The sequence below is a fragment of the Lactuca serriola genome, chromosome 5 (genome assembly GCF_051521515.1).
Source record: "Lactuca serriola cultivar US96UC23 chromosome 5, Lser_US96UC23_V15, whole genome shotgun sequence".
In the NCBI taxonomy this organism is placed as follows: domain Eukaryota; kingdom Viridiplantae; phylum Streptophyta; class Magnoliopsida; order Asterales; family Asteraceae; genus Lactuca; species Lactuca serriola.
In genome coordinates this window covers 12,118,367-12,190,455 of record NC_136412.1, presented here as the reverse complement: position 1 = coordinate 12,190,455, position 72,089 = coordinate 12,118,367, and positions in this window count along the sequence as shown.

Genomic DNA, 72,089 nt, shown 5'->3' with positions numbered 1-72,089 from the left:
GAGACCTTGTGAGGAATCTTATTACGCATGTGGACTCGCCGAGTCGTTGCCTGACTCAACGAGTCTGGTCAAATTTGGACCGTTGACTTCTGTTGACTTTTAGTGTTTAGTCAACCAGTGGACTATGGGGCCAGGGGAGGGGTAGAATGGTATTTTACCCTTATGGGAAGCATAATACTAGACTTGTCTAGCCTTTGAGAGCCATTGCTGATTTAGAGTTATTTATTTATGTGATTAGGCGGCGGCTAGATCAGTATTTCGAGTTCGAGACTTTTCAAGAATTACCCGAGGTGAGTCTTCTCACTATACGTTACCTTGAGTGGTAGTTATGTGTGACCGGAGGGTCTTATGTGCTTACATTGAGTATTATGTTATATGTGATATGCTATGCATCATGTCTTTGTGATTCATGCTATGCGGAGTTTATAGACCGGACCGGAGGGTCCAACGATATAGACCAGACCGGAGGGTCCAATGATACAGACCAGACCGGAGGGTCCAACGATACGGAACTGGAGGGTTCCGTTGAGACACACCGACCGGAGGGTCATATTGTAGCCTTGAGTGGCGTATGTGTTGTATGTGGTATTTTGGGGAACTCACTAAGCTTTGTGCTGACTATGTTACATGTTATGTGTTTCAGGTTCTTCAAAATCACAGGAAGGCGGCGGCTCGACTGTACACACACAAGAGAAAAGAGTGATGAATACAGATCCTGGAGTTTCACAATGTTCTGAAAACCTTGTTGATGATTTTTAAATAAAAAGTGTTTATATAGAAAATGTGCATTTTTATGAAATAAATATGAATAAAATAAATTTAAAATTTTTCAGTGTTACAAAGATACATTCAATATTTAGAACTTATGGTTTTACAGTTTGCTCAACATACAACAAAGTGTTGTGGAAGTTATAAGTTGTTAACTACTTTTTAACCGTTCTGCACTGTTTTAGACAAATCATACGAAGTTGAAAACTGAATCCGTAAAGTCTGAGAGTTCATAAAATGCGTCTAGTATGATCATAATTTTTATTATATTTTTGGAAGTCTTTAACTTGTGTTAAAATGTTCGCATTCACAGACTGGTCCGAATTCGTTTCTAAAATGATAAGATATTTTGTAAAAATCACCATAAATCGTAGAAAAATTCTATGTAGATGTGCAAGTAGTCATTTTAAAGGTATGAACCTGAACTATTTGCATCTAATATAGTTTTGAAAACTAAAATTTTTAAGTTGACCAAAACAATCCTTGAATCGAGTTAAACTTTTCTGATGAAGGCTGTTAAATGAGTTTAGTTATTTTCTTAATGTTTTAACTTATATTCCCCCCCTTAAAACTTAAGAAAAACATGAAAAGATAGGGTTATGAAATCCCCTTGAGTGATTTCAGAAGATGGATGGTGAAGAAAAGAAGTGTTCAACTCAAGAACACTTAGATGATGCATGAAGATGAGAAGATCTAACAACAAATATGATGATATTTGTTTAAGCAATCCATAATTTGGATTAATGATAGTAGAATACTTAAGTGTAGGAGGAAGATACTTACCAAATGTGGAGGAAAAACCCAAGACTAGCCTTTGAATCTCAAATTTTAGAGAGAGAAAGTGAGAGAGAAATGGATCTTGCTTTTTGGTGGAGAATGAGTGAAATGGGAAGAGAGATAAAGACTTTCCAGCTTTTGTTCAAGAGTATGGCTGGAAAATGAGTGTAAAAGGACAATTATTGACTGAATAGTGATGAATAGTGGCTGGGTATGGCCATGGAGTGGGTGGGGGAGGTTGCTTGTGTCTTTGCCCAAAGGGTAAGTCAACACTCCACCCATAAATCTTACCTACTAGAATTTATTCTAAGGTAAGGATTTTCCCCAGAATATAATTAAAATATGGATATTTAGGGTTTATTATGTTAAAATACGGGTTTGGGTGAAAATCCCGCGTTAAAATCACGAAAAACGGGCTTAAAACGAAGATTGGGTCAAAAACCGAGAAGAAAATGCTAATTTCCGAAGTCTGACCGAAGGTTGGGTCTTGAGAGGGTTAGCACCCAAGGTAGATGGGAACCGAGAGGAGGGTTCGGTGTTGAGCAGCTTCGCATGCGAGTCTGGGGAGGGAAGCGAAATGGAGCGAAGGTGGCTTCGGACCCGAAGGTAACATCTCGGACCGAAGGGTGAGTTCGGGTTCGGTCCTATGCGAGGTTCGGTCCTCCTAGTGTTCGGATTCGGTCCTTCAGCAGTTCGGTCCAGGAGGCTTCTTGAGGTTTCGCTTCTTAGGGTTTCGCCACTAAGAGGGTTCGGCTCCTTAAGAGGTTTCGGCTCCTTAAGGCTGTTTTTCGCGTAGACTTTCTTTTTCGAGCCGTTTTCGTCTAATTCGAGGGTCGGGATGCCCCAAGTGATTATAAAAAGTTGAGAGAGATGAGAGATTTCACATACTTGGAGAGATTTCTCATACTTAGAGAGATTTGGGAGAGATTTCACATACTTGGAGAGATTTCTCATACTTAGAGAGATTTGGGAGAGATTTCACATACTTGGAGAGATATGGGAGAGATTTCATATACTTGGAGAGATTTCTCATACTTAGAGAGATTTGGGAGAGATTTCACATACTTGGAGAGATTTAGGAGAGATTTCACATACTTGGAGAGATTTCTCATACTTAGAGAGATTTGGGAGAGATTTCACATACTTGGAGAGATTTCTCATAATTAGAGAGATTTGGGAGAGATTTCACATACTTGGAGAGATTTGGGAGAGATTTGTGGTAGCGAGAGATAGAGCGAGAGAGATTTGAGAGAGACTTCGTTTGAGACCTTTTTTGATGTTTAGCTTCGTTATGCAAGGTGTGTAAACCTCGTTAAGCCTTGTTATGAATGTTATACGCCCCCGAGGGGTATGGGACAGTGTTTTACTAAGTAGTTTCATCACTTACCCTAATTTGGGTGTAGGTTTTTTGAACATGTGAAACTTTTAAGCGATGCTTTGTATTAAGATGGTGCGTTGTACAATCGTAAACATAAGGTAAACCCTAATATACAAGGGTCAATTTAGTTGACCGGTTTGACTTGTTGACTTTATTTGACATTGACTTGACATGAAAATTGACGATTGTCACACGACCGAGCACTCCCAGTCATGGTGGGCAAACTAGCCAAATAGTCCTATCAATCCGGGGTTCAAGCTAACCGGATTCATGAAGTCAACGTGGAAGTACAAGTTCACACATCTGGCATCCGTCGAATGGACAGGTTACAGGATGACGACCAACTTCACGCCGACACATTCCAAGCACAACTGATTGCAGCCCTCTCTGAGATAAAGGAACAACAAGCCGCCTTCGATAGGCGCCTTATGGAAGCAAAGTAATCAGACATGGAGTCAAGCTCCAAGCGCAACCTACGTCGCAAGTAGTACTTGCCCATATCCCAAAATTTTGTTATAGAATAGGAAGTCGACTAAAAGTCTTACTTTTCTTTAACTTCTGTATCGGAGACCCTTAGAAGGGTCTAAATTTTCCTAACCTCAAATGTAACTCAACGTATGTTTAATATATATGAAGAAATTCCTTTGTGTGTTAATTCTTTGAATACCACTCAGATTCATAAGCTTATCTATCGGTATGCAAAAATTTATTATGAGTCAAGCTCTAAACCTTGGGTAGGTCAGTCAAATTCATAAATTGATAAAAATAACAAATTTATTAGCACACAACTTCCAATCATTAAAGACTTATGTTCTTCATTCTATTTCTCTAGCAGAACGATGCCACCCCGTAGATCTACACGCTGTGTCAACAACGCAACACCTCCACCACCACCACCTCCATCGACGGATAATGCCACCTTGATAACTGCTGTAACAACTGTAGTGACCACAGCAATGGCACAGATGAGTAATAATGGGTCCGGAGGGGGAGTAAATAGCTCTACGAATGGCCATCGTTAGGGTCGTTCAGGGGATTGCACCTTCAAGGAATTCACGAATAGCAAGCCAATATCTTTTAATTGATCAGGAGGGATAATGGCTCTATCACAATGGATAGAGAAAACAGAAGCAGTTTTTGAGATCTGTGCATGTCTGGAAGTGAGCAAGGTAAAATTTGCTGCTTGTACATTCTCCGAGAGAGCTCTGACGTGGTGGAATGGCCATGTCAAGTCGCTAACTTTGGTAGTGGCTATGGGCTGGGAGAATCTAAGGCAAATGTTAATGCAATAGTACTATCCAAGGGGCGAAGTATAAAAGCTAGAGCAGGAACTTTGGGGCCTTACTATGGTAGGCTCGGACATCACAACCTATACCAATAGGTTTAGTGATTTGGCAATCCTTTGCCCAGGTATGGTTGCTCTAAAGAGTAAGAAGATCGAGAGATACATCTAGGGACTGTCACCCCAGATCCAAGGAAGTGTACTAGCTTCCAAACCAGTCACTTTTGATAGTGCCAAATAGTTAGCACAAGCTCTCATTGACCATGGAGTCTACCAAGGCTTTGCGACTGTGGTTCCGAGCCAACCATAGGAAACAACAACAACAACAACAGCAAGAAGAAGTTTGGAACATGAGGAAGACTCAGTTTTCACAGGAACCTTCCAAGAAGCAACAGATAGTGGCAGTCCATGCCGCTACTACCCCTACTGCTGCTCCTGTTACCCCTACTTCAGCAAAGCAATATGCTGGGAACCAACCGAAGTGTAGCAAATGCAATTTCCATCACAACAGAAATTGTCGGGAGATGCACTGCAACAATTGTAACAACAAAGGGCGCACTGCCTGTTTCTATAAGGCACCGACACGACCAATCACCCAAGTCCCTGGATTCAGTGTGGGCCAGGCATGTTATGGGTGTGGTGAGGCTGGATGCTACAAGATAGACTGCCCTAAGGCAAGGAATGCTAGCAGCATAGGAAGAGTGTTGTTAATAGGGCAGAACGAAGCAATAGCTGATCCTACGGTGGTTACGGGTACGTTTCTCCTCAATAACGCTTATGCATGCATACTCTTTTATTGTGGTGCGGAGAGGAGTTTCGTGAGTTATAAATTCAAACACATACTAAAACAGAACCCTCAAACACTCAATAAGATATTTACAGTAGAAATGGAAAATAGTAGAATAGAAAGCACAAACGATATGTACATAGGCTGCACCATGTCGATCACATACTAAACGAACATTCATTTCAAATTGATCTCATGCCGATCACTATACAAAGCTTTGATGTCATCATCGATATGGATTGGTTAAGCCTACACCATGTCGATATACTTTGTCATGAAAGGGTCGTTCGCCTAAATCAACCAAATGGCGAAACACTTGTCATTTATGGTGACAACCCTGGTACCAATTTACAGATCATCTCTTGCGTCAAAGCCCAGAAATACATGTGTAAGGAGTACCATGCCTTCTTAGCCCACACAGTGGATAAGGAAAAAGAAGCAAAAGACCTCAAATACATTCCAGAAGTCTGCGATTTTCCTAATGTCTTCCTTGAAGATCTTCCAGGAGTCCCACCAGAACGACAAGTCGAGTTCAGGATCAATTTAATTCCCGGAGCTACCCCAGTAGCTATGTCGCCATATCGTCTAGCACCAGCAAAGATGCAAGAATTATCCAACCAATTAAACGAACTACTCAACAAAGGATTCATCAGACCGAGCTTCTCACCTTGGGGAGCACCAGTCCTGTTCGTAAAGAAGAAGGATGGATATTTCCGCATGTGCATTGATTACCGGGAACTCAACAAGCTCACTATCAAGAACCAATATCCCCTACCACGCATCGACGACTTGTTCGACCAAATCCAAGGAGCGAGTTATTTCTCGAAGATCGATTTGAGATCCGGGTATCATCAGCTACAAGTCTTGGAAGGAGATGTTCCCAAAACAGCCTTTCAAACTCGTTATGGTCACTACGAGTTTGTAGTGATGCCCTTTGGATTAACAAATGCACCAACGGTGTTCATGGACATAATGAACCGAGTGTGTCATACATTCCTGGACAAATTTGTGATTGTGTTCATACATGATATACTCATCTATTCAAAGAGTAAAGAGGAACATGGTCAACATGTCCAACAAATCTTGGAAACGATAAGAAAAGAGAAGCTATACGCAAAATTTTCATAGTGCGAATTTTGGATTCGGAAAGTAGATTTCCTAGGTCATGTGGTTAGCAAAAACGGGATACACGTGGACCCTTCCAAAATCAAGGCAATCGAAAACTGGTCAGCTCCCAAAACCCCAACGGAAATCTGGCAATTCCTGGGTATTACTGGCTATTACCGAAGGTTTATACAAAGCTTCTCGAAGATTGCTAAACCTCTTACCACCTTAACCCAGAAGGGTGTAACTTTCAGTTGAGAAGAAATACAAGACGCTGCATTCCAAACATTGAAGTAAGCACTATGCAGTGCACCTATATTGTTGTTGCCAGAAGGAACAGAAGACTTCGTGGTCTACTGTGATGCATCTAATCAAGGTCATGGATGTGTTCTAATGGAACGAGGAAAGGTCATCACCTACGCTTCGAGATAACTCAAGACACACGAGGTCAACTACACTGCACACGACCTCGAACTGGGAGCAGTCATTTTCGCCGTAAAGATTTGGAGACACTATATCTATGGCACGAAATGCACAATCTTTACCAATCATAGGAGCCTTCAACACATCCTCAATCAAATGGAACTCAACATGAGGCAAAGACGATGGGTTGAACTGTTGAATGAATACGAATGTGAAATTCATTATCATCCGGGAAAAGCGAATGTGGTGGCTGATGCTCTTAGTCGAAAGGAATACTCGGGCCGCCAAGTGAAATCCTTAACCATGACGATCCATTCACACCAGCCCACACAAATCAAGGAAGCTCAAAGGGAAGCCTCGAAAACAGAGGATGTGACAGGTGAAGCCTTAAGGGGAATGGATAAGAATCTTGAAGTCAAGGGCAACGGAGTTCGTTACTTCATGGATTGGATTTGGACACCGAGGTTTGGTGGATTCAGAGACGTGGTCATGAATGAGGCTCATAAGAATTGATACTCCGTGCATCCAGGTTCAGACAAGATGTATCTGGACCTCAAGAAACTGTATTGGCGGCCGAACACGAAAGCAGAGATCGCTACCTATATGGGCAAGTGTCTGACTTGCACCAAAGTCAAGGTAGAGTACCAAAAGCCATCAGGATTACTACAACAACCGAAAATACCATGGATTTCATAACCAAATTATCCAAGACAGCAGGTAGGCTAGACACCATCTGGGTAATCGTCGATAGATTAACAAAATCCACACACTTCCTACCCATAAAGCTAGCTCGAACATACATCTGAGAGATTGTACGACTACATGGTGTACCAATATCCATTATCTCCGACAGAGATAGTAGGTTCACCTCGCGATTCTGGCAGTCGCTACAAAAATCTCTTGGAACAAGACTAGACATGAGTACCGCTTACCATCCACAAACCGATGGTCAATATGAGAGGACCATACAAACCTTGGAAGATATCCTAAAAGCTTGTGTAATCGATTTTGGTAAAACATGGGATACCCATTTACCACTAGTCAAATTCTCATACAACAATAGGTATCACTCCAAGTTGCTCCATTCGAAGCCCTTTATGGCCGGAAGTGCAGATCACCACTGTGCGGGGCTGAAGTGGTGACACGCAACTAGCCAAGGGACAAGTACCTGACAACTCTCTTACAGGCCGTAAAATTATAAGAGAAACAACTGAGAAGATTGTACAAATTCCAGAACGACTAAAGGCTTCAAGAGACAGACAAAAGAGTTATGCGGACAAAAGACGGAAGCCCTTAGAATTTCAGGTTGGGGACCAAGTGCTAATGAAGATATTGCCTTGGAAGGGGTTAATATGTTTTGGAAAATGTGGGAAACTAAACCCAAGGTATATCGGACCATTCGAGATCCTTGCAAGGATCGGCCCGGTAGCATACAAACTTCGACTACCACAGGAACTCAATAACGTACATCCTACCTTTCATGTGTCAAACTTGAAGAAACTCTTGTCCAATGAGACCCTCTTCGTCCCTCTAGATGAAATTGAAATTAACAAGAGTCTCCAATTTATAGAGGAACCAATTGAGGTCATGGATAGGGAAATTAAAAGAACAAAACAAAGTCGCATACCCATTGTGAAGGTCCGTTGGAATGCAAAGCGGGGACCTGAATATACTTAGGAGCATGAAGATCAGATGAAACAAAAGTACCCCCCATCTCTTTCCCTAGTCCACAAATATTTACCTTACATTTAATTTCGGGACGAAATTCCCTCTAATGGGGGGGGGGGGGTGATATGACAACCCAATATTTCGAATCAATGTAATAACCTAAATAGTCATGAATTGTAACCTCTTTTGATACAATGAAATTATTTTCAAAAACAAATTGTTCAAAAGTCATTTAGTGGATTTCATAAATGATATATATCGTGTCTAGGGTTTCAGAAATATAAAGAACACTAAAATTCGAGTTATAACGAAGAAGTTATGACCAACCTAAGATTCACAGCAAAAAATGTCAATACGGTAAAACGTAAAACGAGAAATGTCAATCAAATACTTATTAGCCTTAGGTATCTAAATAAAAGTCGTAGATATCATTAAACCGTGAACATAAATAAAAAGAACGCCCAAATCTGACTTGGTATGAGGATGTTATGATTTTTGGAAATTTCGGGATAGCAGTAGACAGCTAAAAATTCGAAATAGAGATCGAGTGATTTCTATCCGAAACAACCTAAATGAGAACCGAAGATCTCAACAATAGTAGTTCAACGGTAAAAAGTCTGACGAAAACGGACATCGAATGAAGAAGTTACGGATTTTTAACGGACTTTTTGTGTCCCGCCCTGTTAAAAATGATATAGTTAAAATAAATTCAAAAATTGCCGACTGAGTCTAAATGAAAGTTGTAGAGTACATTCTCACCTATGCGTGGATATAAAGAACGCGAAAAACGGAGCTCGTACGCAAAAGTTACGCAATTTAGAAGTCGGAAAAATCACATTAAGCCCCGCGTAATGTGTTACACCCCGCGTACCAGAGGATATGAGCCTTGTCCCATCGGCCAACAGGCTCTCCCATCGGACCTCCCATCCAAAGTGCGTTATGCATGATGTCCAGTACGCCTAGTGTAACCCGGAGGTACGCCCCGCGTACCGAGGGTTTCCAGCCCCTATAAAAGGGATGCGAGGGTTCGGGGCATAGTTGCTCATTTTCCCTCCTTCTCTTGCGTTTTGACCTCGTTTTACGTGCAAGGAATATCCTGATGCCCTGTTCTTCACATCCAAGTTCTGAAGGAAGGTTTTACACTCCCGAGACTCCCGAGAATCCCAAGAAATCTGCTTTCTCCAGTCAAAGTTCTGCTCGGTTTTCGTCTCACTTTCTTCAATCTATCATGTGACTTCATACCCCTATAACTACGTTTTCAAATGCTCTGAAAATGCTTTTATACACTAGGGGGGAAATACAAGTCAACACACAATTCCCTCATGTGACTAACATAAATTGTTTTCTATACTTTTTGTTATAATCAATCATATGTGATTTATAAGTATCATACAAAAACGTTCTCATACAACATATCACGATAATACTTTGTCCTTTTGGAATAAAACATGTTGTTATATAAATATCAAACACTTTATTTATATTTTGAGCATGAGTGTTCAATAATATTATTACAAATGTTATACTTGCATACAAAGTCGATATTACACTAGGGTTTATCATACAAACGAATCACACATTTGGAAAAACTATAATCGGTATAGTTTACTAGATATTCATGAAATTTTACGTATTACAAGTACTATATCAAGGAAATACTTTCATATACAAGAACAAATGGACTTTTCATACGAAAATCTATTTAATACTAAGTTTTGTGAGACATTCAACTTCACGTACTTTCAAGTATGAAGTTAAAGTCCTGTATTATATACCATAATATCTTGTAGGGAGAGCATGATACTTGTGTATAGATCTATACGGGATTGACAATCCTGCACCTAAACGATTAGCTACAGTTACACCGGTAGGTCTGGGGTGACAAACGTCATAATACAGGTAAACTTTAGCTTTTGGAGAAGTGATGCTAAGGCATCGGTTTTAAAACTCATTTTGTCATCATATTGTAATTTGTTTTTGAAACAAGTATCATTCAACAATGTAACATTTAAATTATATATATGATGGTTGTGTTTACTTTCTTTACTATGTATTCAACTGTTACGATACTACATGAAGTCATCCGCCCTCGAACGATTCCGCCGTTCTGGTTTGGGGGTGTGACAAAATAGTTCAATGAATCTCAAAAGATCTAGGAGTTTCAAATCCAAGTAAAACCTAATTAAATTATTTCATTTTCATGGTGGAAATTGGTGAATCGTCATTCACCTACCTTCAAATATTTTATAGCTTGGATTACAACATCCCTCTTACAAGTTATAAAATATTGTGTTGGGTCCTAGCCTTAATATTTCATATTGGGTGTTATATTAAGGACTTTAAATCAACTATCTTGAATATCTCCCAATAAGATATCTGGTTCAGACAACTATGATCTTCCCAAATCTCTTGGAACTTCACTTCGTCCACCTTCTTCAATTATTCTCCCTAACCCACAAGTTCAAGGTCACTCTAGCCCTATTGGCAAGCAAGGTCTATGTGTGCTCACATCTTGGAGATGAAGTCACATATTGACAAGCCGGGAGAGTTGGGTGTCAAATTCTTAATAAAGTCGAATGTTCAGTCACTTTCTAAGTCACATAGTGAGTTCCTTTGGGACTACTATGAAACAGACTATTACATGGACCTTAATGATCTTATCTATTTGCTTGGTGCTACTGAATCATAAATGATTTGAGAACTAGTAAAGAAATTTGATTAGTAGATCAACTATCCAAACCTTCAATGGACATTGACAATGGATGCATTGGATACCTAGTAAAAGCTTTATCTTCCCAATGGAAAGGGATTGGCCATAGTCAACTCGGTTGAACAAATGGTAAAGAGAAAGGCTAAGTCTGAGATTGTCACATGTACCAAAGATTCAATATGGTTCTATTGCCAAAAGGAAAGGGCATTGGTTGCTAAGGTTCCAAATTTACCTGAAAGATCATAAGGTTGGTAAAGTCAATAAGTTTGACTCTACTTCAGGTAAAGTCAAATATCTAACTCGATTAAGTTTCTATTCTGAGATTCTTATTACATGATGTGACTAGGTCACATGTTGATGTTTTAAGAATCAAAGGAAAAGTAAAGGAAACTTATAGAAAGTGTATGATGAATCTGACCGCGAAGATGGATTTCTATTGCTTGATTGAAGATCGGATTCTTGAGCTACTCTTAGGAGTTATGATAGATTGCTAGGAAACATGTAATAGCATAGTTTTCATTTGAAGTTGCATTGTAAGGATAAAAAATTTCTGCATTTTATAAATAAATAAAAGTTTGTTTTACTTTATTTTATATCTCCTCGCAATGGCATATATGAAAACTTGATGTTTGTATGTTTCTAGCAATATTGAAAATAAGAATTTAATTCTTTCATTTATGGTAGTGTCTAAATTTACCAAATAAGGAAATCTTCTCATCACCCAAGTTTTCTGTTGGATAGAAACTTGGAATCATACAAGTTGTATAGTATGATGAATGAGAACTTCTAGCTTTGGAAAATTAAGACTAGTTCCTTGTTCACATGTATATGTGAGTCAAGTGAAGGACTAAGGGATCGAGTACATATTCTTGTGCATTGATCAAGTCCACCACAAAAGATCGACAAGACTGTTCGTCATGATTTACTAAAGCCTAGTAAATATGGTTACACTTACAAGTTTAAGTGTGATTCTGAAACATTGGGAAAGTTTCAACATATGGCAGAACAAATGAGAAGAATCAAATTAGGCAGAAGGATAAAAGTTTCTCAAATCTAAAAAGATGGGAGAGTACTTTAGTATCAGGTTTTGTGATCATCTTAATGATTTAGAAATCATATCACAATTTGTCCTCTAAGGAAATCATAGTTCATTCTTATGACTAAGAAGAGGAATCTTGAATTGTTGGAATGGTTAAATCAAGAAGATGAGTCATACTTCGTTCCCAAACAAGTCTTAGAGTCATACTCAAGACTGTAAGTTGAGTGACATATCTTAAAGAAAGGTTTAAAACACTTGTCAAATGTAAGATTAAAAGTGTCCTACTCTTGTACATTTGAAATTGGTAAGTTGTGATGTTTTGGATTAAACAAAGATCAACTTAGGCCAATTGTGTGAAGTGTTTGTCTTGATAAAGAATCCACACTATCTCATGAGTATTTTGCAATATAGTCTTGTATGTCAAGAGGACAGTGGAAGTCTTAAAGATCATGAAAGAATTTCAAGATCTAATCAAGAGTAAAACCTGTAGTTTATTACTAGCACACGACTTGAGGTTTATAACCTATCGTGTTGACATATTCCTACTTTTGTTCCCATTTCAGTCAAAGTTTGCTTTGCATATGAGTTCTGAGATTTCTCAATTGGTTGCATAACAACTTGGAAGCAATGGCAGGCCCTTGAGCTGCCAGGTGGCAAGAAGTTAAGACCACACAATTTCAATCCATATGAGTTTGGATGTGTCAATAACCTTGTCTCGTGATGATGGTTTTGACAAATTCACATGGATATGAACACATACACCATAAAATCTAAGTTTCATAAGGTTTCTCTCCGATTCTTGACAATGGTGGTGAGAAAACACTTTCACTAAGTAGATAACAGTTGTGATATTCGCATTCTCAAAGTCGTTAGTGGAGCATGTGTGGATAACCGGCACACTAACAAGGACTTGTGAGAAATGACAAAGGTATAAACAATTGAGACTATGATTACAACATCCCTTTTCATAGTTCTGAAATTGTTTAGACACACATGTGTGCTATCTAAGGAAAGGTGTATGAATTTGATAAAGTTCTATCAAAGCATTTCGTATCTGAAGTCTGAACTTTGGTAAGAAAGTCAATAAAGTATTGATTTCTAGAAGTCCAGTTGAATTATGAGTACATGTCAAAGCTATTGGGAGCATAAGTGTTATGTTGATAATCATCATGTTAGTGGTAGCATGATAATTATGATAAATGTTGCAAGTTAGCAATGTGAATTATAGAAAACAAAGTTTCAATTGGGAAAAAGTTGTTTTGCTATAATTAAGGGAGAGGAAAATATTCTTCACTTCAATTATAAAAGTTTAGACTGAGGTTTTAATCATATTTAGTCAAGGATATATATATATATATATATATATATATATATATATATATATATATATATATATATATATATATATATATATATATATATATATATATGAATTTCATGTTGGAATGGCTCAACATAAGGAAAATCTATATATAGGTCCATTATTTGTGTTCTAAATTTCGATTATGATTACGACATCCCTTTTCATAATTTGAATTATGAGAACAGGGCAAATAGAAATATTTTAGCAAAAGGACTGGTCTAGTATCATGCCTTTATGTGAGACATCATGGACGTGTTCCATATGCTTCGGATATAGGATCGATTGCATGTGCTATAATATTCATCCTTTCTAAAAGTTTCCAAATGTTTGGGGCATTAAGAAGGGAAAAGGTCTAGAATTGGATATGACTAAAATGATTAAGAAATTGTCGAGGACAATCTAAGGTTTACCAAAGATTGGTTGCTCAGGGACAGTTGGAAGTATAATAGTAATTTTGGAAGGACCATATTGACATATTCTGAAAAGAGGCAACTCTTGTTCAGAAGTGATAGTCAAAATGGGAATATGGAGTTGTTCCCATATGTGGAAGTTATTCATCAAATATGTGTGAGATTAGGAAACTTAATGCATGAAGGAAGTTCAAAGCAATGAACTTTAAATATGAGACTTTGGTTCCTTGGAGTGGGTCTCCATTAGAATACTCTGTAATGTAAGTTGACAAGTCTTTGTGACTTGGTGCAGAATCATTACAAGAGCATCAATGCATATGAGTTTAGAATCTAACAGATTTAGGTAAATGGCATCAATTTGGAATTCTTGCATTTGCAGTAACGATTTGGGACTGTGAAATGAGAAACATTGGAATTATGTTCAATCGATCTATTTCACAAAGTAAAGATCATAGAAAAAATTAGTATGCATACTTGGAGTATGGCATGACTAGTGTTTAGAAAAACATAGTGTACATGCTTGGAGCATGGGACAACTATTGTTTTATTCAAGTATAAAGTTGATAGTTTGAAACACTATGTAATGAATGATGGGTAATCAATATGGTGATAAATAAAAGATGTGTTATTTATATTCATAAGTTCTAAGACCATATTGGATTCAATTATTCTTGTGTTTCAATTTTCATGTTTTGACTTCCAGAATAACTAGGTCGTTCTTCCTGAATGACTAAGTTATTCAAACCGTCCATAGTCAGTCATATGTTGGAAGTAGATTTGAATCAAGACTGTCATGGGTTGGCTTGTAGAGGTCTAAGATGTTGGACAAAGTGGTGCTACAACACTCATAAGTGCTCATAAGTTCTAAGTATTAGATTCAACCCACACTCATTGGAATCACTTCATGGATTTTATCACAAGTGATCATGAGACGATAATATCTTATATTCTTCAAACCTAGAGATATGAGTTGGTTATACATTGATTGCACGACATCGCATTGGTAACTCGATGTTAAAAAATATGCCTTTGTATATGATTGAACAAGTAGTAGAACAAGCCATATGAGTCGAAGTTTATCCATTCCTTTTACCTTCGGGATAAAAGCGATATCTGTTGGCCCCTCGATAATTTAGTGATGACACTTTGAAGTGCTTGACCAAGCCAGGACTAATTTGATCTGTTCAATCAGTCAATCATCATGAATCAGAAATCGGGAAATAACAAATGGACAGCGAGAATGATTTTAGTCCATATCTTAGTCCATATGATATCTAGAATGGAGGAATATATGATCCCTTATCCAATGGACAAGTCATTGAAAAAGGTTAGAGTTCATCGACAAGGTCAGAGTTCGACAGCGGCTTTTGAGAGCTACGATTTCCAGTTCGGTTTGAAGTCATACTCAATATTAGTTTTAGACTTATCTAAGTGTGAGACTATTGGACTAGTTTTTAAGTCCATAACTATAACTGGTATGTACTTGACCCGACTCGACATGGTCCATTTGGGTTGCATGGCATCAGAACATTTTGATATACCATTTGTGAGAAGAGGACATTTGTGACATATTAATATATTATAAGTTCTAATATATTAATATGAAATCATGTTATTTAATTAGTATTGATCAAGAATAAATTCGGACTTAATTTAGTGATCGAAAAGAGACTAATTAAATATATGCGGATTGATTGTGTAAATCATTCATTCTTATATATGTGGGATTATGATCCAAGATTCCTTATGTTGGGTTTAACCCATGTGGTGATCCATGGATACTCCATGGAGGTTAAAACCCATGGAGCATAAGGAATGGGTAAAGTCATGAGTTACATGGTGTAACCCTAATAACCACGCTATATAAAGACCCCTTTAGCTCAAGAAATTGGCACTAGTGATACATATGTGAGGGCTAGCCAATTTGAGCATGAGTGTATTCTTCTCGAGCTTCTTGGAGTTAACCTACATCAACAAGGTATGTATTTCTATCTAGTTTATTATTCTAGTATCAAAAGATTGTATGCTAGTTAGGGTAATACCTTGGAATATTCATATTTTCATGTATAATAGAGAAAACATAGATCCAAGGTATTTACGGTTGCATGTACACTTAGGAGTGTTAGAATGCTCAAAACCCAACACGATCTCCGTCTAATCAATCATGACGGGATAACTGGAAAAGGCACAAGCACTATCTGCTACGAATCATTATACCTAGCCCATGTTATCTCTTCTCAATCTGCCCCAAATCATAGTACTCGAACCATGACATCACCTCTCGATCTGCTACAAATCATGGTACTCGAACCATGACATCACCTCTCGATCTGCTATAAATCATGGTACTCGAACCATGACATCATCTCTCGTTCTGCTACAAATCATGGTACTCGAACCATGACATCACCTCTTAATATGCTACAAATCATGGTACTCGAACCAAGACATCACCTCTCAATCTGCTATTTAAACCCTCCGGAATACTCCCTGCATCGAGTATGGGTCCTTTGCTTTCAGTAGTACGGGCCCATACTACCTGCCACATCTACCCATACTTTCTACACGGACCATCCCAGATTTCCCAAGTAGCTGCTCAACTTTCTCGATCACCAATCCCGTTACATGAGTTCCCTCCCCAACGAAATGCTCTACTTTGTTAGTGCACTCATCTGACTAAGATCACTCCCTAGGCTCTTCCTAGTTCTCACACTCCTCTGCAATCAGCTGTTGAAAAACTCCCTATGATGCTAGCCATCTACCTCCTGAATATCGTCATATTCTCTTGGTAGTTGACTCCCATCATCGAGAGCTCCACAAAGCACAAAGCAAGCAACATTCGGGCATTGAATAATATCCACCAGCACATAGAAATCACTCTCGGTTACAACTTTATTTTCTCTATCACACTCAATAGGTGTCACCAAACTCAAGCAACTCTACCCCACGCGGGCATCTAACTACTCTCTCTCAGTAGGCTCCTCCAATGCTTATCTAGGTATCTCTCCTAGATTACTCCTCTACTCAAGGTTTCTCTCTAAAAAATTCATGTTGGATACTCTTACTCAACACATACTCGAAGCACGTCATAGATAACAACAATTCCTAGGCTAAGGTATCAAAAATCAGGCCACACTAGTCCTAAAATATGAAGTACATAGCCTATCCTCTAACATGCAGAATATCTCAATAATAACTCATAAGTAAGGGTATTTTGGGAAATCACCGTTCGGGATCTGGCTGATTGTACACACTGCTCCTTCTTGTTTTTTCTCTTAGAAACTCTTACTCATTTTAGAAAATCTTTTCTTTTTTAAAACTCTTCTCAAATCCTCAGTTGGAGTCCAGACTTACCCGAAGGTGCATCCGAATCCCTCAAACCAAGGCTCTGATACCAACTTGTAACACCGTAAATCTTCACAAAATTTTCATTTAAAATCACTTAATCATCGTAACACATTTCATAAAAATCTCATTAATTTAATTTACACTTTTGAAACTCAACAATTATTCAGTTAAAAATCCAGGATCCTCAAAAACATAACTCTTCTACTAGTGTGTACAATCAAGTCGGTGTCTTCCCGCGATCCAGAGAAAAACTTGAAACATATAACACATAACACGGTAAGCACGAAGCTTAGTGAGTTCCCTACAATACCACATACAACAAATCGGCCACTCGAGTATATAACTTTGTATGACCCTCTAGTCAATGTGTCTCAGTGGGACCCTCTAGTCCCAGTACTCTGGTGGACCCTCCGGTCCTAACTCTATGGAACTTCCGGTCCTAACTCTGTGGACCTTCCGGTCCTCACTCTATAAACTCTGAATAATACATAGTATAATTCACATAGAAATAATGCAGTATATTACAGTACACAAATAACATATAAGATACTCTGTCACACAACTCTGATTACCACTCTAGGTATGTATAGTGAGAAGACTCACCTGACAAGCAGCAAGTAAATAAAGTCGCACCCGAATCTCGAGCTAGCCTGCGCCTAACATAAGTGATGAATATCTCTAATTAATACTCTTTTACAGACCCTAATAATTGAGGGCTATTCCTTCTCTCTCTAACTCTTGAATTAGGTAAAAGACCATATTACCCATCCATGGTCTCCATTACTCATGTTGACCAACCCTAGAGTCAGCAGAAGTCAAACTCGAGTCAACAGTCCATGTTTGACCCTACTCGTCGAGTGCACTCATGCAACTCGTCGAGTCCACTCACATCGTCAGAAGTCTCGTGAAGGTCCAGCTCAGCTTGTTGATTTGACCTCCAACTCGCCGAGCCATCACATGATTTATCCCTTCGAGACAAACCCTAACCAACACGTCGAGTCGGCTCACTGAATCGGCGAGTTCATTCAGACCCAAATCTCATTCAGATGATTTAAAACAGATCTATCACTCCAAAAACTAGATCTGTCATCTTAAGGCTCAAAAGTCATGTAAAGCTTCGATATTTACGTTAATGCATGATGTTATTGCTCCAAAAATGCTAATGCATGCCCTTCATGAGTGATTAAGCCCAAAAACCCTCCTATGGATGAATAAAGTTGGGACACCTAGACTCTAAGGACCTCACAAGGTCCAGATCTGAGATCTAGACTCTTTGATAACTCATGCTACTCAAAAACCCAAACAAAAGATGGCAAAAAGCCCTAAAACTCCATAGATATGAGATCTATCTGAAATAAGAAGAAAGGTGAAGACTTCATACCTTCCTTAGGAGCTATAGACACGAGATCACTGGATCCGACAACCTCACCTCCAGCTGCTTGCTTGATAACCTCATCCTCTTCCTAAAATGATGCATAAGAACCACAATATGAGCTTCTCTCTCACTCTCTAGCTCAAATAGCAATTAAGGTTTGCTCTCAGTGGTGTAGGATAACTGATGAAGCGGAAATAAGGGCATAGGTTCCCTTATATAGGCCCCAAACCCAGGAAATTAGGGTTTATCTGCCCAGCACCAACTCGGCGAGTCTGCCTCCCGACTCGTCGAGTCCATTCATTAAATCCCACATGGCAACTCGACCCTACTCGGCGAGTTGGACTTCCAACTCATCGAGTCACTCCTTAGACCTCAAGAATTCAACTATACGCTAACAAACCTGAAATTACGAATGTTACAAAAGCATATATGTGTATAATGTTTCTTTCATCTTATTGTTTAGAAGCAAACATAAAACTCATAAAATAATAATAATAATAATAATAATAATAATAATAATAATAATAATAATAATAATAATAATAATAATAATAATAATAATAATTCAAAGTTTAATATAATCAATTCGCAGCTTGATACAGTCAATTCGCAACTTAAATACAATTATTTCCCATTTAATACATAAATTCACAATTTAATATACAAAAATTATACATTCACAACCATATTCTTAACTTAAAACTTACATTTATAGCTTGATATTTGGAGGCTAGTGTTTTTTTTGAAGTTTATCTTACATAATATTTATAGTTTAAATTTTATGTATTTTATTCAAAATGGGAAGACTAGATTTGTGTATATTGTTGCTTTCATCTCATATTTCAGAATCAAACAAAAAATTCATAGCAAATTCACAGCTTAAGGCAGTCAATTCATAGCTTAATACAATAAATTCAAGTTTAATACACAAAATTCACAGTTTAATATAAAAAATTCAAACTTTAGTACACAAAAAATATATATTCACAACCATATTCACAGCTTAAAACTTACATTTCAAGAATTTTATTCACAATTTAATAATGTAGTTTATGAGTCTCATTTAGAGAATGCACCACAAAAATTCATAATTTAATAGTGTATTTCTGGACTCTTATTCACACTTTAATAAACACAATTCATGACTCTAAATCATAATATTCACAAATTAAGAACATACCTGATTTTGTTGAAACTTTCATCAAACACCTTTTGTGCACCATACAAATCAGATCCGATGTAGATATGATTCGGTGGTGGAACCACTGCTAGCCACCATGAGATGCTTTGTAGATACTAGATCTATGCCTGAACGACACCAAACACATAAGATCTAACCATATATGAGAAATTAGTGCATCTTTGACTTTAGATGTGAAAGGTTGAAGACAATTTGTGACTTTTCCGATGATCTAAGGTTGTAGAACCACCGGTGGACAACATGAAATTCTTCGTATACACCATATATATATATATATATATATATATATATATATATATATATATATATATATATATATATATATATATATATATTATGACAACCCGAAATTTCCATTCTGAACAAACCATATCAAGCCAATAGAAGTAGAACAGTTATAGTGAAAACTCAGATTTCGAGTATAAGTTTGGCAGTTTTCAGGATTTTACACTTAAGGAGATATTAGGAGAGTGGATGCACTAGGGTTTTGTGCAACACTGTTATTCCAATACTCTAGGACATTAGCGTTCGTTCCAGGAATAAAAATATTTTCTGCCAAAAATATCTCAGGACTATAAATAGAATTCTGAACCAAATTAGTTCATTTGTTGAATTCCATTTAGAGAAAAGTCAAAATTCTCTCTCATGGATCTTCGGGTTTTTATCCCAAATTTTGAGTAACTCATTCTAGTAGTGTTAGAAAGCTTTTAATGTGTTCATAACATAGATTACATAGCTAAATCATCCGATTTAGGAGTTTACTCCCCAAGGTGTTCTTGGGCGGTAAACTCCCGAAACCAAGCCTAGATTGTCCCCCGTGATGTACTACTACCTTGGACTTGTACAGGAGTGTATTAGGGACATGAAATCAACCTAGAAACACCCAAGTTTGGGAGTTCACGGCCCAAGAATATCTTAGGCCGTAAACTCCCTTGAACATGCCAAAATGCTTTGAAACACCTCCTAAAGCTTAGAATTAAATTAGGACAAGTACCCTAAAGTGTTTAAAGCCTAGAAAACATAAGGAATCACTAGTATTGAGGAGTTTATGGCCAAGACAAGTTCTTGGGCCGTAAACACCTATAAAGGGGTCAAATGACACCCTAATTCCTTCCTTAAGCCAAGAGACCGATCTGGGCATGTACCTAAATGAGTTTTGGACTAGCTAACACAGTTAGAACACCAAGAGTAAGGGAGTTTACGGCCCAAAAGGTTCTAGGACCGTGAACTCCATAAAATGGTGCCAAATGGTGCCATAAACTCTTCTAAAGCCAAGTACAAAAGCCTAGTTTAGTTCCTAGTTAATTTAGAGACTTAAAAACACCATAAATACCCTCCCAAGGGAGTTTACGGCCGTAAAATCCAAGGGTATATGGTCCCTGGGCCGTAAACTCCTTAAAGGAGTTTATATGACACCCAAACACTTGATTTAGCCTTGAAACAATTCACCACATGAGTTGTATAATTGTTAGACTTTGTTTAGGGGCTTTGTTGAGAGTTTACGGCCAGGAGTTTACTCCCCTGGGCCGTAAACTCCAAGACATATGGTCATTTGACCATAAACTTCCATTAGAGGCATTGCACTCCTTTGTTGCAACCCATTAGCCTCCTAGCACTTGACCAAAAGTGTTTTCCTCGCGTTTAAATGTTTATACTTGTATAATTAGTGTTTTAATCACTAATTATTTATATACATATGTCTTCATATGTAATTAGGATCATTGTGTGTGTCTAAAGCCTTCACTTGACACCAAGCACTTGTCCGATCCTTCCTTACGATAACAGTTCGTTCAATTCCAGTCACTTACTGCAGGTGAGTTCATACCCCTTAAATAATGTTTTAAACTATTTTTAAATGTTTTATAGGGGGGGATACAAGTAGAATTATGCTATTTATTATATCAATCACATGTGATTAATAAGTAGAATTATTCTAGTTATTATATCAATCACATGTGATTAATATGCAGCATCCAAATGATTTACTACACGTTAGCCGTTTTACCAAACAGTTTCCTTCAACTGATTTTTTATATAAACATTTTATATGTTTTAAACTCCTTATTACATTGTACATTTTACTCTGTATATTACATTTCAAACTTATTTACAATTGTGTTTCAAACAAATGTTTCTTTATACTAAACTGTTTTATCAAACCCATGCCTTCAAATTGTTTTATAGATTGACATCAATTCGATCTTTTATTATAATAATAATTATGGTTCAAATGTCTTACAAAACTTATTTATGATTTTATATTATAAATTGCATGCCTCTATATGTATAGTTATATAAGAAATGTTTAAAAGACTTAGGAAGGCTATCCACCCTATTTCCTTTTCGCGCTTGAGATGTGGTCTGGTGGGATATCGGGTACTCGTCCGAAGGTCGTTTAAATATTAGTTATATAACATATGTACATATATAGTCATACAAGGGTCCTTCCAGTTCATCCCATGCCCTTGGGTAGCAAGGGTATACATCCGTGTCCATACGCACCAGTTAGATTACTAGTAAACTACCATACGGGTAGTTTAGGGAGATACTAGAACTATTACTAGAACGCAATATCATACAATGAGTCAGTTCATTCATGAGTCAATACTTTCTAGAACATTACAGTACATTACTATACTTGCTATATAGAGAGAACACACATTACAACCATCACACGTAGAACATTTCCGTACATTACACTTACATTAATACGTTAATAAAATTGTGATCCACTGTATGGGAGCATGCCTTAATTGTCATGACCCGAGTTGTAGCCAGAGTCTCTTGAAGGGAGAGCATGAGTTTGCGAATAGATCTATACTGGATTGACTATCCTACACCTTGCTGCTAGCTACAGCGGGACCTGCAGGTCTGTGGGTGCCAAATGTCAAACCTTATTTTCGACTATACGTTGTCGTTGTTACCAGTCTATAGTATGGTGCAATTTATCACATGATGCCTTAATATAAATCCGGTTTAAGGTAGTTAGTACAACAGTAGTTCTTATAGCGTTACGTTTTAGTACTACATTAATTTTCCATGTACATATATTTAGTGATCCTTTCACTTAAACTATAGATGTAAAAACTATATTTTTGTTAATAATAGTTACACTTGGGAAAATTACACACTTTTACATGAAACGAAGATTGAGAACAGTTAGGTCTTGGTAGAAGACACCCTTATATAATAGTAGGAATCATAGGGATTTTTAGAGTTTTTCAAACGTTTACAGTTGTTTTACAAACATTTTCATACTTATAGTTCATATACATTTTCCATACTTACAATTCAATTACTTACAAATTCTTCATACAAATTAAGACACTAAATACTTATGATCTCACCAGCTTCAAAGCTGATACTCACTTTCAAAATTACTTGTATCCTCAGGTCATCATAGACAGGTACCGATGCAAGGAGAAAGGAAGATGGAGCTTGTTCAAGACTCATCTTTCATTTTGATTTATGCTTTAGTGTTTATCAAAATTTGACAGAACACTTGTATAATAATTATATTATTAATGCAATGGATGATGTTGTTGCTTGTTTACTACTTTTCATTGTTGTGATACTGTACATGACGTCCTCCGCCCCAGAACGTTTCCGCCGTTCTTGGTTTTGGGGTATGACATATATATATATATATATATATATATATATATATATATATATATATATATATATATATATATATATATATATACACACACACACACACGTGAAATTGCACCAAACACATCAAATTTGATCAGAACTTACCAGATCTGATAAATCAATGTCTTTGACTTTAGATCTAAAAAGTTGAAGGTTGTTGATGACTTTTCTAGTTGTCTGAGGTGAGAAATCGATGATGGTGGCAAAGATATGATCTGGTGGTAGAACCACCACTAGCGACCATGAAATGATTTGTAAGACAGATCTATGTTTAAAATTTCACTAAACACATTAGATCTAACTAGATGTAAGAGGTCAATGTGTTTTTGCTTTCGATCTGAAAGTTTCATGGCGGTTATGACTTTTCTGACGTCTTTGGCTTCAGATTTGAAAGGATGACGATATGACGTTTTTGGTGCTTTGGAGAGGTCAAGGGTCGGAAGGTAGTCATAAATGAAGCACAAATCAAATATTTGAAGGTGTGATGGCTGATGTCGGCAGTGATGGTGGTAGCTGACATCGATTGGTTATACATCTAGTGGTGGTTTGATATTCTCGGTGACAACAGTTCACCGGATATATGATAGTGGTGAGAGCAATAAGTATACATCTGAAGGTAAAGGTTCTACATCTAAAGCCACGGGTTGGAGATTTGACAAGATCTAGACATATTTGGACTAATAACACCAGCAAAATTGAAGAAAAAACTACCAGAATCCTTCAACTGGTCTTTTGGAAGTGGCCAGAGAAGGACATAATGGCGGTGGTAATGAGTTAGTCGTTGGCAGGAAGTAGTGGTGTGACGGAGATGGTAGGTAGCGGTGGTGGATAGTCACTGGATGTAGGTAGTGGCGGTGTTGTATAGTCGTCGGAGGTAGGTGGTGGCGGTGGTGGTTTTAGTAGAACGAAGTGTTTGAATGTTGAGAGGATTTGAAAGCAAATGAGAGAGATTGAATGTATGAGGTATGTAAGAATAGTTAAGATTTGATGTAGATCTATTGATCTAATTATATATATATATATATATATATATATATATATATATATATATATATATATATATATATATATATATACAGAGAGAGAGAAAGAGAGAGAGAGAGAGAGATTGACCAAGATACTCTTAATCAAAGAGGTTCCTAAATGGTTCTTAATACAAGCTGAGGTACCCAAACACAATATAATACATTGTTTTGTTTGATATATTCATTATAATATTCTTAAACTTCAATACTAACTTGATTTGCTTTCAAGATATTCAACATTTCACTTTTATCATTCTCTTACATCACATCTTTTTGCCGAACACCTACTAGGCTATATATATTGTAGTTGAAAATGAAAATTATGTAATTGGAAGATAAATGCGTAAATTATGAAAGTCTTGGAAGTAAATCAAGTTAGAAGTTAAATTATAAGAACATTGGACAATTAGGATGTATTATATGATACAAAACGGCGTAGTATGGTGAGTTTGGATACCTAAGCTTATATACCCTTCAGGATATATATATATATATATATATATATATATATATATATATATATATATATATATATATATATATATATATATATATATATATATATATAGGGGTGAGATCGTTTGAGAACTCATAGTTTTTCCCGAGAATCCGAGAAGTAAAAGTGGAGCGTTAGATCAAAATTAGTTCATTAAGGTCATGATCGCATCTTACCGATCTCATTTAATGTTTTTTTATTGGAAATATTAATAAAATGTTCTAAAAACTAACATAATAAATCAAATTTCAGATATTTTTATTATTTTCGATATTTTTTTAAAAAATGGAGATTTTTTTTACTTTTTTCAGAAAACATGAATTTTTAAAAGAATTGAATTTTTTTTTAAAAAAACAACAATTTAAAAAAAACTACATTTTAAAAAAGATGCTTTTTTTCCATGAAACTGCCGTTTTTTTTTTAAAAAACTGTATTTTTTTTTTAAAAGCTGCAACTTTTTTTTTCAAAAAAAATTTATTTTTTATACAAAAAAATAGCGAGTTAAGCTAGATTCATAACACCTTCCATGTATCCCAGCTGAGAAAGTGTGTAGCCAATGAGATGACAGTGGTCCCTTTAGAGAACATTCAGGTTGATGAAAGTCTGAATTATATTGAGACACCGACAACGATCATGGATAGGAAGGTGAAAGTCTTGAGGAACAAAGAGGTACACTTGGTTCAGGTTCAGTGGCAGTATCGGAAGGGATCCGATTTGACTTGGGAGCCAAAGTCCGAGATGCGAGAGAAGTACCCCGAGATTTTTCCGGAGAATAACTTCGAGGGCGAAGTCTAATTCTAATGGGGGAGAATTGTAACATCCCGAGTCACAAGTATACTATTTAATTAATTTCATTCATTTTGGCATGGCAACTCGATGAGTTAGGAGCACCAACTCGTGGAGTAGATAGTGTAATGGTCGCAGGATTCTTAGAGTTACTCGACGAGTCCTAGGACCCCGACTCGATGAGTAGGAGCTGGGTGAGAAAAACCTAATTTTTAGGGTTTTTGTCTTATTTAAAGGACCTTAAGCCTTCATTTCCACCTCCCTTATCATCCCAACCCTTTGTGAGAAACCCTAGACGTATGTATCCATTTGTGAGAGACAGAAGCTAACTGTAACACCGTAAATTTCAAAACAATTTTTTGCATTTTATAAAATGCATAATTCATTTAATATTCATAAAAACATCAATGTTTGAAACTCAATCCATGCCATATAAAAATCCCAAGATCTCATCACATAAAAATCCTGTGTGTGTGTACTAATCAAGCCGGCGCCTTCCCACGGTCATCACTAGTACCTGAAACAAATAACACCAACACTGTAAGCACAAAGCTTAGTGAGTTCCCCAAACTACCACACATAACACATATTAGCCACTCGAGGCTATAACTCTGTGGGTCCATGGACCCTACTCTGTGAACCCTCTGGTTCTAACTCTGTGAACCTTCCGGTTCCAACTCTATAAACATGCACAACATAAATCACATAGAAATAATGCAGTACAACACATAACATACATATAGCATACAAATACTCTGTCACATAACTCTAATTACCTACTCAAGGTAAAGTATAGTGAGAAGACTCACCTCGCGTATCTCGATAACTCGCGAATCCCGGAAATCACTCGCGCTCGATCCCCCGAGCTATAATCCTCCTATAACACAATATATCTCTAATTAACACTTTCACAACTAACGTTGACTAACCCTATCAAGTCAACACTGGTCAACTATGGTCAACGGTCAACTTTGACTAGACTCAGCGAGTGCACTAGAGCGACTCGGCGAGTCTATACGTGTTCACTGACTCCCTCGGATCCTCTCTTGACACGTCGAGTACTTCCCTAACTCGACGAGTTCCAACTGGCATGAATCACGGGGCCACCACGACTCAACTCGCCGAGTCTCAAGAACAACTCGGCGAGTTCCGGCTTGACTTAGCCCCCTATTGACTCTCCCTGACTCACTGGGTCATCCCCCAACCCGGCGAGTCTACTCGCTGAACAATTTACGTGAAACCCCAACCCTACTTGCCGAGTCTCAAGAACAACTCGGCGAGTTCATGCCATGCACAAACTCTACTGACCTTCTGAGGTCAGATCTGCTTCCGCAAACTATAGATCTGGCCTTCCCAAGCGTGAATGTCATGTAAAGTTCGAAACTTGCTGCTTGTATAACCCCCATAAGGCATCAAAGGGAGATTTGGTCCCAAAAATGACAACCTAGGTCCAATAATTCCATAATAACCCAAAAAGCTCCAAGGGTTAAGGTCTATGGACCTCTTTGAGTCTAGATCCTAGGCAAAAACTCGAAGAGGGACCATTTGCTTCACATAATCACTCTCCAAAGGGGTTAGAAAACCCTAACTCTAAATATGAACCCTAAAACTGAAGGAGGTTCGAACTATTACCTCAAAATGAAGCCTCTGGATTCTGGATCTGCTGGAATCTCACCTCCTCCTTGTTCTTGCCACCTTCTTCTTGCTAAACAAGGAATACAAGGGCCCAAAAGTGACTTCCTCTCTCCCAAAATGATTTATCTCTCTTAGGGTTCTCTCAAGGGACTGGTAGCCGCAATGGGAGGCTATAAGTGCCCTTAAATAGGCTCCAAACCCGGGGAATCAGGGTTTCATTAAACAGCATGGACTCGCCAAGTCCACTTTTGGACTCGCCGAGTCCAGACGCGAACCCGTGCCCATAGCCGCGATCATACTTGGCGAGTTTGGGCTCCAAGTAGCCGAGTCTCCTCACAAATCACCAAAAATATAGGAATGAATAATACCTGGGACTCTGGGCTGTTACAATTCTCCCCCACTAGAACTAGACTTCGCCCTCGAAGTCTCGCTCTGCAAATAACTCTAAATGCTACTCACGCATCTCACGCTCTGGCTCCCTAGTCATCTCGGACCCCTTCCGATGCTGCCACTGAACCAAAACCAAGGGTACCTCCTTGTTCCTCAGAACCTTGATTTTCCGATCTCTAATTTCCACTGGTCTCTCAGCATAATTCTGGCTCGCATCCAGCTGAACTCTGTGCCTGCTTTAGTGTTATTTGACTCGGGTGCGAGTAGGTCCTTTGTATCCTTAGCTTTTAGTCAGCATATCAGCGTTAGTCGTGAGTCGTTGAGTCGGCCTCTGAGAGTTTCTATAGCTGACGAGAGAGTGATTTGTGCCACGGAGGTTCTCCAGGGATGTGTGTTAGAGATTTTCGGGGTTGAGTTTCCGATTGACCTGATTCCTATTGTGATGGGTGATGTCTGTGTCATTGTGGGCATGGACTGGTTGAGCCGATTCGGCGCTGTCATCGACTGTGAGCGTCAGTTGGTGACTATACGAGACCCTAGTGGGGGAGTTCTTTCGGTGTACGGCGAGGGTACCCATTCGGGATCAGCTTTTTGTTCGGCCACTAGGGCGAGGCAGTGTCTACAGCAGGGCTGTAAGGGTTTTGTGGCGTATGTGATGGATACGCGGGAGGTTTCCGAGAGACCGAGATCAGTTGAGGAGGTCCCAGTGGTGCGTGAGTTTCCAGATGTTTTCCCCGAGGAGCTGCCGGGAGTACCTCCTGTGAGGCAAGTAGAATTTGGTATCGATCTGGTTCCGGGGGCCGCGCCTATTGCTAAGGTGCCTTATTGTCTTGCACCTCTAGAGATGCAAGAGTTGTCCTCGCAGCTTCAGGAGTTGCTGGGGAAGGGATTCATTCGGCCGAGCAGCTTGCCGTGGGGAGCGCCTATTCTGTTCGTCAAGAAGAAGGATGGTTCACACCAGATGTGCATTGATTACCGGGAGTTGAACAAGTTGACGGTCAAGAACCGTTACCCGTTACCGAGGATCGATGATTTATTCGATCAGTTGCAGGGAGCATCTTGGTTTTCCAAGATCGATCTGCGGTCAGGGTACCATCAGGTGAGAGTGCGGGATGAGGACGTCCAGAAGACAGCGTTTAGGACGCGATATGGGCATTATGAGTTTGTGGTGATGCCTTTCGGGCTCACCAATGCCCCGGCTGTGTTCATGGATCTCATGAACAGGGTATGTAGGCCGATGTTGGATCGGTCAGTGATTGTATTTATCGACGATATTCTAGTGTATTCGAGATCTAGAGAGCAGCATGAGGAGCATTTGAGGGAGGTCCTTGAGATATGGAGATCGGAGAAGCTTTATGCAAAGTTCTCCAAATGTGACTTCTGGTTGCGGGAGGTCCAATTCCTAGGACATGTTGTTAATCAGGAAGGGATATTGGTCTATCCGGCCAAGGTTGAGGCGGTGATGAGTTGGGAGGTGCCGAAGTCACCCTATGAGATCAGAAGCTTCCTTGGGTTTGCAGGGTATTATCGGAGATTTATTAAGGATTTCTCCAAGATCGCAGTGCCGCTCACCAGATTGACTCGGAAGGGTGTTGCATTCTCATGGGGACCCGAGCAGCAGACCTCCTTTGAGACACTTCGCCAAAGGTTGTGCGAAGCCCCGGTATTAGCTCTCCCGGAAGGGATGGAGGATTTTGTAGTATATTGCGATGCATCGATCTCGGGGCTGGGTGCAGTGTTGATGCAGAGGGGTCATGTGATAGCTTATGCGTCGAGGCAGCTGAAGCCTCATGAGGCGAGATATCCCACGCATGATTTAGAGTTGGGGGCAGTAGTGTTCGCTCTCAAGATTTGGCGTCACTACTTGTATAGGGTTCGATGTACAATATACACGGACCATAAGATCTTGAAGTATTTAATGGATCAGCCCAACCTAAATTTGTGTCAGAGGAGGTGGTTGGATGTGGTCAAGGATTATGATTGTGAGATCCTGTACCACCCAGGCAAGGCTAATGTGGTAGCCGATGCATTGAGCCGCAGGGCGGAGAGCACTCCACTGCGAGATGTATGTTTGAGATTGACTGTGATAGCTCCAGTATTGGATGCTATTCGTGGGGCACAGGCCGAGGCTGGGCGACCAGAGATGCAGAAGAGAGAGCGGGTCGTTGGTTTGGTTTAAGAGTTCGTTACGGATGGACGAGGGCTTATGACGTTTCAGGGTCGGATTTGGGTATCGTTCGTGGGTGGTACGCGTATTACTTTGATGGAAGAGGCTCATCGATCGAAATTCTCGATCCATCCCGGGGCTACGAAGATGTATTTGGATTTGAGGAAAGAGTATTGGTGGCCCTGTATGAAGAGGGACGTCGCATGGTTCGTTGAGAGGTGCTTGACCTGCCGTAGGGTTAAGGCCGAGCACCAGAGACCGCATGGCAAGTTGCAGCCATTGGAGGTTCCCGAGTGGAAGTGGGAACAGATCACTATGGATTTCATCACCAAATTGCCGAAGACTGCCAGGGGACTTGATGCAATTTGGGTGATTGTGGATAGGTTGACGAAGAGTGCACACTTCCTTGCCATCAGCGAGAGTTCTTCAGCGGAGAAGTTGGCGGAGATATATGTGAGAGAAGTGGTATCTCGGCATGGGGTGCCGATCTCGATTGTTTCAGACCGTGATGTGCGCTTCACTTCCAGATTCTGGAAGAAATTCCATGAGGAGCTAGGTACTAAATTGCATTTCAGTACCGCATACCATCCCCAGACAGACGGTCAGAGCGAACGAACGATTCAGACGCTGGAGGACATGCTTCGAGCGTGTGTGTTAGATTTCGGGGGTAGCTGGGATGCGTATTTACCTTTGGCAGAGTTTTCCTACAACAACAGCCATCATTCGAGCATTGGTATGCCACCCTTTGAGTTGTTGTATGGTAGGAGGTGTCGAACCCCCATTTGCTGGGGAGAGGTGGGACAGAGAGTGATGGGCAGTACAAAAATCGTGATTCAGACGACAGAGTAGATTCAGCAGGTTAGACAGAGGTTATTGTCCGCCCAGAGCCGACAGAAGAGTTATGCAGATAGACGCCGATCCGAGCTTGAGTTTCAAGTCGGCGACTTCGTTCTCCTGAAGGTCTCTACTTGGAAAGGAGTGATTCGATTCAGGAAGAGGGGCAAGTTGGGACCCCGGTATATTGGGCCATTTCGTGTGATTGCAAGGATAGGCCGGGTAGCCTATCGTTTGGAGTTTCCAGCAGAGTTGGGGCAGATCCACGACACTTTTCATGTGTCGCAATTGAGGAAGTGTATAGCCGATGAGTCGGCAGTGGTACCATTAGAGGATATTCAGGTGGATGCGAGCCTGAATTATGCCGAGAGAACAGTGGCCATCAGGGATCGGAAGATCAAGGTTCTGAGGAACAAGGAGGTACCTCTGGTGTTGGTTCAGTGACAACACCGGAAGGGATCGGAAATGACTTGGGAGCCGGAGCGTGAGATGCGGGAGCAGCATCCGGAGCTATTTTCAGAGTGAGACTTCGAGAGCGAAGTCTAGTCCTAGTAGGGGAGAATTGTAACAGCCTGGAATTTCAGGTATTGTTATATTTATGATTTTGGGTGTTTTAAGAGGGGACTCGGCGAGTTGGAGCCTAGACTCCCCGAGTAGGATCGCGGATCTGGTCGCGAGTTCGCGACTGGACTCGACGAGTCCGGATATGGACTCGGCGAGTCTGCGCTGTTTAGCAAAAACCCTAACCGTTCAGGGTTGGGACGTATATGAGGGACCTTATGGCCATCATTGTTCACCCTAGTCCTCTGAGAGAAACCCTAATTCGATTGTGAGCATCTGGAGCGAGGTAGAAGACCATTGTTGATTTTGGAAGTGTTGTTTTGCAAGGAAGAGGAGGCTTGGTTAAGGGAACAACAAGAGAAGCCACGTTCTGAGGATTTGGGGACATAGAGAGCACGTTATTCAGGTAATATTTCGAGTTGCATTCTCCTTTGTTGATGTGTATATGGATTTAGGGTTTATTGAACCCTTTTGTGGCTAGATTGAATGTTACCTTAGTCCCCCAAATGATTGGAACCCTGTATTGGGATCTTTGGAAGTCCAGAATGTCCCATGCCTGAGCATTTCGGGAATCAATGGAGGTTTTGGATTGGAATCCTTATGCCTTAGGTCAAAATGTAAATTATGAGTCATGGGGTGTATTATGAGCACCGAAATGAGGACCTTACGTGATGAATCAGTCTAGGAAGGCCAGACCTATGAATGGTCGGAGCAGTTCTGACCTTAGAAAGCAGTTTGAGCGGTTGCATGGCATGGACTCGCCGAGTCCGATGAACAGACTCGGCGAGTAGCATGAAGATTAACTGGGACTCGTCGAGTTGTTCTTCAGACTCGGCGAGTTGAGTTGGGGTGGCCCCGCGATTCTTCCAGGAGAAACTCGTCGAGTCAAGGAGGATACTCGACGAGTAGAAAGGGAATCTTAGAGAATTGGTGAGGACGTCTAGACTCGCCGAGTCGCCCTAGCACTCGCCGAGTCCGGTCAAGTTGACCGTTGACCAGAGTTGACCTATGTCTGACTTCTTAGGGATAGTCAAACTTAGAAGATAAAAGTGTTAATAAGAGATATATGATGTTATAGGGAGATTGTAGCTCGGCGGATCGAGCACGAGTGATTTCGGGATTTGCTAGCTTTCGATATTCACGAGGTGAGTCTTCTCACTATACTGTACCCAGAAGGGTTTGACTGTGTGACCGGAAGGTCAGATATGATATGTGATATATGTGCTATATGTGGTAAGTTATTTGTTATACGTGCTATGTATGTTATGTGGGCCGGAAGGCATTATGTTATGGTCCGGAAGGCGATTATGTTACGGGCCGGAAGGCGATTATGTTATGGGCCGGAAGGCGTTGTGTTGTGGACCGGAAGGTCGGCGTGGGTAGGACCGGAAGGTTTACCCAGCAGGGACGGAAGTCCCCTGAGACACATGGACCGAAAGGTCAGGGCCTGGAAAGGCGTATGTGCGTAAGTTGTATATTGGGGAACTCACTAAGCATTTATGCTTACAGTTGTTATGTATGTGTTTCAGGTACTAGCGAGGACCGTGGGAAGGCGCCGGCGTGATTTGTACACACTGATAGATGTTTTGTGATCTTGGGATTCAGATGATTTGTATTTTGACATGACACTTGAATGTTTATGCCTTGTTTGAATGAAAATACTTTATTTTTGAAATGAAAAATTTGTTTGAAAATTTACGGTGTTACAAATTGGTATCAGAGCCTTGGTTTGAGGGATTCGGGTGCACCTTCGGGCGTAACTGAACTCAAACCGAGGATTTGAGGAAAACTTTTAAGAATAAAGGCATAAACTTTTATAAATGATTTTGTGGTAAACAAGAAAGAAGCAGTGTGTACGATCAGTCAGCGCCCGAACGGTAAAGATCCCCAAAATACCTTACAATGTTATGTTATGAGATAAGTTATGATATGAATTGTTATGCATGCTAGAAGACTAGGTATTCATGATAGGACTAGAGTGGCCTGATTTGTGATGCCTTAGTATAGGGAGGTTTGCCGATATGAGATGCTTTGATAGCGTGCAGATAGATAGTGCATATCAGAGGTAGAGTACTCACTATCCGGGGTTTGGGGAGTAAGATTTGGGATGAATGCTGATGCGGTGTGGTCGGTAGTATTGGGCCCGTACTATCGAAGACACCGGGTCAGTGGGAGACCCAAGTAAGAATCCCTGGATAACGGAGACTGAGTAGGGTTGCGTTATCAAGTGCAATTATACTCGATGGAGTCTCTGATAGTTTTATGTTGTATTTCAGAGACATCATGGTTAGACCACGCCACGGAGCGAGTACGAGCAGTGTGAGTGATGAGGAGATTCGTCAGATGATTCACGAGGAGGTGGCTGCAGCAATCCGGGCTAAGATTCCTGAGATGTTTGGGTCTATTAAGACCACCTTGATGGAGACTTTTGAGGAGCGGTACGCCGCATTGACTGAGGCTGTAGCCGTTGCAGCTACCGCAGCTGTGGCCGCTGCCAGGCCACAAGGGGGTGACTCGTTGCTGTTTCGGGAGTTCAGCAACACGAAGCCACCTGAGTTTGATGGGACGCAGGATCCGATTGCCGCGATGAGGTGGATCGCGGATATTGAGGGGTGCTTCTACACTTGTTCATGTCCGGAGCATCTGAGGGTACGGTTCGCTTTGAACCAGCTCCGTCTGGGAGCGAAGGATTGGTGGAAGTTCGTGACGGCGAACTTCACTTTGGCAGGGATTTCAGCAGTGACATGGGAGGGGTTTACCTCTATGTTCAGAGACGAGTACGTTCCCCCGGTGGAGAGGGAACGATTGGTTCAGGAGTTCTTGACCCTCAAGCAGGGTACGGATTCGGTTGCGGTGATCACGCGGAAGTTTCATGAGAGGGCGATGTTCTGCCCCGAGCTGGTGTCCACAGAGCAGGCTCGGATGAGCCAGTACTTGGGTGTTTTGAGGAGGGATATCCGGGAGTTTGTGTGAAACTCCACCTATCATACCTTTGCTGAGCTTCAGGCGAATGCCAGGAAGCGCGAGATTGAGTTGGAGACCCAGGCCAGGGAGGAGGCCGAGTCTCAGCGGGTGGACCGGCGGCCGGCTCAGTCTCAGCCGGCAGCCAAGCGGACTAAGTCCGCCGATTCGAGGACGGGAGGTCCGAAGGGCCGCACTTGCGGAAAGTGCGGCAAGAGTCATGATGGGGCGTGTCGATCTGGTGCTTGCTACAAGTGTGGCAAGGAGGGGCACATTGCTAGGGAGTGCCCCAAGGGGTTTACGGTTTGCTTTCATTGCAACCAGACAGGCCATCGGAAGGTCGAGTGCCCTCAGCTTCTTCAGGGATCTGCACCTACTGCCAGAGCTACTGCGACTCGACCGGTGAAGGCCGAGGCCCCGAGGGCTCGTGGGAGAGCCTTTCAGCTGACTGCGGAGGAGGTCCGCGCTGCGCCTGATGTTGTGGCAGGTATGCTGTATTTCATGTATTTATTTTGATGTCGAGATGTTATGCTTATGTTATGATATGCGTAGGTACTTTCCTTGTGAACTCTGTGCCTGCTTTAGTTTTATTTGACTCGGGTGCGAGTAGGTCCTTTGTATCCTTAGCTTTTAGTCAGCATATCAGCGTTAGTCGTGAGTCGTTGAGTCGGCCTCCAACGGCTGCAACTTACCATTCGGTCTCTGGTGCTCGGCCTTAACCCTACGGCAGGTTAAGCACCTCTCAATAATCCACGCAACATCCCTCTTCATACAGGGCCACCAATACTCCCTCCTCAAGTCCAAATACATCTTAGTGGCCCCAGGATGGATCGAGAATTTCGACCGATGAGCCTCTTCCATCAAAATGGTACGCACCCCTCCCACAAACGGTACCCATATATGCCCCTGAAAAGTCATAAGCCCCCGACCATCAGTAACGAACTCCGATACCAACCCAACAACTCGCTCTCTCTTTTGGTTCTCCGATCTCACGGCCTCAGCCTGTGCTCCACGAATGGTGTCCAACACCGGAGCCATCACGGTCAATCGCAAAATTACACCTCGCAATGGGGCACTCACCGCCCTGCGACTCAGGGTGTCGGCTACCACATTAGCCTTGCCTGGATGGTACAGAATCTCACAATCATAATCCTTGACCACATCCAACCACCTCCTCTTCCGCATATTTAGGTTGGGCTGATCCATCAAATACTTCAGGCTCTTATGGTCCGTGTATATCGTACACTAAACCCCATACAGATAGTGACGCCACATCTTGAGGGCGAACACCACTGCCCCCAACTCTAGATCATGGGTGGGATACCTCGTCTCATGAGGTTTCAGCTGCCTCGACGCGTATGCTATCACATGCCCTCTCTGCATCAACACCGCTCCAAAGCCCAAGATCGATGCATCACAATATACCACAAAGTCCTCCATCCCCTCCGGGAGGGCTAACACCGGGGCTTCGCATAACCTTTGGCGAAGCGTCTCAAAGGAGGCCTGCTGCTCGGGGCCCCATGAAAAAGCGACACCCTTCCGGGTCAACCTAGTGAGTGGCACTGCGATCTTAGAGAAATCCTTGATAAATCACCGATAATAACCTGCCAACCCTAGGAAACTCCTGATCTCGGAGGGTGACCTCGGCACCTCCCAAGTCATCACCGCCTCAACTTTGGTCGGGTCAACCAATATCCCTTTCTGGTTAACGAGATGACCCAGGAAATGGACCTCTCGCAACCAAAAATCACACTTGGAGAATTTGGCATAAAGCCTCTCTGATCTCAGAACTCCGAGGATCTCGCTCAAATGCTCCTCATGCTGCTCTCTAGATCTCGAATATACCAAAATGTCGTCGATGAATACAATCACCGACCGATCCAGCATCGGCCTGCATACTCGGTTCATGAGATCCATGAACACTGTCGGGGCATTGGTGAGCCCGAAAGGCATCACCACAAACTCGTAATGCCCATAACACGTCCTGAACGTTGTCTTCTGGATGTCCTCATCTCGCACCCTCACCTGATGATATCCAGACCTCAAATCGATCTTGGAGAACCAAGATGCTCCCTGTAACTGATCGAACAAATCGTTGATCCTCGGCAACAGGAATCGGTTCTTGACAGTCAGCTTGTTCAACTCCCAGTAATCAATGCACATCCGGTGTGAACCATCCTTCTTCTTGACAAACAGGATAGGCGCTCCCCACGGCAAGCTGCTCGGCCGAATAAACCCCTTTCCCAGCAGCTCCTGAAGCTGCGAGGATAACTCTTGCATCTCTGGAGGTGCAAGGTGATAACGCACCTTGGCGATAGGCGCGGCCCCCAGAACCAAATCGATACTGAACTCCACTTGCCTCACAGGAGGCACACCCGGAAACTCCTCCGAAAATACATCCGGGAACTCACGCACTATCGGAACCTCCTCAACTGACCTCGGCCTCTCGGAATCCACCCGCGTATCCATCACATACGCCACAAAACCCTTACAGCCCTACTGTAGACACTGCCTCACCCTAGCGGCCGAAAAAAACGCTGACCCAGAACGTGTACCCTTTCCGTACACCATAAGAACTCCCCCACTAGGGTCTCGTATCGTTACCAGTTGTCGCTTGCAGTCGATAACCGCACCAAATCTGCTCAACCAGTCCATGCCCGCAATGACATAGACATCACCCATCGCAATAGGAACCAAATCGATCGGGAGGGCTAACACCGAAAATCTCGAACACGCACCCCCAGAGAAACTCCATGGCATATATCACCCTCTCGTCAGCTATGGAAACTCTCAGAGGCCGACTCAACGCCTCACGACTAACACTGATGTGCTGACTAAAAGCCAAAGATACAAAAAACCGACTCGCACCTGAGTCAAATAACACCAAGGCAGGTACAGAATTCACAAGAAAAGTACCTATGCATAACATAATATAAGCATAATATCTCAACATCAAAATAAATACACGAAAGAACACATACCAGCCACGACATCGGGCGCTGCGCAGACCTCCTCCGCGGTCAACTGAAAGGCTCTCCCTCGTGCCCTCGGCGCCTCAGCCTTCACTGGACGACTCTCGGTAGCTCTGATGGCGGCAGGGGCAGATCCCTGAGTTGATCCCCGCAACTGCGGACACTCCGCCTTCCGGTGTCCGGTCTAGTTGCAGTGAAAACACACTGCAAACCCCTTGGGGCAGTCCTTGGCCTTATGCCCCTCCATGCCACACTTGTAGCAAGATCAAGCTCTACATACTCCATCATGACCCTTGCCGCACTTTCCACAAGTGTGGCCCTTCTGGCTCCCCGATTTGGGATCAGCGGGCTTGGCCCGATTGGCTGCCGGCTGGGACTATGCCGGTCGCTGATCCCTCCCCTGAGACTCCGCCTCATCCCTGGCCTGAGTCTCTAGCTCAATCTCCCTCTTCCGAGCATTTGCCTGAAGCTCGGCAAATGTCCGGTACGAGGAGTTCGCCACGAACTCCCGAATGTCTCGCCTCAAAATACTCTAATATCAGCTCATACGTGCCTGCTCAGTGGACACGTGCTCAGGGCAGAACATCGCCCTCTCGTGGAACATCCTGGTAATCACTGTAACAGACTCAGTACCCTGCTTGAGGGTCAGAAACTCCTGGGCCAAACGCTCCTTCTCCACCTGGGGAACGTACTCATCTCGGAACATGGCAGTGAACCTCTCATAGGTCACTGCCGCAAGCTCAGCAGGCGTAAAGTGTGTCGTCACAAACTTCCACCAGTCCTTCGCTCCCAAGCGAAGCTGGTTCAGCGCGAACCGAACTCTCAAATGCTCAAGAGATGAGCAAGTGAAGAAACACCCCTCTATGTCAGAAATCCATCTCATTGCCGCCACCGGGTCCTGGGTCCCATCAAACTCCGGCGGTTTTGTGTTGCTGAACTCTCGGAACAACAACACATCACCACCCTGCGGCCTCGCGGCAGCAATAGCTGCGGTGGCCGCAGCAACAACAGCCTCAGAAAGAGCAGCATAACGCTCGTCGAAAGTCTCAATCAACGTGGTCTTAATAGACTCGAACATCTCTGGTATCTCTGCCCTGATGGCCGCAGCCACCTCCTCATGGATGATCCGGCGGATCTCCTCATCACTGGCCCCACTGCTCTTAGGCATAAGACGTGTCCACACCATGATCTACCTCTGAAATACAACATACAATAAATTAGAATCCATTCGAGCATACTCACACTCGACAACTCATTCCTCCTTGATCCTTGGCATTCCAAAAATTCTTACTTGAGTTGTACACCGCCACGGTGCTTTCAGTAGTACGGGCCCAATACTACTGTCCGCACCGTATCAGAATATACCCCAAGTCCTCCTCTTCGGATCCCAAGTTCCAAGTACTCTATTATGCATAATCCACTCTCTAACAGATCTGTCATAAGCTCCTCGCTGCTACCTACTTGCTCTCAAGCATCTCATAGCAGCTCACCTCTCCCTAGGCTAAGGCATAACAAATCAAGCCACTCTAGTCCTAATAGGAGTACCTAGCCTACTCTAGCATGAGAATACATCATATCAATATCAATATCACATAACATGAGGGTATTTTGGGAAATCACCGTTCGGGAGCAAACTGATCGTACACACAACTCTGCTTTGTGTTTTTTTTTCCAAAAATATTTTACTCTTTTTGAAAATACTTTTCAAATCCTCAATTTGATTTCAAATACGCCCGAAGGTGTACTCGAATCCCCCAAACCAAGGCTCTGATACCAACTTGTAACACCATAAATTTCAAAACAATTTTTCGCATTTTATAAAATGCATAATTTATTTAATATTCATAAAAACATCAATGTTTAAAACTCAATCCATGCCATATAAAAATCCCAAGATCTCATAACATAAAAATCCCGTGTGTGTGTACTGATCAAGCCGGCGCCTTCCCACGGTCATCACTAGTACCTGAAACAAATAACACCAACACTGTAAGCACAAAGCTTAGTGAGTTCCCCAAACTACCACACATAACACATATTAGCCACTCGAGGCTATAACTCTGTGGGTCCATGGACCCTACTCTGTGAACCCTCTGGTTCTAACTCTATGAACCTTCTGGTTCCAACTCTATAAATATGCATAGCATAAATCACATAGAACTAATGTAGTAAAACACATAACATACATATAGCATACAAATACTCTGTCACATAACTCTGATTACCTACTCAAGGTAAAGTATAGTGAGAAGACTCACCTCATGTATCTCGATAGCTCGCGAATCCCGGAAATCACTCGCGCTCGATCCCCCGAGCTATAATCCTCCTATAACACAATATATCTCTAATTAACACTTTCACAACTAAGGTTGATTAACCCTATCAAGTCAACACTGGTCAACTCTGGTCAACGGTCAACTTTGACTGGACTCGGCGAGTGCAGTAGAGCGACTCGGGCGAGTCTATACATGTTCACTGACTCCCTTGGATCCTCTCTTGACACGTCGAGTACTTCCCTAACTCGACGAGTTCCAACTAGCAAGAATCGCGGGGCCACCACGACTCAACTTGCCGAGTCTCAAGAACAACTCGGCGAGTTCCATCTTGACTCAGCCCCCTATTGACTCTCCCTGACTCACTGGGTCATCCCCCAACCTGGCGAGTCTACTCGCTGAACAATTTATGTGAAACCCCAACCCTACTCACCCAGTCTGAAGAACAACTCGGCGAGTTCATGCCATGCACAAACTCTATTGAACTTCTGAGGTCAGATCTGCTTCCCCAAACTATAGATCTAGCATTCCCAAGCATGAATGTCACGTAAAGTTCGAAACTTGATGCTTTATAACCCCCACAAGGCATCAAAAGGAGATTTGGTCCCAAAAATGACAACCTAGGTCCAATAATTCCATAATAACCCTAAAAGCTCCAAGGGTTAAGGTCTCTGGACCTCTTCGAGTCCAGATCCAAGGGACAAACTTGAAGAGGGACCATTTGCTTCACATAATCACTCTCCAAAGGGGTTAGAAAACCCTAACTCTAAAGATCAACCCTAAAACTGAAGGAGGTTCGAACTATTACCTCAAAATGAAGCCTCTGGACTCTGGATCTGCTCGAATCTCACCTCCTCCTTGCTCTTGCCACCTTCTTCTTGCTAAACAAGGAATACAAGGGCCCAAAAGTGACTTCCTCTCTCCCAAAACGATTTTGCTCTCTTAGGGTTCTCTCAGGTGACTGGTAGTCACAATGGGAGGCTATAAGTGCCCTTAAATAGGCTCCAAACCTGGGGAATTAGGGTTTCATTAAACAGCATGGACTCGTCGTGTCCACTTTTGGACTCGCCGAGTCCAGATGCGAACCCGTGCCCATAGCCACGATCATACTTGGCAAGTTTGGGCTCCAACTCGCCGAGTCTCCTCACAAATCACCAAAAATATAAGAATGAATAATACCTGGGAATCCGGGCTGTTACACTAACTTTGGGTGTTTTAGTGCACATTTGGAAGAGGAGTGAAGAGCATCAAGCCTTGACACAAGAAGAGGCTTGTGGATCAAGTGTTTCTATGTGCTAACTTCAATTTGGAGGTAAAAAACTACCACCTTGATCATGTCTTTGATAGGTCTCTTTCTAAGGAGTTTTAGGGCTTTTTCCCCTTTATCTTGTGGTTCTTGAGTTGCTGGAGCTTGCCATCGGGTTGAGACTCCAAATCTAGACAAAATGAGTCCCATAATCCCAAAGATCCAAGCTTTATCAAGCTTTGGGCAAGATTCCATGCATGAAAACCTTTATAGAGCTTGTTTTGGGATTTTAGACCTAAATGCCCTCCATGAACATAAAGCTTGCAGCTTTACGTGATGATTCAATCTTAGAAGGCTAGATCCAGAGTATGAGACCTTATTTCTGCCTGAAATCATCTGAATTAGAAAATGGACTAAAGGGACTCGACGAGTTGGTGAGCCGATTCGACGAGTTGGTTAGGGTTTTCCCTGATGAGTCTAGACGCGTTATAACTCGGAGAGTTGATGAGGCAACTCAACGAGTTAAGTTGGATTTTTATGACATTTCTGAGGAAAATGAGGGAACTCGACGAGTCGCATAGATGCACTCGACGAGTTGGGTCAACATGGATTGTTGACTCGAGTGTTGACTTCTGTTGACTTTAGGGTTGGTCAACACATGGATTATGGAGACCATGGAAGGGTAAAATGGTCTTTTACCCTTTCTAAGAGTTAGAGTGAGGGTGAGCTTAAATTATTTAGAGTTGTGGTTATAAGTGTTAATTTGAGATGATTATGACATGTAGGCGGAGATTAGACTGTTTGAGGGGTACAAGGCTTACTCACTTACTTACGAGGTGAGTCTTCTCACTATACTTACCTTAGTGGTAACATTGTGTGACCAGAGGGTCTTGTATGACTATTCTGAGTTATGTGATATCATGCATTATGTCTTTGTGATTTATGATGTGTATTATCCCGAGATTTATTGAGTTAAGACCGGAGGGTTCAACCCGAGTTGTGGGACTGGAGGGTCTCCACTGAGACACATTGACCGGAGGGTATTTATCGAGATATAGCCATGAGAGGCTAATGAGATGTGTGTGACATTTTGGGGAACTCACTAAGCTTTGTGCTTACCATGTTATGTGACATGTGTTTTACGTACTTCTCAGGATCGCGGGAAGGCACCAACTTGATTGTACACATTAGATGGAGTTTATGTTTTGAGAATCGTGGATTTTATCAAACAATTTATGAATTTGTGTTTTTGACAATTTGACAATTGGGGTTTTTTGAAATATGATATTCAGAATTATGTGATTTTGGAAATGAAAATTTTTTTTGAAAATTTACAGTGTTACACAAAATGTATTAGAAAAGACGATAAAATAAACATAAACAAAAATCATCTTGCATCAGCCAATCAAATGAATAAGAATTAATCTATCTCACTATTAATAGGTCCACTAATGTCTCATGTCAATTTTCACTGAACACTTCCAAAAAAATCTCAAATTCTGTTACATGGATGAAATATATGATTTTTATATACTTTCAAATTGCACGACAATAATAAAATACCAAATGGTTCATAATCTCTTTCAGAAATGTACTTTTGTAATGAAAAAAAATAAGATTAATGGATCGTAGAGTATTTTTCTATAACAAAATAACACAAAAAGGTTATAGTTCTTTACCAACATAATGGTTTCCTAATTTTTTTGTAACAAAAGATTCAACTTTTTACTTTCCAATACAACACCAACTTAGAAATATATATATATATATATATATATATATATATATATATATATATATATATATATATACATATATATATATATATATATATATACACACACACACATATTCATATATATATATATATATATATATATATATATATATATATGTATATATATATATATATATATATATATATATAAAGAGCACCAAGGCCAATTACAACGCCCTAAACTGGAAAACTATGTATTTTTTTATTCCAATTCTAAATTGAAATATTTTTTTGCAAAAGTTCTTACTATTGTTCTAGATGATGTCATTTTTTCAAGGTATAAAGAGATGAGCATATATCCAGATATTGTTTCAGAATGATAAGAACTTGCTAAATATCCATGATCAACATTTTAATAATTGTTTGAATCTATTATATCAAAAAACCAAAGCAATATCAAATTTTTTTGGACAACATAGTAGTTAAGTTTCTCCATTGGTGTCAATACCTCAATATGCTGCAACCATAACCATTTAAAACTTTTACAGGATGTCTGTTTGTTACTTAGTTTCAATGATTTAGGATACTTTTCTTTTTAACTCAATCAATCCAAATGGCTATTATGACTTTCTTTTTTACTTAATCTTAATCTGGATACAATGTACTAATAATTTAAGTAAAATAAAGTTGGATTAATGTATCAAGACACTAACCCTTTAACATATTTGATGAATATCATGAAGATTTATCCAGTCATACCACACTATAACAAAAATCAATAACTCAAATTTCAGCCACTTTAGGTAGAATGATATAGTTAGTACTTGTGTGATGGCTTTATTGGCAACGAGTTCATCGACATTTCCGATTTTGGCTTGGACAGAATCCTAAATTGGAATTGATTCATCATTCATAAAGTCAAAGGGAAGTTAACATGTGATATTTCTCATTGAGGCATTTCATCGAACATGTTGAGTGTAAACAAATATATATATATATATATATATATATATATATATATATATATATATATATATATATATATATATATATATATATATATATATATATATATATATTCAATAACACATGTGTCTATTTTTATACCTACAATCAACACAAGGATTTAACTCTTTGTAAAAACATATTGACTAAACAGGTTCAACTTAACGATTAGGCAAAAACAAATCATAAAGGTCAAACAAAGGTCAGGAGTCAACAATAGAAATAAATGATATGTAAATTTTGATCGACAAGGAATCATCTTCTTCATTCAGGTCTTCAATCCACAGTAGAGGCTGAGATGAAGTCGGTGATTACAGTGTACTCAAGGAAACGAATTGATGGAGGATAAAACGATTCAAAATCAAAGCATCTTCACTGAAGTTTTTTCTATGTAGAACGTGAGAAGAAGGAGTTAAGCAACAATGAAACTTCGATCGTTGGGGGATTTCAAATTTCATATAGATTGATGCTCGATGATGATAGTTTGATCGATTGGCCATATGCGTGTGAGTAGAAGCAATTTCAGAATCAAAAGCATGAATTGGATAAAGGATTGGCGGCAATTCGACGGAGGTGAGTCATCGGAGGATGGATCGTAGGTTTGTGCTATAGAGGAAAATAGGGAGGGGAGAGAGAGAGAGAGAGATGAAAATTTATTTTATCAGATATTATATTTAAAAAATCATTTAATTATACTTTTGTTACTATAATACCCTTGACCGAATTAATTAAGATACCCCTCCTTCTTTCTTTGTCTACTTATTTACAAAAACGCCACTTTATATCTGGACCATTCCTTTTTCTGATTCAACGTTCCACCTTTAGTTCTCGGCTTCTCAGGAAACTTTGAGTTCTCAGATGATCCTTTCTTCCTCTCTCTCTCTCTCTCTCTCTCTCTCTCTCTCTATATATATATATATATATATATATATATATATATATATATATAGACACACATACACACAAAGAGAGAGAGAGAGAGAGAGAGATAGGTAAGTTCAATTGAGAAAATAAAAAAGATTGAGAATGAGAGAATCATTTACAGCCAATCATTTATTTTTGCCGTAAAAGCCTCAAACATACCGGCGGAAATGAGAAAGAAATACGCATGTGTTTTCCAACGAAACATGTTTTCTTAAACTATGCTAATCATTACCTTAATATATAGAAAACATAATTTTTTTCGTTTTTTAATTTTTAAGGAGCTATTTTTATTGAAAAATGATTTTAAATACATCAAAATTTATAATTTTTATTCACTATAAATAGGCATCCATATTGATATAGTTTTAAGATAAAATAAATTTTTTATTTTTTTTATAGTTTTAACTCTTATTATTCAAAAGTTAATAAAAATGCATCATATTTTTACTACAGTACATTTGTTATTCAGTTATGAATAAAAAGCATGATTAATTTTTTATAGAGTTTAAATATCATTCATATATAAATATAACATATATAAACTCTTATAATTTACATCAGCTATCGTCACAATTTATAATCACATACGAATAAAACGTGTATTAGTCTTTCTCATAAGTTATATTCATACATGAAAATGTAACATCCCTAATTTCGAGGCCAAAAAATTCATTTTTAGAATTTAGCATGTAATAAAGTGTCACACCCCAAAACCAAGAACGGCGGAAACGTTCCGGGGTGGAGGACGTCATGTACAGTATTACAACAGTGTAAAGTAGTAAACAAGCAACAACATCATCCATTGCATTAAAAGTAAAGTTTAATACATGTGTGTTCTTTCAATGTAATAAGACACCAAAAATACAATCAAAATAAAAGACGAGTCTTGTCTGTGCTCCGTCTTCTCAAAACCTGACCATCGTACCTGTCTACTGGTGACCTGAGAATACAAGTTATTTGGAAAGCGAGTATCAGCCTAAATTCATAAGTAGTTAAGTGTCATTGTCTTGTTTTGGAAAACTGTTATGTATGTCCTATAAATCTTTAAATGAAACAGTTGATGTAAGTAATGAAAAACCCTAGAAAATCCCTTATTTCCTACTAGTATGAAATGTAGTCTTCTACCAAGACCCGAATGTTTTGTAAGTGAAATGATAGTTTTTCCTTTCTTTTGACTAGTACTAAAAGTACTTAGTCTAACTCCTCGTTGATGTGAATGTATCACAAAATAAAGTAATAGGAAAATGTACTAATGTAATTGTTATCCTTTGCTAGGATTAACACGACATCACGATTAGCGAAATCTATAACCTTTGAACATCCGTAGATTGTTCAATTGTCCTCTGTAGCAACAGCAGGTGGGAGGAAGGGTTAGTCTCGTAAACGTATTCCTAATATAAGTATTAACCATAGGCATCCGTAGATTTTCATCGACCTGTGTAGCGAACAGTAGGCCCGAGGAATGGTTAGTCCCGTAGAGGTACTCCTAGTATAAGTAATAACCGTAGGCATTCGTAGATGTTCATCAACCACTGGTGCTAACAGTTAGGATTCAGAATGGTTAGTCCCGTCTAGACATCCCGTTGAACTGGGATAGGCAGGACAATTTACTCAGAAGGTACTAATAAATCATCCTCGTGAATCGAGATACAAGTATCCATGTAAGTGTATACAGGTAAATGTATCTACGTAAAGGTACTCATGTAATGTATTCATGTAAGGTACTCATGTAATGTATTCATGTAAGGTACTCATGTATCTTGGATTGAGCTTCCCACGCTTTCCTAAGCGTATCAAGCCCTTCCAGGGTGAGACCTTTAGTAGAACTCGGTCACCCACCTAGAATTCCAACGGTTTCCTTCACTTGTCTGCGTACCTTTTCTATCGGTCTCTAGAGGCTTTCAATCGTTCACGAATTTGAACGATCTTCTCTGTCGTTTCCCGAATGATTTCCGGACCTGTGAGAGTTCTTTCGGGAACTCATCCCTTAGCTAACTGGGTATCACCCACCTCATCCCAGCACAGAGGGGATCTACACTTTCGGCCATAGAGGGCCTCGAATGGCACTGCCTTTACGCTCGTGTGATAACTGTTGTTATAGGAAAATTCGACAAGGGGTAAATGGGTATCCCATGCTTTCCCAAAGTCTATTACATAGGCTCGCAACATATGTTCCAAGGTTTGGATAGTTCTCTCACTTTTCCCATCGGTCTGTGGATGGTAGGCTGTACTCATGTCCAGCCTAGTTCCTAGGGAACTTTGTAACGACTGCCAGAACCTCGAAGTGAATCTACTATCTCTATCTGAGATAATGGATATGGGAACACCGTGCAGTCTTACAATCTCCCTAATGTTTGTTCATGTAAGTTTCTCTATCTTGTCTATTTCTTTGATTGGCAAGAAGTGTGCAGACTTGGTCAATCTATCGACGATGACCCATATGGAATCAAGTCCACCTGTCATCTTGGGCAACTTGTTTATGAAGTCCATAATGATCTGCTCCTACTTCCATTCTGGTATCTCCGGTTGCTATAGAAGACCAGAGGGTTTCTGGTATTCGACCTTCACCTTCGCGCAAGTAAGGCACTTACTTACGAAGGTAGCAATATCTGCTTTCATGTTAGGCCACCAGTATAACTTTTTAAGATCTAGATACATCTTATCTGAACCCGGGTGGACGAAATAATGAGTGTCGTGAGCTTCGGTCATGACCAAGTCTCTGAACCCACCGTGTTTCGGTGTCCAGATCCGATCTATGAGGTATATGGCTCCGCCACCCTTGACTTCCAAGTTCTTATCCATCCCTCTAAGGGATTCACCTGCCATGTTTTCAGGTTTCAAAGCGTCGAGCTGAGCCTCCTTAATTTGCGTGGACAAGTGTGAATGAATAGCTAGAGTCAAAGATTTGACTCTACGACCAGTATTTTCTTTCCGAATCAGGGCGTCGGCTACTACATTGGCTTTTCCCGGAGGATAACGAATTTCACACTCGTAATCACTGAGTAGCTCGACCCATCGTCGTTGTCTCATGTTGAGCTCCTTCTGGTCGAAAATGTGTTGTAAACTCTTGTGGTGTGTAAAGATCGTGCTTTTTGTACCATTCAGGTAGTGTCTCCAGATCTTCAAAGCAAATACGACTGCTCCTAGCTCAAGATCATGGGTGGTGTAGTTAACCTCGTGAGTCTTCAGTTGTGTAGAGGCATAGGCTATGACTTTACCTCGCTGTATCAGAACACATCTGAGTCCTTGATTGGATGCATCGCAATAGACAACGAAGTCTTCTATCCCTTCGGGGAGGGACAGTATTGGTGCGGTGCACAAGGCTCGTTTGAGCGTTTGGAACGCTCTTTCCTGTTTCTCTTCCCAGTTAAAGGCCACGCCCTTCTGGGTCAGTGTTGTAAGAGGTTTCGCTATGCGGGAGAAGTTCTGAATGAATCTGCGATAGTAGCCAGTGAGACCTAGAAATTGACGAATTTCTGTAGGTGTCTTCAGTGCTGACCAGTTCTCAATGGCCTTGATTTTGGAAGGGTCCACGTGTATTCCCTCTTCGCTAACAACATAGCCCAAGAATTCGACTCGTCGGATCCAAAATTCACACTTGGAGAACTTCGCATAGAGCTTCTCCGCTCGTAATGTTTCTAGGACTCTACGGAGATGTTGACTATGTTCCTCCTTACTTTGAGAGCAGATAAGTATGTCATCAATGAAAACAATGAAGAACTGATCCAAGTAAGAAAGACACACCCTATTCATCAGATCCATGAATATTGCGGGTGCGTTAGTTAATCCGAACGGCATCACCACAAACTCGTAGTGTCCATAACGAGTTCGGAAGGCTGTCTTGGGAACATCCTCCTTTAACACTCGTAGTTGGTGATATCCGGATCATAGATCTATCTTCGAGTAGTAATTGGCTCCTTCAAGTTGATCAAATAAATCGTCAATGTGGGGAAAAGGATAACGATTTCTAATGAATCCCTTCTTGAGAATTTTGTTAAGCTGACTAGAAAGTTCCTGCATCTCGGCTTGTGCCAGACGATAAGGAGATTTGGCTACTGGAGTAGCTCCTGGCACTAAGTCGATTCTGAACTCGACTTGACGTTGTGGTGGTAAACCTGGAAGTTCTTCTGGGAAGATGTCGGGAAAGTCGCGTACTTTTGGGATGTTCTGAATGTCTTTCATTTCTTGACTCGTATCAACGACGTGTGCGAGGAATGCATGATATTCCTTTCGCAAGCACTTTTGGGCTTGAATGCACGAAATGATGTGAAGGCTCGTACTAGGTTTGTCACCATAGATAACTAAGGTTTCGTTGTTAGGATGGTTTAGACGAACCGCTTTTTCAAAGCACATGATGTCGGCGCGAAGAAGACTCAACCAATCCATGCCGATGATAACGTCGAAACATTTAATTGGGACTGGCATGAGGTCTATCTTGAAAGTATGGCCATCTAAAGTTAAAGTACAACCTACGTATATGCAGTTAGTACTCTCCATTTTCCCGTTATCCATTTCTACCGTGAATGAATTATCTAATGCACATGGTTTTTGTTTAAGCAGGTGTGCAAATTTATGACTTACGAAACTTTTCTCAGCTCCACTATCGAAAAGTATGCAAGCATATGAGTTATCAAGGAGAAATGTACCAGTAACTATCGTAGGATCAGCTACCGCTTGCTCGTGGCCTAGGTCCAAAACTCTTCCTACTCCTCCAGCCATCCCCGCTTTAGGGCAGTTCCTCTTGTAGTCGCCCACATCGCCACAACCATAGCAAGCCTGGCCCATACCGGCGTTAGGAACCTGGGCGGCTTGAGCTGTTGGAGTCTTGCAGAAACGGACTGTATGCCCCTTCCTGTTGCAGTTAAAGCATTGTATCTCCCTGCAAGGTCTGTGGTAGTGGAAGTTGCACATGGTGCACTTCGGGAGAGTTCCAGCATAAGTTTTTGCTGGTAAGGGGTTCGCAGGGATAACAGGAGTTACCGTGACGGCATTGATTGCCACAAGTTGTTGTCTCTTGGAGGATTCTTGCAAAGCCCCTCTTTTCCTCTTGTTCCACCCCTTCTTGTTGTTGTTGACCTTTTGTGGTACTGGTGTAGGGATTGTTGGGTTTTGAGGTTTCTTGTGATCTATGAGAGATTGTGCCAGCTCCTTGGCACTATCAAAAGTGACAAGCTTGGAAGCTAACACACTTGACTGGATCTGGGGCGACAGTCCCCAGATATATCTCTCTATCTTCTTGCTCTCGAGAGCAACCATATCAGAGCATAGGATTGCCAGATCACAAAACCTATTTGTGTAGGTTGATATGTCGGATGCAACCATTTGTAGACCCCATAGTTCCTGCTCGAGTTTTTGTACTTCAACTTGAGGACAGTACTCCCTCATCAGCATGTCCTTCAAGTATTCCCAGCTGATGGAATATGCTATCACTAGAGTCAGATACTCAACCTGGCCGTTCCACCATGTTAGTGCTCTGTCAGAGAAGGTACAAGCTGCAAACTTGATCTTGTTTCCCTCCTAGCAAGCACAGATTTCAAAGACAGATTACATCTTTTCAATCCATTGCCTTAACACCATAACCCCACCAGTTCCATTGAAGCTGCGGGGTTTGGAGTTCGTGAAGTCCTTGTAGGTGAATTCCCAAGGATGTCCATGGCTTTCGTCGTGGTTCGACGGAGGTGCACTTGTTCCCATTCCACTAGGGATAGGGGAGTTGATGGCTGACACAGCAGCTGCAACTGCTGCTGTGATAGTTGCCTGTAAGATAGTGGCATCGAAGGGAGGAGGTGGTTGAGGAGCTTGAGGTGGTGGTATCAGTGTTCCGTTGTTTGAGTTACGCCTGGGGTTCCTACGTGGCAACATCTTTAACTATACGTTTAACAGATGACGACATGGATAAGAATAATTGAATAATGAATGTGTCTCATGGACTAATTCCCCATAGTCCAACAATATAATGAATAGTGTAACTTAATTTCCATATGATTAGATATCTGTTAATAACATGGGGATTACAGATGTAACAAGTTCAGGAAAAATGGCCTAGAAGTAGTCCTTACATCAACCAAGATAGGAAAATTTTGACAGAACTATGACTAGATCAAGACCTAACAGGTCTAAGATTTACAAAGATAGGAGATTATACCAATGTTTTTACATAAACTAGGTTATATCCAAAAAATGAGTCGTTGAGATTCTATCGGCGACGAGAACTGCTAGCATGAGTTCTTAATCCCGACAGTAGACATTCCATGTCCCTCCTATGCCTGTCAGCTCTCACTTGCAGAGCTCGAAATTCCCTAACTTCGGCTTGAGTTTCAGCAAGTTCCCTCCGCAGAGCTGCATTGTGGACCAGAGTTCTTTCATGAGCAGACTCTAGTTGGCGAATGCGGACTGGGTTGACGCCAGAGTTGGCATCAATCTCCAAGACTCGATTGATAGTTGATTGACCCAGTATCGTGTTCCTAGAAATCCTACGAACCATGATGGGTAGGACCCTGTCAGCAGATCCTCCCTCAGTGAAGTTGTAGAAACTTTTGTCTCCGTTGTAGGGAATGGGTTGACCTTGTTCCTGACTCAATCTATTCAAGTTAGTGGCCGATAGAGGTGTGTGTCCTTGAAATGCGGGACGAGGGTTCAGGTTTGGGTCTTGAGCAGCTGGGGGTAGGTTGTTGACTTCAGGCACCGAGTCAGAACTATCGGAAAAACCCTCAGCATGGTGATCATCCAAAGGGATTAGGTGATCATCTTCTGGTTCTTCCTCTAGCCATCCAACGTTGCCTTGGTTTGGGAAGTACGGATCGCCATGGTGAAATCCAGCCATTAAAATCTACGCGAGAAAAGGGATATAAGAAATAGCTAAATAGACGAACCGACTACGATAATTACTGTAAGACTAAATATCCCTATGGTATTACTTTATGGTTGTGTTGGTAATTTTTTAGACTTGTTACCACATCACAACCATTCTTAGGTATATGCTAATCACTCCTTGGACCCGCATAGTTGATCAGGCTATGCCATTCCCAAGACTGACCATATATCCCCAGGCTTACTTATGATATTCAACAATCATAATACTTTTGTTCTTGTCATTGTGACACTGATTTTAGTATGAATGCAGGCACGTATACTTACTTAAATATTTTATTATTTAAAAGTATAACTCTTAGACAATGTCTTTTAACCCCAATGTATTTATAGTTAGTATATCTTTTATGGTTTGATATACTATATTCACTATAAACAATGCTCTGATACCAATCTGTCACACCCCAAAACCAAGAACGGCGGAAACGTTCCGGGGTGGAGGACGTCATGTACAGTATCACAACAGTGTAAAGTAGTAAACAAGCAACAACATCATCCATTGCATTAAAACTAAAGTTTAATAGTTCTTTCAATGTAATAAGACATAAAAAATACAATCAAAATAAAAGACGAGTCTTGTCTGTGCTCCGTCTTCTCAAAACCTGGCCATCGTACCTGTCTACTGGTGACCTGAGAATACAAGTTATTTTGAAAGCAAGTATCAGCCTAAAGCTGGTGAATTAATAAGTATTTAAGTGTCATTGTCTTGTTTTGGAAAACTGTTATGTATGCCCTGTAAATCTTTAAATGAAACGGTTGATGTATGTAATGAAAAACCCTAGAAAATCCCTTATTTCCTACTAGTATGAAATGTAGTCTTCTACCAAGACCCGAATGTTTTGTTAGTAAAATGATAGTTTTTCATTTCTTTTGACTAGTACTAAAAGTACTTAGTCTAACTCCTCGTTTATGTGAATGTATCACAAAATAAAGTAAGAGGAAAATATACTAATGTAATTGTTATCCTTTTGTACTAGGATTAACACGACATCACGATTAGCGAAATGTATAACCTTTGAACATCCATAGATTGTTTAATTTTCCTCTGTAGCTACAGCAGGTGGGAGGAAGGGTTAGTCCTGTAAACGTATTCTTAATATAAGTAATAATCGTAGGCATCCGTAGATGTTCAGCGACCTCTGTAGCGAACAGTAGGCCCGAGGAATGGTTAGTCCCGTAGAGGTACTCCTAGTATAAGTAATAACCGTAGGCATCCGTAGATGTTCATCAACCACTGGTGCTAACAGCTGGGATTCGGAATGGTTAGTCCCGTCTAGACATCCCGTTGAACTGGGATAGGCAGGACAATTTACTCAGAAGGTACTAATAAATCATCCTCGTGAATCGAGATACAATTATCCATGTAAGTGTATACAGGTAAATGTATCTACGTATAGGTACTCATGTAATGTATTCATGTAAGGTACTCATGTAATGTATTCATGTAAGGTACTCATGTAAGTGTATCCATGTAATATGTAATGTAAAGCATAGATTCATGAATGAACTGACTCTGATGTAATTCCCTGTAATAGGAATAATGTTATCTATCTCCTAACTATCCCTATAATAGTTAACTGGAAGGTAATTGTTTGTCCAAACAGGTTTATACACCCTTGCTACACAAGAGTGTGGGAAACTGAATGCAGGATGAAAACTATAACATCAATACATGTAAAAGAACATAAGTGTATAGATATAGTTTTGTTCAAGAAGGTAAAAATGATTTTTTAAGACATCTAAGAGTTTTGAACAATAATTAACAATGACTTGATGTCATTTTAATAAACATTTCAAAAGTAATACATTTGATAACAAAGTATTTTAAAGATAGAAAACCATTTCACGCATCACATTTTGAAGTATGTGAAATCTGCTGGATGAAAACACAGTTATAAATACATATGAAAGATTTGATAACATGTTGTTTTCTACTTGTGTTCCCCCCCCCCCTATTAAAGCATTTAAAATCATTTAAACATTGGTTAAGGGGTATGAGCTCACCTGTAGATGGTGGTTTGGATGTACTGGATGATGTAGGATAGCTAGGTGACAAGTGAAGACTTGTTCACACTCAATGATCCTAGTTAACATATAATCACACATATATGTATCCAATTAGACTTTAAACCACTAATTGACAACGTTAAGACATCCTAAGGCATGTAAAACACCTTATATAAGTGCTACAAGCTATAAGGATTGCATTTAAGTGCTAAAGGACCTTGCTATTGTGTTTGGGGTTCAAGGGTAAACTCCCTTGGAGTTTACGGTTTTCATGACCTTGACCTAATGATTTTATGGTCGTAAACTCATATTTTATGGTCGTAAACTCCTCTTCTTTTTACCATACGTTGTTTTGAGGATTTGCAAGTCCTTTGAAGCATTTCTACTTGGTGGTTTGGACTTTGGAAGGGACTAGGGAAACAAAACACCCCTTGTTAGGTGTTTACGGCCTTATGGTCATTTCTCTTTGGGTTTACCACCTTAAACCCATATGGAAATTGGTTTTGTTATGTTTTCAAGTCCCTAACTCATGAAGGTAATTGTCTATGTTAGATTTTAGGCCTAAGGAAGGAATATGGCCCAAATAAACACACTAAAGGGTGTTTACGGTTTTGGGAACTCCCCAAACCGTAAACACATGATCATGGCATTCTTTGATGTTTTTCATGGCTTAAACCCATCAAGGGAAGGTTCAAACATGTCAAGGAAGGCCTAAACAGCCAACTAGGGCTTAGATTATTGACTTAGGCACACTTTGGTGCCTTATATGGTGTTTATGACCCAAGAACCTTCTTGGATCGTGAACACCTTGTTTCCTGTGTTCTTGGCATATTTTCTTGATGCTAACTTGTAATACTAACTCAATAAGACTCAAGGAGTGAAGTACTTACTATAAGGAAGCTTGAAATATGCTAAAAGTCCAAGAACACTTAGTGTGTGTTCTTGGTGTTTTTGGAAATCTAATCAAAAACACAAAAGTGAATGGATGAATAGATGCACAAACACTAGATTATGTGTTTAATCAACTTGAAATGGATAGAAAACTTACAACTTGGAAGATCTGGAATTGTTTCTAGTTTGCTACTTGAGAGGTTTTCTTGAGTTTACTCTTTTGGAGTTTACTCTTTTGGATAAATGGGGAGTAAACTCATATTGACTAGACTTAGGGAGTAAACTCATGGATAAGCATGAGTTTACGGATTTTTGGATGGTTTTTCGACCCAAACGAAATAGTTTGGCCGGAAACTTCTAAGACGCGAGGTGTTTGTGGTTTTTAAAATTCAAAACCCGAGATGGCACTTTCTTACACCCGTTCGTTTAAAGAATAATATTAAAATAATCAAACGAACTCCAAATTTGTTAAAATAAGCAATAACGACATTAACTTATAATAAGAAGTGATTGACTTCTAGGGTTTGACCGAATGAAAATTCCGGGTTGTCACATAAATTGTGTTACTAAAACATTGTCAAAGTTACATTAATTATAAAATATAAGGTCATGTCTCAAAACGATATCATCGGAAACAAGAAAATCAGAGTATGATCCCAGAAAATCCAGTGTGGAAATCATGTGTGTGATGCGCCGCTACGCCACCGACTCTTTCCCCTTTGACGAAGAGGTACCTGAAACCACAATTAAAACTGTAAGCACGAAGCAAAGTGAGTTCCCCCATCATACCACATACCATACAATGCCATTAGTATCTTTCAACCGGTAATCATCATCGGTATCTTTCAACCGGTAATCATCATCGGTATCTTACAACCGGTATTCATCAATGGTGTCTTTCAACCAGTAATCATCATTGGTATCTTTCAACCCGTAACTGGGGTCTATTCCACCCCTACTACTACTAGCATACAACAATAAGGTATAAGCATACAATCAGGCATATCCAAGTACTGCCCTACTCTTCAGTCCTAAATACCACTGTCAGGGGAAAACTATCCCTATCATACACATAACATATCATAAAGATATATATCATAACCAAACACATATCCATACCAAGATAATTATCACAAAGACAATCATCTTCTAAATACTCCTACTTGGTGGGCCGGCATTGTGGCCTTAGACCCACACTTACTGGAAGGTAACTCACCTCAAAACGCTGACTACTGAAAAGTTGATCCGCAAATGTCTGACAGCTACTCCGGTGATCCCCCGGCTATATTCCCATAAAACACTTAATCAAACATTGATACTAATCCCAGGGTAAAATGACTATTTTACCCCTAACCGGTTCCAAACCAAAGTCAAGTCAAAGTCAACTTCCAGTTGACCAGACTCGCCGAGTTGGCTTGCCAACTCGTCGAGTCTATATCCAGTCGATTGACCTTACCCCCGTCTTTACTCGTCGAGTTAGGCATTGACTCGATGAGTTCTCTTCCTAACTGAATACTCAATGGTCCTTCATCCAACTCGCCGAGTTGTATGAACAACTCATTGAGTTAATCTTCATCCGAGGAAGACATTTTGTCCTTGACTCGCCGAGTTGATGAGCAACTCGCCGAGTTCTATGAAGATTGCCTTGGACCCGCCGAGTCAGGGCATTGACTCACCGAGTCCCCCCATTGATGAGTCTGGCTTCTGACTCACTGAGTCCACCTATGGCTCACTGCTCTACTTGCCTACCCGAAAAAGGAAGAATCGGGGACTCGCCGAGTCGCATTCATGCAATCTCTCTACACTCGATTCTGCTTGAATCCAGTGCATTCCATTCATAGATCTGGGTTCCTAGGACTCGGTTAACACGTAAAGTTTCCAACTTTACATGTATATAATCATCCATGGGGATTCTAAGGCTCAAAACACCCAAAAAGGGGTAGATCTAGGGCTTTCATGCAATATGTCCCCATAAAGGTATTAGATCTAGGCTTCTGGAACTCGAACATAGCCAGATCTAGCAGCTATTCAGCCCATTTTGATCCCTATACCACTAACAAGCTTGGAAATGGATCAAAGATAGCTTAATGGTGTTCTAATGGGGATTTGAGCATAAAAACAGAATAGATCTGAATTGTACCTCAATGAACTCTAGATTAAGTCCTAGATTCTTGCTCTTCACCTTCTTTTTTGGTCTTTCCTTCCTTCTCTTCTTCAAACTTCAAGGAACAAGCACAAGAACACTTCAAATCACAAGGAGAGGCTTAGGGTTCGGTATATGATGCTCTGAGGGTGAAGGAGGCTAACTTGGGGCGCATAAAGGGGGTTTAAATAGGGTGCAAACCCCTGAAATTAGGGTTTCTTCCAGAATGATGGACTCGTCGAGTCGCCAACTTAAACGTGCTCAAAATCCCGTCCCTACTCAGCGAGTCTAGCCTACGTCTTGCCGAGTCCAAGGCTAGAAAGGTAAAATAATAAGATAAATCATACATACCAGGAACCAGGTGCTACAGAAAAACACATTTATCATAATTTTGTTACGATTTATTTGTTATTCATATATGAATAAGGAGTTCAAAATTTTAAAACACGTCGTCTTTTATTAACATACTACTTATTCATATTCGAATAATAAATGAACAATAATAAAAATCTGATAAATTTTTTATTTATTTATGAATATAACATATGACGACCATTAATACACATTTTATTCATATATAAATATAATGTGTGACGAAAGATGATGTAAAAAAATATATTTTAGGTAAAAAAGTTTTATTACGTGTTATATTTATATATAAATGATACTTAAACTATAAAAAAGTTAAACAAACGTTTTACGGGAGATGAAGAGATGTGCGAGAGGTGAGGTCGCTGTCTCGATGGCTCATCGAAGCACTACTACAGCCGGTGGTTCATGACAGAGAACGGAGAAACAGGCCAAAAATCAAGGAAGAAGGGTAAGAAATCTTTTTCCGGCTTTGATTTAATTAATAGAAAAGGAAATGGGGAAAAGGGTGCCATTTTCTTGATTTCATAGGTAATCAGCCACTCTAATGGTGTGTCTTCTTGTAAAGTCCTAAAACGGATCATTATTAATGATCAAGCAATCAAACAATCAAAAGAAACTAGGATATGAGTATAATAAGAAGAGAAATCAAGCTTGCACACGTTTATTATTGAAAAACGTGTGGTACAACTCGATATACTTGGTCATGAACTCTGTGGAATCAACAACCAATAATGACCTAAACAACCTCTATTTATAGTAGAATTGGGCCGGAAATTGGGTTTATGGCTGTAAGCTCACTAATAGCCTACTATACCATAACAAGGACTCAAAAGAACTATTACAATGAATTCCTAGGCCAAACCACTAACTAGACCCTTCAATCTTCCCCATGGTTTCGTGCTAGCTTGAACTCAGTCTTTTTCGACCACCATCACATCTGACTTCCCCATTTCCCCGTTCTACATCCGTTTGTTAATGATATCAACAACCATGATGTACATTCTTTGGCAGCTGGCGCAAGGATGTCTTCTGCAACTTTGATCTGATGAAGGTTCAGCTGATGTATATCCCATTTTCCAAAATGAAGCAAGTCTCTTTTGTCATATAAACGAATGCATCCATTTTCAAGCTTTATGTTAGCAGAGGTTGTAGTTTCATCAAACACCCAATACAACATGGACCGTAGAGATCCATCTGGATGATTATGAAGAATAGGAATCTGCTTTACTTGATCGGTAGCAGGCCACATCACAGATTGAAGAGGTTGATTGGTTTTGGGATCAATTACACTTGGGTATACTTTAATAATCGACTCTACAGTCTTCATTGAAGGAAAACCCTTAAGCACTTGATCTTCCAAAAAAATATTTGAAATGTTTAGCCTTGGGATTTTGAGAGGGATTTGAAAAAGGAGCCTTTGATAACTCTGAAAGATCAACCCTGGTCCAGGAGTGGAAGTCATGAGCATATTTATACAGTTCGGTGTTGCCTCTCTTCCGTCTCACGATCCACATATATTAAAGTGTCGTGAAATCCCCATGAGATGATCCCTGACCTATCACCATATATATCTCTAAAGCGATTCTCTCCAAGATCTGTAAAAGTGATGTTGGGCTTATCCCCAGGGGAATTTTGATCGGAGCTCCTTTTAAACAAAAATTGACCTTTCTCAACAGATTCGTCCAGTTTGGCACGTTTTAAAGCCACAACATTCGAAGCTTGAACTGGCTCCTCCTTAAATCAATATACAACATGAGATGATTGAGCAAATTACACAATGGGGTGAGCTTGAATATGCAAACTGATCATTGACTCATCAACAGATGTCTTGAACTTGTCACCAAGTTCCTCTTCTAGCTTTTTCTTCAAATCAATGTAGCTTGAAGTGAGGAGATTAAAGTGATCTTGGAGATGAGAAATCTACTTATTCTTCAAAGTCTTGTCCTTTTCAAGATCAGAAACTTGAATCTTCAGCTTGGCATTTTCGCTTAATGTTCTTTTGATCAAGCATGTTCATTTTCTTCTGAAGCTCATCAATGGTTGGATTATCTTATCCTGAATAACCTTATCTAAAAGAAATTCCTTTAGCTTCTAGAGAAGGCACTTAGCTTTGTTCCTGAGCTAAATGCATGGCGAGCCTTACAGATGCAACATCATGATCTGGCCTGGGAGGAGAAAATCCTGCTTGAGCAAAAGATTCACCAGCTTCAAAGGTGGTGCTAGGACCTTCACTGAAAGGTTCTGATGAGACAATGGCAGGAGTGGTTATTGGTGGAATTGGGAGGCCTTGAAATAAGTCAGAATCAAGAAATCCTTGTCTAGAATCATGTCTTCTTCTTTTTAGAGGAGGTTAAGAGGTCTGAGTTGTTGTATGATCACTCTGAAGTGGTTATGTGGTAGGTGAAACAATATCAATGGGAGGAATCCATGACACCGTCACCATAAGAATTGTTGTTTCAACCACTTGTTTGGTAGTAAGAGGCGTTGATTCGAGAATATCATCGAAGTCTTGTATCTCCGTTGCTAGATGAGCAACATCACTGATATTGTCAAGTAGCGAGTTGAGATTTTCATTCGACAAGAAATCTTCATTACTTCCAAAATTAAATGGAATCTCATCCTTATCGAAGCCAGAAAGATCAAGATCTTCATATAAATCAGTCTCAATCCCACTCTTTGAAGACCCTTCATTGTAATCACTTTGAGCTGGAACTGATGTCAGATCATGTTCCTCTGTCACAAGAGTATTTGGAACTACTGTCTCTTCTCTTTCTTTTTGATCAGACACGGTGATAACATCCTCTTCTGAAATCACACTTTCTGAAGAAGTAGGCTCAGAGGATACTTTATTAGAAGATCCATGACATTCAGATGCTTCATTTAGCTTAGGAAATCTTCCAAACTTCACAAGAGGATACAATCCTTGGAAAACGACCTTTCCCTTGTGATTATGCTTGATAAGCCCAACAGTGTGAGAACCTAGAGACTTCATGTCTAGGGTTTCTCCCTCCTTGACCATCTCCGGAAATTAAATGTCAATGAACAATTGGATAAACCTAGGATACATCAAGAAAGTATCACGGGTTATTGCGTTGATGTTCACCACGAACTCATCCAAGATAAACTTCGAGAAGTTGAAGTCTATCCCTACAGCTAGTGAAGCAATAGCTCCAATGTTCCTTAGCGAGATTTCATCAGCACCAGACCTTCTGCTAGAATTGCAGCTCACAAATACATGAGCCAAGAATCTCCAATATGGTGGCAGAAGCTTCTTCGCAGTAGGAGGAAAGTTGCCTTCGTAATCCATCTTCTTAAGAACCTTTTGGGCATCTTCAATCCCAATCTCAGTAGGAAAACCAGGTTGATCATCAATCAGCAACGCTTCTCTGATGAATTGTTCAGTAATTTCAATCTTGCATCCTTTCATAACTGCATCAACAGTAATTGCTCCATCATTGTCCCTTTTCATCTTGGCAGTCTGCCAGAATTCCCTGATGATGTTCTGATAAACCACGGGATTCACAGTGATAGCAGAAGCCAAGCAGCATTCTCTCAGCCCGTGGATCATCGACATGAACTCTCCATGTGCAACAAGAGGATCCGCCAGTACGATAGCCAAATTGTGCATATCCATGAATTTCAAGTTAGTCATTTGATCTGCACTAAAACGAGCCAAGTAAGAAAACAAAGATATTAGAGCAATTAATGTTTTATGGTTTTTCTTATTTAATCAACTTAATTTTTGGCCCCAAAAAATAATTCTGACCAAAATGGAGTTTACGGTCAATTTTGGGTTTACGGCCGTAAACTCATGGCCATAAAATCATGGCCGCAAACAGAGTTTACGGCCATAAGCTCCTTGGCCATAAGCTCCAGCCGTAAACGCCGACAATCCATTTTTCTTCGATTTAAGCCCTAAAAACCGTCGATTTGATGAACAAAATACATATTCATGGTTGGTTTTCACATACCTTTGAGATTAACCGAACGATTTCACAAAAATAAACAAAACATTTTCGAGATGAGAGAGAGTGGGAGAGAGTTTGCGGTCGAAAAGAAGAAAAATGAGGAGTGGAAGGGTTTCCGGCTGTAAACCCACCTTTTATACCTTGTGCGATTTTACCTGTCTTCCACATAGTATAATGCACAGTCCAAATCCCAAATATTTAAAAAATAAAACTTTTTGAACATTTAAAAATTAAAATTAAAAATAACATAAACTAAAAATAAAATAAAAATAATTACTAAAAGTAAAAATTAAATATTTAAATTTTGACAATTATAAAAATAAAATAAAAATAAAAATAAAATAAAAATAAAATTAAAAATAAAATAAAGATAAAATAAAATAAAATAAAATACAAGAAGATTAAACTTATCTCAACAAACACTGAATATAATTTTGTGACACAGGGATCAAAGTTGTTAGACACCCTTAGTCCAGTTGTCGGTACCTTTTACCTTCATTTCTATGTCTGGTCGATCGCCGGTATTGTGATCCACTCAAACATGAAAAATTGTGATAAATTTGGACAAGCTAAGAATGACAAGATATTTTGATTCTATATTCTTAGATAAATTTCCTAGGGACCATTTAGCTGACGACGACCAGGGATATTGTTGTCCACCTAAATTGAGCAACGAGATCTACAGACAATCTGTAAGTGTTCAATTTTAATTGTACTAGAACATGTTTCCCGCTTCCTGATATGCTCCAGTAATCAAGGACTTCCAAATTACTCCTTACATCGGGTGAGCAGACAATTATTAAGAGAGAAGATAGATGTAGAATCCATATGCTATACACCAAGGTCGAAACTCTTCCAATCACGCAGAGGGTGAAACATATAAATAACTGAAGTTTTAGAGGGATTGAGAAAAAAAATGATGTGTATACTGTGTACCAGGTTGGATTGCAAGTCATGCAAAGGAGACAATATAGGGCTAATAGATAGAAAGAATTGCATAGAAAGAGGATGCAGAGAGATAGAGTTGCATATGTTACAGTCTAGGTCGGATCTCTCGATCACGCAGAGGAGGCAACATATGACTAACAAAAAGAAAGAATGTCAATAATCTTCTACAGACCTAATTTATCATAATTCCCCCGTCACTCCATCAATACAGGAATTAAGGACAAAGTCCGCACATCGAGGAAAAGTTAATCCACAGTTCTAGATATGGGTTCTTTTATTGTGACCAGTAGATTCCCACGTATATCTCCCTGCTCAACCTATCCGAGCATCATATTGTCAGGCTAAATGAATCTAACTAGTTCAAGATTTTTCAAGTCCTTGAATTCCTTAAGTTCAAATCTTCCTATTCAAGTCCATTTATAATCTTTCGTGCCTACCAGCGCATCGAACACAGAGCGTATACAATTTAATTTTGGTACGTTACGCAGATTCAAATTGTCTGTTATCACTTGATAATATCACTTCCCAACACATCACCTACAAGCAAAGCTATTAGCAACACATTTTTGATTTTCTGATTTTTTTTAATGTTTTTGGATTTTTGAAAATTTTCAATTTTTGTTTGGTTTTTGTTTATTTCTCCCCCTAAATTTGTGCATGGGTGAAAATGAGTTCACTAAAATGCGCAAATTTAAACTAACCTAACCTAAAATAAAAAAATAAAAAATTAATCCTCAAAACGAATCATTTTAAAAAATCCCACAAGCACATCGAATCGAGCTTTGTTAAAAGGCTTGGTGAGCGAACGTTCATAACAATTTCTGATATAATGAATTTTGATATCAATGTGCTTGGTTTTGGAATGTTGGACAGGATTTTTAGCAATTTGAATCGAAGCCTCATTATCACAGTAAATGGGGGTTTCTAGATAATTCAAACAGTAATCCAACAGATAATGTTGGATCTAGATAACTTGAGAGCAACAAGCAGATGCAACAACATATTCCGCTTCTTCTGTTGAGGTTGAGACGATATGTTGTTTCTTGCACTGCCATGACACCAACCTATCTCCAAGGAATTGACACCCTCTTGATGTAGATTTCATGTCAAGCTCACAGTCTCCATAATTATTGTCAGCAAAAGCATATAAATCAAATTCGGAATTTTTAGGATACCAAAGACCCAATTTTGGTCTGCCTTTGATATACCGAAAAATTCTTTTGACAGCAATAAGATGTGAAAATTTAGGATTAGCCTGATAACCTACGCATTGACAAACTGCAAACATGATGTCTGGACGGCTTGCAGTAAGATACGTCAATGATCCGATCATCGATATGTAGTGTGTCTGATCTATGGATTCGCCATCAGTATCTGGAGTCAGCAGGGGCCTTTCGGCCATCGGCGTCGATGCAGGTTTTGTGTCTTGAAACTCAAACTTCTCAAGAATATCCTCCACATACTTAGCTTGATGAAGCAGGATTCTGGTTGCATTTTGTTTGACCTGAAGCCCCAGAAACATGGTCATCTCACCCAATGAACTCATCTCAAACCTCTTTTTCATAACACCTTCAAAATCTTTCCATAGCTGTGGACTAGTAGTCTCGAAGATAATGTCGTCAATGTCTATCTGGACTAGAATCTGATCATTATCAACATACTTGATGAATAAAGTTTGATCGATAGTGCCACGATAGTATCCATGCTCGAGCAAGTGCTTTGTAAGACTCGCATACCACGCTCGAGGAGCTTGATGTAACCCATACAACGCCTTGTCCAACTTGTAGACATGATTAGGAAACTTCGAGTTAAAGAACCCAGCAGCTGATCAACGTAGATTTCTTCCTTCACCTTTCCATACAAGAAGGCTGTCATGACATCCATTTGGTAAACGGTGAAGTTCATGTAGGAAGCATATGCAAGGAAGATACGAATAGCCACCAAGCGAACCACCGGAGCATAAACCTCAGTATAATCAAGACCCTCAACTTGTCAAACTCGCGAACCACAAATCTTGCTTTATTGCGCACTATGATGCAAGAATCATCCTGCTTGTTTCGATAGGCCCAGCGTGTGTCAAGAGACTTTTTGAGTAACTCAATCAATTTCCAAACCCCGAGCTTTTCGAATTGATTTAGCTCTTCATACATAGCATCTACCCAGATGGGCTCATTCAAAGCCATTTCAACATTCTTGGGCTCTATTTGAGAGATAAAGCAAGAATAAAGACATGTATTGACATCTCCATTCTGACTTCTGGTTCTAACTCCATCACCCAGCTGACCAATGATGTTTCCGATCAGATGATCGCGTTGAATTCATGAAGGTATCTCTTGGATGATATCATTGAGTGAAACGGGAAGATTGTGAATGTTGAAACCTCCATCATTTTCTGAATGTTCCACATCATACGAATCTGCTACAAACTCATTAGCAATTTCTTCAGGAAACAGTAGTTCCATAAAAGTTGGAGTGACAGCAGAAGCATCTCTAGACATGAACACTCTTTGAACAGGGGTAAGAGGTGTATGATCAGCATTTGGAGTATCATTTTGAACTGGAGACTCTGGACTACCAAGTGAAACAGATGACTCCCCCTTAGGTGATGCACATGACTCCCCCTTAGATGGTGAAGAGGATACCGAAGGAGGTATGTAAACAACTTCTTCATCTTCGTCTTCAGAAACAATCTTCAAACCAGAGGAAGACCCAGATGAACCATTTGAAGACACATTAATGGACTTGAAGAGAGATGTGTAATCAATTAACCAATCAGGGCCCACTCAAGCATCCGTTACATTCTCCTCCAACCACCGCACATCGAAGGATTCTATAATCTGCTTCATCTTCTTATTATAAACCCTATACGCGGTGCGTGCAACATAGCCTACGAAATACCAATCATCAGCTTTGGCATTGAACTTCAGGTTAGACTACAGGTGAAGAAGGGTGCAAGGGCAGCCAAATACATGGAAATGACTTACTAAAGGCTTATGACTATATAGAATCTCGTAAGGTGTCTTCATCTGAGCTTTGTTGATTAACACATGATTCTATACGTAGCAAGCAGTATTAATCACCTCAGCCCAAAAAGAAAATAGGTAACTTGGAGTCACACAACATTGTCCTTGCAGCGTCTTTTAATGTTCTATTTCTCCTTTCAGCAACACCATTTTATTGAGGTGTGTGAGTAGAGCTGTATTGACGCACAATTCGCTTTTCCGCACAAAAATGATCAAGAACGGCATTCTTGAATTCTTTTCCATTATCAGTACGAAGCGTCTTCACCTGGTTGATGGTTTGGTTCTCAATCATCACGATGAACTTCTTTATCAGATCAACAACCCCAGCTTTGTTTGATAGGAAGAAAGCCCACGTAAAACGAGAGAAATCATCGATCACAACCAGACAATATGAACTTCTGTTGATGCTTAGGATGTTGACCAGACAAAATAAGTCCATATGTAATAACTAGAGCACCTGACCGATTGAGTTAACCTGTTTTGGCAGGTGTGGTGTTTTATGATGTTTTCCCTAGGCACATGACATACACTTCTCAAAAGTTATAAAGTCTCTGACAGGTAAACCTTGGACCATCTCATTTTTTGCAAAGCGATTTAAGTTCTTAGCATTAGCGTGACCGAGTCTTCAGTGCCACAGCATTGCGTTTGGTTCTCAGACCTTCGAAAAGAGACAAGTGATTTGTTCAGGAATGTTGTTGTTCATATCAATAATATACGCATTTCCATCCCGCTTTGATTTGACAAGAATCCACTCTTCTGGGATGACAATGCTTGGCTTGAGAATCATTCATTCTTTGTCGGTGAAATGTGTAGAATATCATTTGTCACAAATTTGGGAAACACTCAACAAGCTGTGTTTTAACTCGGGAGCAAAGTTGACATTCTCAAAGCTTAGCACTCCATTTGTAACGGTTCCTCTCTTAGTGATCTTTCCACCTTCTCCGCCCGCAAAGGAAACATATCCCCCATTAAAGGATTGAATGTTGCTCAGTTGGGAGATGTCTCCTGTCATATGCCGGGAGCAGCCGCTGTCGACGTACCAAAGTCTGACGACATTCCTCCGCAACTATCCCTGCAAGATGAGCGGGATCATTTAGATTTTGGAACCCATGTCATCACTGTCCTAGGTTGGCCCTTCTCTTTCTCTGATTTATATTTCAAGATCTTCAAGTTTGAGTCATCATTTTTGACCTTTTCATAGGATGATGATGATTGATTGGAAATTAATTTGGGCATCCTATGATATTTAGGTTTCCTAACAATCACAAGTGGTTTTGAAATATGTTTCTTAGCAATTTGCATTGAGCATCTGGATTTTCTACCAGAATTGGTTGAATATCCAGAACTGCTCTTTGACGAAACCGATCTTGGGGATACCTTATTTGGTTTTGGCAAACTGTTTGGGACTTTATTATGAAAAACCCTTTTATTCTTTTGAAAAATTGCGCTTTTTCTACTTCAATTATCCTTCCAACCATCATCCTGAGAATGAGTTCTTGAGGACTTTCTAGTTAAAGACCTTCCTCTAGATTCGTTCTCTTCTCTTGGTGACATATAATGTACAAAAATTCTATTTTGACAGTTCCTAGCTATATGACCACCAATACCACAATTAAAACAAATCTCTTTGTTATTATTAAAACATGTACTGCCTTTCTTGGATTTATTTTCTTTACTGACACCCTTACTTTTTCCACAAGAACATGGGCATGAAGCAGATTGTGAGATAAGTGAGGGTGCATCAGATGGTGTGACTTGTGGAAGTGGTGTCTTTATATTAGGATCATCATAAACATCAGGCTTATCAAATAACACATCAAACACTTCAAAAAAACTTCATTTAGTATCAGCAGGTGCAGAAGTATCACAAAAAACATTCTCATTTTTAACTTCATAAATGATAAACTCTTTATCTGGAACAAAAATATCAGGTTCAGACTCAGTTTTGTTATCAGAAACATATCCTTCAACTTCCTGCTTTGAGTGATCTAAGGATTGATCTGCAAGGGAAGTAGAAACGTTAGAACTTTCAACATTAATAACTCCTCCTGAAACAAAACCATTTGGCTTGCCATAAACCATGAAAGATTCGTTGGCAATCTCATCATCAGTAACAGGGTGATACTGATAATTATGATTGAAAATAGGAGGCACTTTATCGTATCCTCACCATTTTTTTGGTTTTGTTTAAACTGCAGGCAATGGTCAATCATGTTGGCAACTACCTCGCTTGATTCATCATATTTTTTTTAAATCAAAATTTGCAGTGTCAAATTTGTTTTTTAATGTATCAAGCTTATTAATTAACTCAGCATTCTGTCTCTTGATATAATAATAGTTTTCACATTTGTTACTATAGTCTTCCTGAAGTCTCCTAAAGTCCTTTATCTTTGTCTCTAACTAGGTCTTTAGGGGTTTTTTGACCTTTTCTAAGTTGGTAGCCCTCATATCTAAGGTCCTCTACTTCTCTACTTAAAGATTCTATTTCGTCACTAACAATTTTAACATAGTCAATACATGCTTGAGAACAGGAAGGTAAACTTACCTCATTTTTCTTTGGTTCAAAATCAGAAGCTACCATTTTCACAAACTGCAACTCCATCATCTTTTCATGTGGATCGGCTGCAACATTCTTCATGGGAGCTTCATCATTGACTTGGCACAGGTGAGCATTCTCAGGTCTTGAAATGTTCAAAGCCTGAATCTGGTCTCCCAGTCAAATGACTAAGCAACCATAGCCATCTCACCGTTGACCTGAGCACCTCCCCGATTGTTTCCCACTACAACCATTGTCCTGTCATTGTTCAATCTTCTATATGGCTTCGGGCACTCACGAGCAAAATGACTCGGCTCGTGACAGTTGAAACAACGCAGCTTTCCCTTGTTGAACCCCACCTTTTTATCAGCATTCATACCCCAGTTGTTCTTCCCAGTCTTCGTGGCAAACTGCTTAGCCCTGAATACTGCTATAGCTATCTACCATGTGATTTCCATCTCTTCCACATCTTCTGGATGAATCTGATCCAGATCAGCAAATGACAACTGAGGTGGAAGCTCTCCAGCAACAAGAGCATTATATCAGTTTACAAGTCCTGTGGAAAAAGCAAGATTGTCATCACATTCCTTTGTGTTTGAGGAAAAGGCCACAACTGGTATATTGGAGGAGGGAGCAACTTGAGGAGTGACAGACAGCTGGATTTGCGAGTGAGGCATGGATGACGCATCAGTAATGGTTTGGATATGAGGTTGTTGAACAAAAAATGCTTGACCTAAGGAAGAAATGATTGATGAAAGAGCATTGTTAGACGAAATCCCGAGGTTTGCAGTCGAATACGAATTCACATGATTAATCTCCCGCTGTTTATCATCAATATCACAGGCTTTGATGATTGCCATTGTTTCAGCAAGAGTGAGACGATTCAAATCCTTGGTTTTCTTAATAACAACTACATTCGTGTCCCATGACTTTGGGAGAGCATTAAGTAGCTTTTTGTTTATCTCTGACTTGGTCAAGAAGATCCCATAAATGTTCATCTTAGTAGTGAGAGTGGTGAATCGCTGCAGCTGTGCCTCCAGGGTTTCTCCAGGAATGTAGTTGAACATGTTAAACTTTTGACGCAGCATATCCTGGCGGCTTTCCTTCATGTCTTCATTACCGTCATATACCTCAATCAAGGCTTCGCAGAAAGCTTTAGCTAAAGTATATTCTCTAAAACCTTGAGCTATATCAGGAGATAAAGTCGTGGTTAGAGTGACCAATGCCCTTTCGTGTTCCTCAACTTTCTTAAAGTCTTCATCTGTATAGTTCTCAACTGCTTTGTGAGTTAGTTGTCCTGCAACAGTGGTGGTAATTCAGACAGGACTCTTGATGATGCTTCTCCAAACCTTGAAATCTTTCGTTTTAATGTACTTTTCAATCCGGTATTTCCATTCAGGAAAACCATATGCAGACAACAGTCTCGGAATGCATGTAGTTGTGCCCATGACAGAATCCAATTCATGATAATGTGTTTGACTTTGAGATTCCATTTATTATTATTTTAAAGCTTAAAGTTAAAATCAGAAAAATGTCAAAATTTAGTTTCTTGGTCAGGTAGTTTACGGCCGTAAACTGAGTTTACGGTCGAGTATTTACGGTCATGTGTTTATGGTTAACAAAGAACCACTAATTTTTGTTTATGAATATGATCTGTTTACGGTCCAAGAACACAGTTTACGGTCCTTGAATGTTCTTAAGTTTATGGTTGTAAACAGGGTTTACGACCATAATCTCTTGGCAGTAAACTCCCAAAATTTTCAGAAAACGCAAACTTAGAGCAAATTTGATCCCTTTAGCACGAAAACACCAATCCCAATCTCGAACAGTGAAGAATATGAGTTTAAATGGCTGAAAACTCGATTGAATGATGCTTTGACACTGGTTTCGCTCTGATACCAATTGTAAGGTCCTAAAACGGATCTTTACCAATGATCAAGCAATCAAACAATTAAAAGAAACTAGAATATGAGTAGAAGAAGAAGAGAAATCAAGCTTGCACACGTTTATTACTGAAAAACATATGGTATAACTCGATATACTTGGCCGTTAACTTTGTGACATCAACAACCAATAATGACCTAAACAACCTCTATTTATAGTGGTCTTCGGCAGGAAACTGGGTTTACGGTCGTAAATAGGTTTACAGCCATAAACTCACTAACAACTTACTACACCATAATAAGGACTCAAAAGAACTATTACAATGAAAGCCCAGACCAAACCACTAACTGGACCCTTCACTTATTGCCACAGAGTTCACGGCCAAGTATATCGAGTTGTACCAGACGTTTTTCAGTAATAAACGTGTGCAAGCTTGATTTCTCTTCTTCTTCTACTCATAAATATTAGTTTATTAGATTATTAATTTCTTATATTCAATTAATTTTTATTTCTTTTGTATTGGATTATAATATTCTAGCTCCAGCTATGCCGTGGTGACTATAGAACAAAACGGTCGCATGGCAGCCATCCACGATGTCGTGGTGACTGTTCAAACAAACTAAATCCAATAAGCTCTTAATCCTTCAAATAAACCACTCAAACTTCCCATAAAACATTCTCTCATCCAATGAACCATAAAAAATGGTTTCTTTTATAGACATGCATGTCCAATGCATATCTTAAACTCAAACTAGGTCACAATAGAGTAAAAAGGACCAAGATCACATGCAATAATTCAAAACTCCAAGAAATTCCAGATCCAACACTCCATAAAGGAAATTTGTAGTAACGCATGAGTTAAGAACTTGGGAAGGAAGAAGGGCAAAAATGGAATTCGTATGAAGAAGAGAGAATTTTTATAAAATATAAAAATGTGGGTTAAAAATGAAAGATAAAAATAGAAGATGCAACCTAAAGGAAAGTCGTAATTCTAGGAAAGAGCTACACAAATATATAAATAGGGTAAGAAATAAAGTTCATATGAAGAAAATATGAATTTTTTATAAAGAATTTAAGGGTGCGTGTCAATGTGCGCGCCTTGCCCGTCACACACATCTAACCCCCAGATTCATCGGAGATTTGGAAACATGGACCACTAGAAGGGTGACACGTGACACGATTTGGATGGGCTATGAAGCAAGGGCACGCTGCGAAGAAGAATGTCTGACGCATAACTTCACTATAAATAAATGTGTTTGCTTCCTGGTGAATAGGAACCCGTCAATATTAATATGTAAATGTAGGGCTGTAAATGAACCAAACATTCGACGAATTGTTCAATGGGAAGTTCATTTATGTTTGTTTATTTAATAAACGAACGAACATAAACAATAGGAGATCCGACCAAGATACTTAGTCATGTTACAATTCGGTAATCAACTCATTAATCTAATAAATCAAACATATAAACATGGGAGATTCATATTATAGTGGAAGTACTTCTTATCTATTGGCTTTTCATTTAGTTCTTTAGTTCCGTGTGATTAATTGATGTTAAAACTAGTTTAATTTACTTTAAATAAGAACCTTCTTTTTTTACTTTACTGTTATAAATTTAATTAACTATTGAGTTATTTGTCTAAACCATCAAGTTTTCTTAGTTCAACACCCTTTCTTATCACAGCTATATTACTTCATGACTAGTTATACTGCCTATTTGTGTTTGAACTAGCTAAGATCTGATAGAACTTTATAAATAAAAAACTATTGCAAATAAAACACATCAAAGCCCTTGTTTCTGTTTGTGCGGTTCGTTTACAACCACATATAAATGTTATATAATAAAATAATATTTGTTAATATATAATAATACAATAAAAAAATAATCCAATAAAAAAAAATTTTAAAAATAAAGAATTAATGTATAATAGTTAAATAAAAATTAAAAAGGAGAGATGCATAAATGATCCTTGTAGTTTTGTAAAAAGACAAGTGCAAAAATGGTCGTTAAGGGTAAAACTGTCATTTTGAAAAAGTTAATAGCCACGTTGTTCAAGTTAATGGAATAAGGACCAAAACTGTGCAAAGTATCGAAAATTGGATCAATGATTCACCACCAAACGTTTTTGGACCAAAAACACATATTTTTGACAACCACAAGGACCGTTTTTGCAATTTTGTCTTTTTATGTATATTAAGATAATGATTAACATAGTTTAAAGAAACATGTTTAGTTGGAAAATACATGCGTATCCATTATCCATTTCCATCGGTACGCTTAAGTGTTTTGCGGCAAAACAAATGTGTGGTTGAAAATGATTCTCTCATTTTCAACCTTTTTTTCTCAATTAAACTCTGCTATATATATATATATATATATATATATATATATATATATATATATATATATATATATATATATATATATATATCCCTATTCTAATAAAAGAATAAGTTTAATCTTCTATTGACAAGTGTCATTCAATCAGGACTCTTCATTAATGTTATATATCACATATCATGCCACTTATCAATCTATTAATTATCCATTTCAAATTTCCACTCTAATTATATTAAATTAATAATTGATTCCTCATTTTAAATTTCAAAAGTTTAATTTTCTCACTTTAATTATATTAAATTAATAACATTAGATTGAAAAATAAAATAAAATTAATATAGATTATAAGCTGATATAACTTCATATATTTATTTAAATCATTGATTATAATTCCCTTTATATAACTAAAAAATATTTCTTAAGTAATAATTTATTTAAAATAATTGATTAATAAATTTGATTTTTAATATAAAAACTTAATTACTTTTATAACCGTGGTTCTCACGGGTTATAAACTAGTATATATATATATATATATATATATATATATATATATATATATATATATATATATATATATATATATATATATATAACAATTGTTAGGTATGCCACAGTACATCATGTCCGTTACTCATAATATTACATTTTCATTTTATTTATGATAGACAAGTTATAACTTGCTTTGCTATAAATGTAAAAGGTGACTGACCAATGACCACTCATGAGTCAAAGAAAGAATTGGAAGTCAAACTCCGATGGCACATAAATTGGAACCGGTGTGGTTTATTCAACGCCTCGAAGTAAAGACGCCACTCATGTGT